At 38.1% G+C, this 72089-nt stretch overlaps 1 protein-coding gene and 5 pseudogenes across 2 annotated transcripts; 5 read left to right on the forward strand and 1 right to left on the reverse strand.

The window, feature by feature from the left end:
- The first annotated feature begins 1045 nt into the window (after nucleotides 1-1045).
- LOC147368311 (olfactory receptor 7A10-like) lies at nucleotides 1046-2055 on the forward strand (annotated as a pseudogene).
- Nucleotides 2056-23605: 21550 nt separating this feature from the next.
- LOC147368312 (olfactory receptor 7A5-like) lies at nucleotides 23606-24547 on the forward strand (annotated as a pseudogene).
- A 7357-nt stretch (nucleotides 24548-31904) lies between these two features.
- LOC147368313 (olfactory receptor-like protein OLF4) lies at nucleotides 31905-32940 on the forward strand. The gene has a single exon (XM_086408785.1). The coding sequence runs from the start codon at nucleotides 31905-31907 to the stop codon at nucleotides 32850-32852; it is 948 nt and encodes a 315-aa protein (XP_086264911.1). The 3' UTR covers nucleotides 32853-32940.
- Nucleotides 32941-45298: 12358 nt separating this feature from the next.
- Nucleotides 45299-53791, reverse strand: LOC147368314 (cyclin-dependent kinase inhibitor 3-like; annotated as a pseudogene). Its single transcript, XR_015166608.1, has 2 exons — nucleotides 53216-53791; nucleotides 45299-45384 (listed from the first exon to the last, which is right to left on the reverse strand). The product of XR_015166608.1 is annotated as a cyclin-dependent kinase inhibitor 3-like (transcript).
- A 3064-nt stretch (nucleotides 53792-56855) lies between these two features.
- On the forward strand, nucleotides 56856-57826 carry LOC147368315 (olfactory receptor-like protein OLF4; annotated as a pseudogene).
- Nucleotides 57827-69847: 12021 nt separating this feature from the next.
- On the forward strand, nucleotides 69848-70833 carry LOC147368316 (olfactory receptor-like protein OLF4; annotated as a pseudogene).
- Nucleotides 70834-72089: the final 1256 nt, after the last annotated feature.

Here is a 72089-nt window from a genome sequence, read left to right on the forward strand (position 1 = left end):
TAATCACTCAGTCTGACTATTTGTGACCCCCATGGACTGTAGCCCACCAAGCTCCTCTGTCTATGGAATTCTCCAGGCAAGAATACTGGAGTGGATTGCCATTCCCTTCTCCAGGGGAATCTTCCCAGTCCAGGATTGAACCCGGGCTTCCTGCATGGCTGGCAGATTCTTTACTGTCTGATCCTCTACGGAAACAGCCTCCTATATTAAGGTGACATAATACAGAGACCAGGATTTAGTCAGAAGATGGAACTAAGAAGAGGATATGAATGTTCACAATTCACAGGATGCCATTGCAACTAAATTCATAAAAGTACAAGGAATCACATGAAAGGAGGGATTCTGTGTGGACTGAGGTGTCAGCTGTCACAGGGAGACCACCTTATTCCTCAGCATCCCTGACACCATCTGTAGTCACTCCCCTTCTTGCTTATTCCTCTGCCCTACTGGCTTCCTTATTTGGATTTGAACAGGTGGAACCAGCATCTTTCTAAGGTCCTTAGAAGTGGCAGCTCCCTCTAGCTCCCACCAGGCACACACTTCTCCTAACATCACACTAGTTCCTTCTCTCTCTTTTTTGAGGAATTGGTTCAATTATCATCTTGTTTGCAGGCCTTACCTGAACACTCAGTACAAAATAACGCCTACACCCCTCTCATTTTTACTTGTTTTTTTTTTATAGTATCTGTCATCTTCTGCTATATTATATTTTATACTTATTTGAATATCATCTTTAACCACCCTTGGATTGTGAAAGCTTTGTTTATGAACACTGTTCCCTATATGGGCTTGGAGCATTGTTAATTCTCTGTAAGTATTTCTGAAATTCATGAAAGGAGTTTTCATTAAAACTGTAAATTAAGAAGCCTTTGGAATTTGTTGAGAATGGGACAAAAATTTCTAGTCAGAGGTGAAATGAGTATACCCTCAGGAGGATTTATCTCCATATAACATATTAACATCAGTTCTGTGACAGCAAAGAGAAATTAAAATAGTTCAGCTATGTGAGTTAGGCCAGTTTGAGTGAAAACTACTCATGTTATTATTTTTTTTTTTCCCCTCCAATAGTCACTTCCACCACATGGAATCAGGAAATGGTACACAAAGCTCAAATTTTCTTCTTCTTCTGGGACTTTCAGGGGAATCAGAACTGCAGCTCCTCATATTTGGGCTTTTCCTCTTCATGTACCTGATCACCATGTTTGGAAACCTGCTCATTATCTTGGCCGTCAGCTCAGACTCCCATCTCCACATCCCCATGTACTTCTTCCTCTCCAACCTGTCTTTTGTAGACATCTGTTTCACCTCAACCACCATCCCGAAGATGCTGTGGAACATCCAGACAGAGAGCAAAGGTATCACCTATGAAGGCTGCATCACCCAGATGTATTTTTACATTCTGTTTGCAGGATTAGATGACTTTCTCCTGACTGTGATGGCTTATGACCGGCATGTGGCCATCTGCCACCCCCTGCACTACATGGTCATCATGAGCCCCCAGCTTTGTGGACTGCTGGTTCTGACATCCTGGATAATGAGTGTTCTGTATTCCTTGTTACACAGCTTAATGGTGCTGAGACTGTCTTTTTGTACAGACTTGGAAATCCCTCACTTTTTTTGTGAAATAAAAGAGCTGGTCCAACTTGCCTATTTTGACACCTTTCTCAATAACATGATGATGCAATTTGGAGCTGGACTTCTGGGTGGTGGTACCCTGACTGATATCCTTTACTCTTACCCCAAGATAGTGTCCTCTATATATATAGAATCTCTTCAGCTCAGGGGAAGTGTAAGGCATTTTCCACCTGTGCATCTCACCTGTCAGCGGTCTCCTTATTTTATTGTACAAGTTTAGGAGTGTACCTTAGCTCTGCTGCTAGCCACAGCTCACTGTCAAGTGCTGCAGCCTCAGTGATGTACACTGTGGTCACACCCATGCTGAACCCCTTCATTTACAGTCTAAGAAATAAAGACATAAAAAGGGCTCTGAAAAGATGTTTTGGGATGGAAACTGTATCAAGGTCATTTGTCCTTGGGCTAAAGCAATGCACATGATAGCAGGGTTAAAGCCTCAGGGCCACATATTATGCTTCTCTGATCAGATTGTGAAAATCGCACTTGCTCCTTCGGCTTATTGTCTGCTATTTCCATTTCTTTGATTTCAACTTCTCTATACAATTTCAGCAATTCACTTCATTAACTTTTCTGTTCAGTCATCTATGCTTTATCCTTTGTCGTTTTTATACTCTCCCAAATTGATCCACATCCTTAAGTGAAATATATGGAAAAGCCCATATATCTCATAAGACTGGGTGCATCTCCTAAGAATAATTTCTTTATGAAATGTTATATACAGATCAAATTTATTTCATTTTACTGAGTGAATAATCCTGAGTCCTGTTACCTTTTGGAAAAGAAAAACTACCTTGATGACTGAATCCATCCAATGACATAATTTCATAAGAGTGTAGAGTATGAAACCTCAATTTATCACTTTCTGTTTGTTATTCCTTTTGCACATCACTACCATAATTTCTCTTCCCCAAATTGTAGACTTTAACATATAGTGTGTTTCACAACAAGGCATTCCATTTTATTCCTACTAGGATCGTGTTCTTTATTTAGCTCAGTGTGCATACTGATTACCAGTGTGTGCTCAGTTGCTCAGTTGTGTCTGACTTTTTGTGACCGCGTGGACTGTAGCCCACCAAACTCTGTCTGTGGGATTTTTCAGGCAACAATACTGAAGTGGGTCACCATTTTATACCTCAAGGGATCTTCTCTACCTAGGGATCTAACCCGCATTTCCTCCATCTCCTGGATTGTAGACAGATTCTTTACGTGCTAAGCCACCATTATCAGAGTCACTGGAAAACCTGATCATCAATGCATGTCTCCAATGGTAGTCTATGTGAAACACCAATTTCAATAAAGAGTTTGATGTAATAAAGTCTAGAGTCTAAGATGACCCTAACTAAAATGAAGCACATATTTACACCAGATTTTAACTATGCAAATTATTTTTTCTGGTGTACAATTTACTTACTGATGTATGTAAGATCAGTGTCCATATATAAAGGCATTTATCATTGGCATGAAGGATTGTTTAGTGTAATTATATTTTATTTTGAATCATCTTTCTTTTTCTACTTGAAAAACTTACATTTTTACCTATGATTATGATTCCTTTCATTGTTCTAAATGAAATCATCTTCCCCATCTAAGTTTTATCATGATCACTGAAAGATGTCGAATGAGCAATATAAATATATATATTTCTTTCCAAAGTACAGCTCACTAGGGAGCTCAAATTCCTCCTGGTCCTGTGATTCAGAGTCACAGAGTTTTGAACAAATGGGCATATCCTTTTAACCTGGCATGGTTACCTATATTAAAACCTCAGTGGATTCAGTTTTTAATACAGTTATATGAAACAGACTTTAATAACTGAGTAATTATAAATGCTATTCAAATATCAGAGCAAATGCCTACAATGAGAAGCTGTATGTTATTATAACTTCACTCAGCTGTTCACTTGGATTATTTTATCAGTTTGTTCCTGCATAACAAGTTGTCCTAAAAGGAAATGGTTTAACATAGTGTCTTTAGTCTCAAATAGGAATACACAATAAGGATTTAATCTGATAGTCTCTTCTTCATGGGTCTACTGTCAGCTGTCAGACTCTATTTTGTATTCTCAAGTTACCTCCATGATGGTGTGTTCAGTTAGTGCTATTGTGTTTTGAGCCACTTTATGTCAATTTCTTCTTTTGATATAGGTAGGTTAGTCTTTAAAAGAAAAAAACTGAGTTTATTAAATGGTAATTTCTTTATATTAATTTCACTATTCACTTTGTTTTAGTCCTAAAGAGATATCTCTCAATTTCAGGTGTGACTCAACTACATGGACTTTACTTATTACTCTGAACAATGCAAAACTCAAAATTTGAAATTCTAGCTAAGTCATTGAAGAGTAATTACATACAATAAACTGCCAATTTTTAAGGTATACAATTTTCTGAATTTCAGAAATTAGCAGTACACACTACATTGTTCATTTCTTGATAGTCTAAAAGGTGCAGAGCAAGTTTTAATTTCTTTGAAATGTTATTGTTAATACTGTAATTGACCTGAATCTCAGTTTTATTTATCTATGAAGAAAATATAAGATAACACCCTATGGATGTTGTGAAAATGAATGAAATGTACAGAAATGTTTTGCAGAGTCCACAAACCATGTTCAAGGTTAGGAGTACATGTATGTATACATGTGCCCGCATCTGTATACACCTTTCTCTGAAATAAATATGCTCACACATATATGTACATGCCTACAGTCTCATTTTTAATTCCATCCCAAGTTGAAAGAAACCTTGAGAGCAAGTTAGAGGGATGGAAGTGAAAAGAATAGATGCTTGAAATAACAGAAAATAGAAAGAATTTAGAAATTTTGACAGAAAGTTTTTAAGCAGAATGTGTGCCTTTAATATTAATAACGATTTACTTTTCTCATCTTAAATCCTCAAAGACCTCAAAGTTAAAACCACATTTATATTTAGGCAATGAAAAGTTCTCTATAGGAGCTAATGAAAATACCTCAAAAAGGACTCAGTTTTCTCTTTCTGTTTAAGTATAATTTCAACACAAAATACCTCTAGCTAAGGGGTAGCTCACTGATTGAACTGAAAGGTTTAAACTCAACTCCAAGAACAACATCTGATTGGACACATAACTCTATTAAATTTTTATTGCTCCTGCAAGAGACTCAGGTTCCATCCCTGGTTTGGGAAGACCCCCATAGGAGGCCATGGCAACCCACTCCAGTATTCTTGCTTGGAGAATCCCATGGACAGAGGAGCCTGGCAATAGTCAATAGGATCACAAGGAGTCAGACATGACTCAAGCAACTTAGCATGCACACATGCTCTTGTAACAAATTACCATACTAGTGACTTAAAACAAATACCTATCTTAAAATTACCATGCTAGTGGCTTAAAACATATATGTATCTTAAAATTCTTCAGAAGTCTGAAGTCTCTTTGAACTATAATTATGATGTCTGTAGGACCGTGATCCTCCTGGACACTCTAGAGGACAGTGTGTTCCCTTTGCTGTTTTACTTCTAGTGGCCACCAGCATTTCTTGGTTCATGGTCTTTCCTCCATCTTCAAACCTAGGTGCAAAGCATTTGAAAATATCTTACACTAATTCTTCTTCCTTTCTCTTCCACATTTAGAGGACCACTGTGAATATATTATTCCAAGCTGAATATCTGTGCTAATCTGATATCAAGATCAATGATTATCCACTTTATCCCATCTGCTAATGTAATCTCAGATTTCCCTGGTAGTTCAGCTGATAAAGAATCTGCCTGCAATGCAGGAGATCCTGGTTCAATTCTTGGGATGTGAAGATCCCCTGGAGAATGGATAGATTACCTACTCCAGTATTTCCCTTGCTAACTAAGACAGGAAATTCAAAAGGTCTTGAGAATAGAGTGTGGTCATCTTTTGAGTATCTTATTCTGCCTACTAAATGGTCTTTTCTCAGATACATATCATTTGATGTCACTTAAAATTTATTTTAAAAAATAATTTTAACTGGAGAATAATTGCTGTACAATATTGTGATGGTTTTTGCCATACATCATCATGAATCAGCCATAGGTATGCATGTGTCTCCCCCATCCTGAACCCTCCTCCCGCTTCCCTTCCCACTCTATCCCTCTGGGTTGTCCCAGAGCCCTGGCTTTGGGTGACTTGCTTTATGAATCACTGGTCATCTATTTTACATATGGTAATGTACATATTTCAGTGCTAGTCTCTCAGGTCATCCCACCCTTGCCTTTGAGAAGGCAACAGACAGGAAGGTCAGGGGTCTCCAAATGGAGGAAATAGGCTGCAAGTGTCAGACATTTTTTCTCTCTCCCTTATGTGGCGGGATGAAACAAATGAAGTGTCAAATTTTTTTCTCTTAAAATTCTGTGTTGCTGTGATGACACCTGAATTTAACTTTTCTCAAACCTTGAGCTAACCAATGTGTTTTTCTTATGGAAATGTTTTTCTTAAGCTATGTTAGTGAACCTATGTATTTGCTTTGGAATTTGCCTTTCTTCAAGATGGTTCCACCTAAAGACTAACTTTTTTTCCTTTTCTCAAACCTTGGGCTGATAATAGCTCAACAAACCAGTATTCATATCTATTGTTTTATTGCTGGGGGGTGACACACCTGGTACCATCCTATCACAAAAATGCATATTGTGGGAGAGGGGCCTGGTGAAACTCCAGCAGCCTTGAGATGTCTCTCTTATCTGATTAATGGCTTTCAAACAGACATCAAACAGCTTGCTAAAACTAGCACGGGGGGCAGTCTCTGTCCCCCTTCTGATGTCTAGGTCAGAAGCTTTCTCTGTTGCTTTTTATAATTTAATAAAACTCTGCTATATTAAAGCTCTCGAGTGATCAAGTCTGGTCCCCGGTCCTGAGGTTAAATCTTCAGAGATCATGAATCCAACACCGTTCACTATAAGCAATTACCTTCTCCCACTAAAAAAATCAAACAGAATTTGCCACTGCTTACAAAATGAGTGAAATGTATCATTCAAAATTACATACATGGAAGATTATTGATGAAGACCTAAAACTGTTTACACCTGAATCTAACAGAATCATTTTCTTGGCATACCGAGACAAGGACCTGCAGCATTAAGAATGTGTCAGATATTGTTAGAAATGCAGAATACCTGGTACCCTGAATCAGACCTGATGAATCATAATTTGCACTGAACTACAGTTCTTTGTAATTTTTAAGAATATTCAAGTTAGAAAAGTACTGCACTAGAATAAATTTTATACCTTTTCACTGATGGTATTTGAGGTAGTATAATTATAAGTAATGGATACTGTTCTATGCATTACATGTGGAGGATCCCCTTAGGCCTTAAAAAATATCACCCGCTGCAAAGTCATCTCTGATTGAGAATCACTGCCACAGAACTTGCTTTAGTTCACACTAAAAGCATTCTGACAATCAAGACTCCATCCCTTTCTTGGTTTATGGCTTTGTGCAAAACATTAAACCCTTCTGTGTGCCATTTCTATAATGGAGAATGAAGTATTAATATATAAGAAGACTACATAACACCACAGAAAGAAAGAAATGAAGAAAAAATAAATGAAGAAAAAAGAGAAGTCACTCAGTCGTGTCTGACTCTGCGACCCCAGGGACGTAGCCCACCAGGCTCCTCCGTCCATGGAATTTTGCAGGCATGTACTTATATTAAAATTAAAGCAGACAAACCCTATAATGTGCTGAGTTAGGCTACAGTGTACAAAAATATCTAAATTTGTCTCATAATTAAAAACATTCATAACAAAGTACTAAAGCTCGTAACTTCTGACATAAGCATAAATATCCTAATTGAGTTGGCGAAAATGTCAGGGAGCCAAGGAGTGTAATGCCCAAGGTTTTATATGAAAGGACAAAGTTATACTTATAAAATATTTTTTTTAGAAATATCAGTAGTTATGTACTCACCACTAGTGAAAACTTGGAAGATCTGAGGGACTTAATAAAGTGAAAATTCTTAACCTTAGACTTTGAGGAAACTTTAGCTTGGACTGGGATAAATTGCAGGGATAGTTTAGAACTCTGGACACAAGAGAATTAAGGGGAAGGAGTAATAAAAACAGACCTTATAAACTGGTCTCTTAGGAACAAAGAATGAACAGGAAAATTTTCCTTTCTGTCCAGACCCCTGTCCCCCAGGGAAATCAGGTACAGAGTATGAGTGTTACAGCACAAATGTGCCTGATGAGAATCTAAGCGAGCTATAAATTCTCTGTGCTGTGGTCCCCTCAGCCTGAGAAATCTTGGATGCCACAGAACATGTTTCCTTTTGAAAGATTGTTGCTGAGCCATGAAAGATGCCAGGATTCTTGGCCTCCAGAGGAGAAGAATTCAATCTGGGGCCAGAGATGAGGCTTGATCCCTCAGAGCTTTTGTATAATAAAGTTTTATAAAAGTATAAAAGAGATAGAGAAAGCTTCTGATATAGACATCAGAAGGGGGCAGAAAGAGTGCCCCCTTGCTAGCGTTAGCAATGGAGTTATATACTTTTTAATTAGTTATTGCAGTGAATCAAAAGAATGTCTGGAGGTTGTAAGGACCTTACTAGACCCACTCCCATAATCTACATTTTAAGATAACAGGATTAGCCAGAAGATTTTTTTTCCAGAAACTGTCCTCAAGCAGGATTGGAGAAGGCAATGGCAACCTATTCCAGTACTCTTGCCTGGAAAATCCCATGGACAGAAGAGCCTGGTAGGCTGCAGTCCATGCGGTCACTAGGAGTAGGACACGACTGAGCGACTTCACTTTCACTTTTCACTTTCATGCATTGGAGAAGGAAATGGCAGCCCACTCCAGTGTTCTTGCCTGGAGAATCCCAGGGATGGGGGAGCCTGGTGGGCTGCTGTCTATGGGGTCGCACAGAGTCGGATACGACTGAAATGACTTAGCAGCAGCAGTCCTCAAGTAGGATACATTATTGTTATATAGTCCTAAGGAATGTAGAAGAAAAAAAGTTTGTCCTTTCCTCCTCCTTGAGAATTCCAGACCCCTCTCTCCTTGGGGATCCCCGGACTTATCAACCTGCCTAGGAATTGACTCCCTTACTTTTGAAGATCTGAATCTGACTGGGAAATCAGTCCTTCACTCCCTGCAGCTGTCTTGTGGGGACAGAGCTTCAGTCTCTATTATCAACCCTCCAGGAGGCATTTGAACTTCCACACAAAAACCTTTCTTTCAGTTCCCATCTAGGTGAGTCTGAGAGCCCAAAGACACTGTGGGAGAGAAATAAAATGCAAAGCTTGAACATGTATCTGAAGTCACCTGTGATTCAGTCCAGCCTAGCTCAGATACCAGAGATTAGTGTGGTAGTTTGCTATCCCGATTATTGTGTGTGCATGTTCAGCCATTCAGTCGTGTGTGACTCTTTGCAATTCCAAGGACTGTAGCCTGCTAGGCTCCTCTGTCCATGGAATTTTTCAGGCAAGAATACTGGAGTGGGTTGTCATTTCCTACTTCAGGGGATCTTCCCAACCCAGGGATTGAAGCCAAGTCTCTTGCATCTCCTTCATTAGCGAGTGGATTCTTTATCACTAGTACCACTTGGGAAACCCTAATTCATAAATAAATGTATCTACCTAGGACTAAAAGAGGAGCAAGGGCTTCACAGGTGGCACTATTGGCACTTATGTCTCCTGCTTCTCAATGCAGGAGACATAAGACACGTGGGTTTGATCCCTGGGTCAGGAAGATCCCCTGGAGGAGGGCATGCAACCCACTTCAGGATTCTCGCCTGGAGAATCCCATGTACAGAGAAGCCTGATGGGCTACTGTTCTTAGGGTCGAAAGAGTCAGACATGACTGAGCGACTGAGCAGGCATGAAAAAGAAAAGCAAACATTTACCTCAGTAAGGTATGGTTCAGTGTTGCCAATTAAATGATAAAAATGGAAATCCAAGTAGAAGAGAGAATGGGAGGCATAAAGTGTTTCCAGTAAAATTTAAACATAAGCCTTATGACATGCTAAGTAACAAGAGTAGAGAAATAGGTTATTAGATGTTGACAAATGTACTGTGAAGTAAGGATTTTTTTTAACATGAATCATATTTGACTGTTTCCATATTAATAAGTACGATCTGGACCAAGGGCTTCATGAAAATATATCCCTGCAAACATATGTATACAATGGCTGACTCATGTTGATGTAGGGTAGAAGCCAATATAATGCTGCTGCTGCTGCTAAGTCACTTCAGTCATGTCCGACTCTTAGCAACCCCATGGACTGCAGCCCACCAGGCTCCTCTGTCCACGGGAGTGGGGTGCCATTGCCTCCTCTGGGCCAATATAATAGTGTAAAGCAATTATTCTCCAATTAAAAATAAATGAATTTTAAAAAATTCTTGAAAGATAGTAACTTCTCTTTGTTGGAATGCTTAGTCACTCAGTCCTGTCTGACTCTTTGTAACCCCATGGACTATATCCTGCCATTTCCTCTTGTCCATGGGATTCTCCAGGCAAGAATACTGGAGTGGGTTCCCATTTCCTCTTCCATGGGAACATTCCCACCCAGGGATCAAAGCTACATTTCCTGTCTCCTGCATTGCATGCAGATTCTTTATCCAATGGGCAGTGAGAAAGCCCTTTGCTGGATAGTTATATATGCTTACATATATATAAAGGTTGGACTGAGTGACTGAGCACACACACACACACACACGCACACACACGCACATATATATAATATATATTTATCTCTGTGTTACACAATTACTCTGTTAATCAAAAATTGTCTGTGAGAACCCTCTGTATGCTGCAGTTGGAGTGCTTTTATTATTGTCTTTGCTCACATTTTCCAAAATGAATATGAGGTTTTATTTTCTTTCTGCAAAATGCTTGCCATTTAGTTATTTTATGTATGTATAGATATATTTGTGAGAATGTTTGGTAGTTTGTAAAATGTGTGTGGTCAGTCAGTCGTATGGTGTTCTCTCCATTGTTTTTACATTTTTTTTTCTATTTTTAAAGTTTTTATTGAATCTGTTACAACAGTGCTTCTGTTTTGCGTTTTGTTTTTTTGGCCACGAGGCACGTGAGGTCTTAGCTCCCTGACCTGTGATTGAAGCCACAGCCCCTGCACTGGAAGGCAAAGTCTTAGCCACTGATAATTGAGCTGTCACTGCAATACTCTTCACTTGACAATATTTGTTTTAAAAAAATGACAGTAAATATTTTCCTGCATAAATTTTTGTGCTAATTAGTCACCTATTATGAGCTTCCTAGGCGAAGATAGTGGTAAAGAAACCCCTGCCAGTACAGGAGAGGTGAGAGACACAGGTTGGATCCCTGGGACTGGAAGATCCCTTGGAGGAGGGCATGGCAACCCACTCCAGTATTCATTCCTGGAGAATCCCATGGACAGAGGAGCCTAGTGATCTGTGGTCCATAGGGTTGCAAAGAGTCAGACATGACTGTAGCAACTTACCACACACACACACACACACACACAACCACCTACTAAACATATTTCTAACTTTTACTCTCTCCTTCCTTATTGTTTGTTTAATCCTTTTTGGTTAAATGTATTTCTAAAAGTTGTATTACCTTTGGACACCATGTAAAAATTATTATTATTATTTTTTACCATTTGATTAAATGTCACCTTTGTCTTTCATGAACATATTTGAATCCATGTATATTTAAGGAAAAAAATTTAACTTGAATATTGCTTCCTCCTTGCATTTTAAAATATCTTCTCTTATATTCTTTTATTTCCAAGTCTTTGGCAATTTAACATTGAATTAGTGGCTAATGTTGGTATCATTAAATTATTACTGTTCACATCCTTATGAAACTTACAGATACTCATTCAATCTTGTTACATTCAGTTACTTTAAAACCACTACCACATAACCTAGTTTTATTCTCAGTAACATTGTCCCATATATGCTTGGTTTCTTTTAAACTTTTATTTCTACATGAGGTACACATACATAATTCATACACTTTTGTACAAATGCATGAATAGAATCCTATGCACATCACAGATATGCTTTATGATTCAGTGCTGTGTTGTTTTTTCTTTTTTTTCCTGCTTGTGTTGCCTTTTCCTTATTGGTCAATAATGTCCCAAGACTTTCTTCCAGTCAACTAGTATTCAATGTAAGATGGGTTCATTATTTCAATAGCTGTTTAGTATTTCATAAGGGGCTGTGCTACTCACACAGCAGATGGTCTTTCCTAATCTTTCTCTTTGAGTTGCTATTATATCATTCCTGCAAAAATATTTGAGATTGTTAAATTTAAATTGTTCTAAGCAGAAGTGATTTTGTTTCCTCAGGAATACTGAAAAATGCTTGTAGAAATATGTCTGTTACTCTGGGAAATGTGGGTGGAGATCAGGGATGCTCTAGACATCCTACAAGGTACAGGACAGACCCCACCACAGAAAACAACCTGCCTGAGAATGTCAATAGTGCTGAGACTGAGAAGCCTTCAGTTAAAGAACTGGATTTTTAATATCTATACCATTGTTCAGATGGTTTTCCTAACAGTGTAACATTTTTAAATTTCTGTCTGCAAACAGATAGTACACCTTTGATCCCTGTTTCAAAGTACCACTATAAACTGTGTGACAACTCTAAGTAATTTCCCAGACCAATGGTTGTGAAACAGTGTTCTTTTCTTAACTGTTACTGACTTTGATAAAAAATTAATACCTTGAATTGTCATTTTGATGTGTCCATTTTTATTATTATATGCCCACATAACATATGCATCTTAATCTACCATTATCAACTTTTGAAATAATTTTTAAGAATAGCTGTTTCTCAGTTAAACTTTTGGGGATTGTTTTGCCATTAAAATGTTTTTTTCATTTTGCTTGGTTAAATACATCTGTCTTCTGCTGGGTTTCTTGCTTTAAGATAGTTTGGCACACTTGTGGATTTTACTGTGTAATTGTCTAGGTATTCACCAAAAAGGATTGGTTTTTATACTGCATAGATTACTCCTCTGATTTATTCTATAATCTAATCTTCCCAAATTGAAGTACAATCTTATATGTATTTAATGAAATCTATAATAGAGACATAATTCCTGATTCATTCCATGTACAATAACTGAGAATCTAATATGTGCCATAATTTTCAGGAACATTATACATTATATTCATGTTTACACATTTCCCAATTTAATTACTAGTTCATTGGATATCATTAAATCATTACTATTTTAATATTGTTTGAGTTAGTGTGTGATGCTCCATTCAATTTTTTAAAAATACAGTTTTTTGCAACTAATTTAATTTTTCCTTTAATTCCCTTTATTTTATAACTTCACATATATTAAAATATGTTTCTGTATGCCTGAGTGCATGCTAAGTCACTTCAATAGTGTCTGACTCTTTGTGACTCTATGGACTGTAGCCCACCAGGCTCCTCTGTCCATGGGATTCTTCAGGCAAGAATCCTGGAGTGGGTTGCATGCCCTCCTCCAGGGGATCTTCCTGACCCAGGAATTGAACCTGTGTCTCATGTCTCCTGCATTGGCAGGCAGGTATTTTACCACTAGCGCCACCTCAGAAGCCTATGTTTCTATATAAGTGAACACATATTCACATATCTTTCTGAAAATGACCAGAGCAGTTGAAGTCTCTGATGCTTAGGATTTTGCATTATCTTGGTGAAGTAATAGTACAATGAAATAATTGTTTATATAATATAATGTCTTTAGGGATGAATTTTATGAAGAAAATTTTTCAGGGCAAAAGGATGGATTGACATGGTGTCTGTAGAATTTACAGAGTATAGTTTGAAAAGCCCTTTGTGTGTTGAACAAAGGCCAGAAATAGAACTGGGGTATGCTCATCAGATTTATTTTAAAAATATGATAATACATAAACTCCAAGAATAACAAACACAAGATGCCCCATAAGAAAACTTGGAAAGAGCTTGCCTCATTCTCTATAGAACAGTAACAAACTGGTCAAATAAATGAAAAAGATTCAGGAAAAATGTCTTCTACTGTTTTATATAAAACATATTCAACTGTTACTGTTTTCATTTGTATATTCATTTTTGTTGGTTTATTTACTTTGCCCATTGTTCTTTTGTGGTAGTCAAATATGTCAGGTTTCTTTCATTATAAAAGTATAACTGCTCTGTCAAGGTAAACACGTATTTTTCTTTTTGAAAATTATTTTTCCTGAGCGTCAAGCAGAGATAACCGGAATTGAAATGCTGCCAAACAAAGGAAGCTCTAATTCATCACATAGTCTCAGGGTCCATTAGAGCTTGTTATTAGCTACGCTAATGTCTGTTTCATTTTCCTCTCCTCACTCTCCTCCAGCCTCTCTTTCACACACACACACACACACACACACACACACTTTTTATATTTCTTTAAATACAGAGCGGAAAGTGATCATAAAATTGAACCCCAGTTTATTGGTCTATGGGCAGTCTATGAACTGGAATTTCTGGGTACCATTTATACATTCTGTAGGAGAAAGATGATCTGATCTGATCAGCTTGAGTTATAATGGTATATGGTGTGGTTCTGGGTGAGAAATGTGTGGTAGGAACATAGTCTAGGAGGACATGGTGTGATGATGATGTGTGTGTGTGGGCGTGTGTATGTGCTTGTGCCTTGTGGAATGAGAGCAGTTCTTAAAGAAGAGGCACTTGGACTCATATATTAAAGTGTCCTGTATCACAGACCCCAGAACTCAGTCAGCAGAAGGTACTAAGGATAGGAGATGCTTTATTTATTTTTTTCCCATTTTATTTTATTTTTAAACTTTACAATATTGTATTGGTACTGCCATATATCAAAATGAATCCACCACAGGCATACATGTGTTCCCCATCCTGAACCCTCCTCCAACCTCCCTCCTCATACCATCCTTCTGGGTCATCCAGGTGTACCAGCCCCAAGCATCCAGTATCGTGCATCGAATCTGGACTGGCGACTCATTTCATATATGATATTATACATATTTCAATGCCATTCTCCCAAATCATCCCACCCTCTTGCTCTCCTACAGAGCCCAAAAGACTATTCTTTTTTTTTTTTTAATTTTATTTTATTTTTAAACTTTACATAATTGTATTAGTTTTGCCAAATATCAAAATGAATCCACCACAGGCATACATGTGTTCCCCATCCTGAACCCTCCTCCCTCCTCCCTCCCCACACCATCCCTCTGGGTTGTCCCAGTGCACCAGCCCCAAGCATCCAGTATCGCGCATCGAACCTGGACTGGCAACTCGTTTCTTACATGATATACAGGGGACACATACAGACTGAAAGTGAAGGGCTGGAAAAAGATTTTCCATGCAAATAGGGACCAAAAGAAAGCAGGAGTAGCAATACTCATATCAGATAAAATAGACTTTAAAACAAAGGCTGTGAAAAGAGATAAAGAAGGTCACTACATAATGATCAAAGGACCAAAAGACTATTCTATACATCAGTGTCTCTTTTGCTGTCTCGTATACAGGGTTATCGTTACCATCTTTCTAAATTCCATATATATGCATTAGTATACTGTATTGGTATACTGTATTGGTGTTTTTCTTTCTGGCTTACTTCACTCTGTATAATAGGCTTCAGTTTCATCTACCTCATTAAAACTGATTCAAATGTATTCTTTTTAATGGCTGAGTAATACTCCATTGTGTATATGTACCACAGCTTTCTTATGCATTCATCTGCGGATGGACATCTAGGTTGCTTCCATGTCCTGGCTATTATAAACAGTGCTGTGATGAACATTGGGGTGCACGTGTCTCTTTCAATTCTGGTATCCTCAATGTGTATGCCCAGTAGTGGCACTGCTGGATAATAAGGCAGTTCTATTTCCAGTTTTTTTAAGGAATCTCCACAATTTCTCCATAGTAGCTGTAGTAGTTTGCCTTCCCACCAACAGTGTAAGAGGGTTCCCTTTTCTCCACACCCTCTCTAGCATTTATTGCTTGTAGACTTTTGGATCGCAGCCATTCTGACTGGTGTGAAATGGTACCTCATAGTGGTTTTGATTTGCATTTTTCTGATAATGAGTGATGTTGAGCATCTTTTCATGTGTTTGTTAGCCATCTGTATGTCTTCTTTGGAGAAATGTCTATTTAGTTCTTTGGTCCATTTACTGATTGGGTCATTTATTTTTCTGGACTTGAGTTGTAGGAGTTGCTTGTATATTTCTGAGATTAGTAGTTTGCCTGTTGTTTCATTTCCTATTATATTCTCCCATTCTGAAGTCTGTCTTTTCACCTTGCTTATAGTCTCCTTTGTTGTGCAGAAGCTTTTAAGTTTAATTAGGTCCCATTTGTTTATTTTTGCTTTTATTTCCAATATTGTGGGAGGTGGGTCATAGAGGATCCTGCTGTGATGTATGTTGGAGAGTGTTTTTCCTATGTTCTCCTCTAGGAGTTTTATAGTTTCTGGTTTTACGTTTAGATCTTTAATCCATTTTGAGTTTATTTTTGTGTATGGTGTTAGAAAGTGTTCTAGTTTCATTCTTTTACAAGTGGTTGACCAGCTTTCCCAGCGCCACTTATTAAAGAGATTGTCTTTAATCCATTGTATATTCTTGCCTCCTTTGTCAAAGATAAGGTGTCCATATGTGTGTGGATTAATCTCTAGGCTTTCTATTTTGCTCCATTGATCTATATTTCTGTCTTTGTGCCAGTACCATACTGTCTTGATGACTGTCGCTTTGTATTAGAGCCTGAAGTCAGGCAGGTTGATTCCTCCAGTTCCATTCTTCTTTCTCAAGATCGCTTTGGCTATTCGAGGTTTTTTGTATTTCCATACAAATTGTGAAATTATTTGTTCTAGCTCTGTGAAGAATACTGTTGGTAGCTTGATAGGGATTGCATTGAATCTATAAATTGCTTTGGGTAGTATACTTATTTTCACTATATTGATTCTTCCAATCCATGAACATGGTATATTTCTCCATCTAATAGTGTCCTCTTTGATTTCTTTCACCAGTGTTTTATAGTTTTCTATATATAGGTCTTTATAGTTTCTTTAGGTAGATATAGTCCTAACTATTTTATTCTTTTTGTTGCAATGGTGAATGGAATTGTTTCCTTAATTTCTCTTTCTGTTTCTCATTATTAGTGTATAGGAATACAAGGGATTTCTGTGTGTTGATTTTATATCCTGCAACTTCACTATAATCATTGATTAGTTCTAGTAGTTTTCTGGTGGAGTCTTTAGGATTTTCTATGTAGAGGATGATGTCATCTGCAAATAGTGAGAGTTTTACTTCTTTTCCAATTTGGATTCCTTTTATTTCTTTTTCTGCTCTGATTGCTGTGGCAAAAACTTCCAAAACTATGTTGAATAGTAATGGTGAAAGTGGGCACCCTTGTCTTGTTCCTGACTTTAGAGGAAATGCTTTCAATTTTTACCATTGAGGATAATGTTTGCTGTGGGTTTGTCATATATAGCTTTTATTAGGTTGAGGTATGTTCCTTCTATTCCTGCTTTCTGGAGAGTTTTTATCATAAATGGATGTTCAATTTTGTCAAAGGCTTTCTCTGCATCTATTGATATAATCATATGGTTTTTATTTTTCAATTTGTTAATGTGGTGTATTACATTGATTGATTTGTGGGTATTGAAGAATCCTTGCATCCCTGGGATAAAGCCCACTTGGTCATGGTGTATGATCGTTTTAATGTGTTGTTGGATTCTGATTGCTAGATTTTTGTAAAGGATTTTTGCATCTATGTTCATCAGTGATATTGGCCTGTAGTTTTCTTTTTTTATGGCATCTTTGTCAGGTTTTGGTATTAGGGTGATGGTGGCCTCATAGAATGAGTTTGGAAGTTTACCTTCCTCTGCAATTTTCTGGAAGAGTTTGAGCAGGATAGGTGTTAGCTCTTCTCTAAATCTTTGGTAGAATTCAGCTGTGAAGCCGTCTGGACCTGGGCTCTGTTTGCTGGAAGATTTTTGATTAGTTTCAATTTCCATGCTTGTGATGGTTCTGTTAAGATTTTCTATTTCTTCCTCGTTCAGTTTTGGAAAGTTGTACTTTTCTAAGAATTTTTCCATTTCTTCCACCTTGTCCATTTTTATTGGCAAATAATTGCTGATAGTACTCTCTTATGATCCTTTGTTTTTCTGTGTTGTCTGTTGTGACCTCTCCATTTTCATTCCTAATTTTATTGATTTGATTTTCTCCCTTTTTTCTTGATGAGTCTGGCTAATGGTTTGTCAATTTTATTTATCCTCTCAAAGAACCAGCTTTTGGTTTTGTTGATTTTTGCTATGGTCTCTTTTGTTTCTTTTGCATTTATTTCTGCCCTAATTTTTAAGATTTCTTTCCTTCTACTAACCCTGGGGTTCTTAATTTCTTCCATTTCTAGTTGCTTTAAGTGCAGAGTTAGGTTATTTATTTGACTTTTTTCTTGTTTCTTGAGGTATGCCTGTATTGCTATGAACTTTCCACTGAGAACTGCTTTTACAGTGTCCCACAGGTTTTGGGTTCTTGTGTTTTCATTTTCATTCCTTTCTATGAAAATTTTGATTTCTTTTTTGATTTCATCTGTGATTTGTTGGTTATTCAGCAGCGTGTTGTCCAGCCTTCATATGTTGGAATTTTTAATAGTTTTTCTTCTGTAATTGAGATCTAAACTTACTGCATTGTGGTCAGAATACATGCGTGGAATGATTTCAATTTTTTTGAATTTACCAAGGCTAGATTTATAGCCCAGGATGTGATGTATCCTAGAGAAGGTTCCATGTGCGCTTGAGAAAAAGGTGAAATTCCTTGTTTTGGGATGAAATGTCCTATAGATATCAATTAGGTCTAACTGGTCTATTGTATCATTTAAAGTTTGTGTTTCCTTGTTAATTTTCTCTTTCGTTGATCTATCCATAGGTGTGAGTGGGGTATTAAAGTCTCCCACTATTATTGTGTTATTGTTAATTTCCCCTTTAATACTTGTTAACATTTGTCTTACATATTGCGGTGCTCCTGTTGGGTGCATATATATTTATAATTGTTATATCTTTTTCTTGGATTGATCCTTTGATCATTATGTAGTGTCTTTCTTTGTCCCTTTTCACAGCCTTTGTTTTAAAGTCTATTTTATCAGATATGAGTATTGCTACTCCTGCTTTCTTTTGGTCCCTATTTGCATGGAAAATCTTTTTCCAGCCCTTCACTTTTAGTCTGTATGTGTCTACTGTTTTGAGGTGGGTCTCTTGTAGACAGCATATGTAGGGGTCTTGTTTTTGTATCCATTCAGCCAGTCATTGTCTTTTGGTTGGGGCATTCAACCCATTTACGTTTAAGGTAATTATTGATAAGTACGATCCCGTTGCTGTTTACTTTATTGTTTTGGGTTTGAATTTATACACTGTTTTTGTGTTTGCTGTCTAGAGAATATCCTTTAGTATTTGTTGGAGTGTTGGTTTGGTGGTGCTGAATTCTCTCAGCTTTTGCTTGTCTGTAAAGCTTTTGATTTCTCCTTCATATTTGAATGAGATCCTTGCTGGGTAGAATAATCTGGGCTGTAGGTTATTTTCTTTCATCACTTTAAGTATGTCTTGCCATTCCCTCCTGGCTTGAAGAGTTTCTATTGAAAGATCAGCTGTTATCCTTATGGGAATCCCCTTGTGTGTTACGTGTTGTTTTCCCTTGCTGCTTTTAATATTTGTTCTTTGTGTTTGATCTTTGTTAATTTGATTAATATGTGTCTTGGGGTGTTTCTCCTCGGGTTTATCCTGTTTGGGACTCTCTGAGTTTCTTGCACTTGAGTGATTATTTCTTTCCCCATTTTAGGGAAGTTCTCAACTATTATCTCCTCAAGTATTTTCTCATGGTCTTTCTTTTTGTCTTCTTCTTCTGGAACCCCTATGATTCGAATGTTGTGGTGTTTATTATTGCCCTGGATGTCTCTGAGATTGTCCTCATTTCTTTTAATTCGTCTTTCTTTTTTCCTCTCTGATTCATTCAGTTCTACCATTCTATCTTCTAGTTCACTAATCCTATCTTCTGCCTCTGTTATTCTACTATTTGTTGCCTCCAGAGAGTTTTTAATTTCATTTATTGCATTATTCATTATATATTGACTCTTTTTTATTTCTTCTAGGTCCTTGTTAAACCTTTCTTGCATCTTCTCAATCCTTGTCTCCAGGCTATTAATCTGTGATTCCATTTTGATTTCAAGATTCCGGATCAATTTCACTATCATTATTCAGAATTCTTTATCAGGTAGATTCCCTATCTCTTCCTCTTTTGTTTGGATTGGTGGGCATTTATCCTGTTCCTTTACCTGCTGTGTATTCCGCTGTCTCTTCATCTTGTTTAAATTGCTGAGTTTGGGGTGTCCTTTCTGTATTCTGGCAGTTTGTGGAGTTCTCTTTATTTTGGAGTTTCCTCGCTGTGGTTGCAGTTGTACAGGTGGCTTGTCAAGGTTTCTTGGTTAGGTAAGCTTGTGTCGGTGTTCTGGTGGATGGAGCTGTATTTCTTCTCTCTGGAGTGCAATGAAGTGTCCAGTAATGAGTTATGAGATGTCTATGGTTTTGGGGTGACTTTGGGCAGCCTGTATCTTGGAGCTCAGGGCTGTGTTCCTGTGTTTCTGGAGAATTTGCTTGGTATGTCTTGCCCTGGAACTTCTTGGCCCTTGTGTGGTACTTGGTTTCAGTGTAGGTATGGAGATGTTTGATGAGCGTCTGTCAATTAAATTTCCCTGGAGTCAGGAGTTCCCTGGAGTTAGGGTTTGGACTTAAGCCTCCTGCTTCCAGTTATCGGTGTTATTTTTACAGTAGTTTTAAAACTTCTCCTTCTATACAGCACCATTGATAAAACATCTACGTTAACGATGAAAAGTTTCTCCACCGTGAGGGTCACCCAGAGAGGTTCACAGTGTTACACTGAGAGGAGAAGAGGGAGGAGGGACTTAGAGGCGACCCAAATGAGATGAGGTGGAATCAATAGAGAGAAGAGTAATCACTTCCTTATGTACACTCCATAACTGGACCACTCAGAGATGTTCACGGAGTTATACAGAGAAGAGAAGAAGGAGGAAGGAGACCGAGGTGGCCAGGAGAATAAAAGGGGGAATGAAAAGAAAATAGACAGATCCAGCCAATAATCAGTTCCCTAAGTGTTCTCCACCATATGGAACACACAGAAATTCACAGAGTTGGGTAGAGTAGAGAGGGGTTAGGGGGGAGACACAGGTGACCTGGTGGAGAAAAAGGAGAGTCCAAAGCGGGAGAGAGCAGTCAAGCCAATAATCTCGCTCCCTAGTGAAAAATGGGTACTGAAGATTGGGTTCTTAAAGGTACAAAATTGGTAACAAATATATAAAAGCAAAAATTAAAAATATAGATTAGAGTTTGGCATTTCAAAAATACAATGTTAAAGAAAAGAAGAAGGAACAGAAAGAGAGAGAAAAACAAACAAACAAAGTGGCAAAAATTATAAAGAAAATATAGGTAGAAAATTGATAACAAATACCAAAAAGCAAAAGTTAAAAATCTAGAGTAGAGTCTGAAATTTCAAAAATACAATGTTAAAAAAAAGAAGAAGAAAAAAAAGGTCACAAAAATTATAAATATATATATATATATATATATATGAAGTTTGCTTTAAAAAAAAGGGTCTTTTTTTTTTTGCAAAGTAATAGTAGGTTATAAAAGTGAAAATTAAAGGAATAATAGAGGACTTAAATTTTTTTTTTAATTAAAAAAAGAAAAAAATGATCGTAAAAATAGTAAAAATATATCTAGGACTTTCTCTGTTTTTGTTGTGGGTATTGTGGGGTCAGTTCATTTTCAGTTAGTTCCTTGGTCCAACTTATATTTCTCAAGATCTATAGGCCCCTTCCTATATATTCAGTACTAACCATAGGGTTTTAATCTATTGCCTATAGCTTCCAAGGTGGTTCCCTCTGTTATAGCTTCTTCTGTTTGCTGGTCTCTTCAGTGTCTGGTTTCCACCCTGACACAAAGGGGACGGTGGTAGACACTTTTTTTTTTTTTAGGCTCACTTGTTCAGTCACGCTGTGGGGAGGGAGAGAGGGACGCTGCAAACAAATAACACTGGCATTTGCTCGCAGTGCCTCAGCCACACTGGGTCTGCCCCCGCTCACGGCACTTGTAGCCTCCCTGCCCACACTGCTCAGGCTCTAGGTTGCTCTGCCGGGAACCATCTGTGGCCGGCCCTGGGCTGCTTGCACCTCCCAGGTCCAAGCCGCTCAGGTTCAGGCACTCTGGTAGTCCTCAGAGGCGCAGACTTGGTTGGGCCTGCGTTTTGTGCCCTTCCCAGGTCCAAGCAGCTCAGGTGATGAGGTGTTTGGCGAGCAAGATTGCTGTGTCTTATTGCCTCCCCGCCGCTTAGTTATCTAGGTGTACAACCGGCGCACCTTCTCAGGCGGATGTTCACCGTCCAGACCCCCAAGAAGTTTTAGTTAGCAAAAAAGCCTGCTTACAGTTTTATAGATAATGTCTCTCTGGGACTGCGATTGCCCCCTTCTGGCTCTGGCTTCCTGTCACCGGAGGGGGATGGTCTGCAGCCGCCTATCTCTGTTCAGTCCTTTGTTCTGTGTGCGGGCCTGGCGGTGTCTTAGGTTAGGGCTGGCTTTTTGCGTGGTAGATATCCCATAGTCTGGTTTGCTATCCCAAATTATTTCGCTCAGATAGCGCTTGGGGTATTCAGGCCAGATCCTTACTCTAAGCGATGCAGCCCGCGCCACACCTCACTGCCCAGCCCCAGCTTGCTAGTGGCGTGTGCAGGCATCTGCACTGCTTCTCTGCTGGGGGAGTTACCGTAGGGCTCATAATCTGCAGGATTTAATTGTTTATTTATTTTTCCTCCCTGTTATGTTGCCCTCTGTGCTTCCAAGGCTCAGCACAGATTCGGCAGTGAGAAGGTTTCCTGGTGTTTGGAAACTTCTCTCTTTTTAAGACTCCCTTCCTGGGACTGAGCTCCGTCCCTCCCTCTTTTGTCTCTTTTTTTGTCTTATATATTTTTTCTACCTCCTTTTGAAGACATGGGTTGCTTTTCTGGGTGCCTGATGTCCTCTGCCGGCATTCAGAAGTTGTTTTGTGGAATTTACTCAGCGTTTAAATGTTCTTTTGATGAATTTGTGGGGAAGAAAGTGTTCTCCCTGTCCTACTCCTCCACCATCTTAGCTCCTCCTCTGGGAGATGCTTTAATTCACAGGATGCTTTTGCAACTAAATTCATAAATTGCAAGGAACAAGCATTTTCCTTAGGCCCTTTGAAGTGGCCATTCTCTCGCCAGACACATATTTCTCTTGATATCATACTAGATCCTTCTCTCCCTTTCTTGAGCTCTCTGTTCAATTATCACCTTGTTTGCTGGCTTTACCTGAACACTCAGTACATGAAAATACCTCCTATACTCTATTTTATATCTAGCTTTGTTTTCTTCATACCAACTGTAATCACTTGACATATTATATAATATTTTATTTGCACATCATCTTTCACCATCACTGGATTGTGAAAACTTCCTTTTTTTAACACCATATATTTGTTACCTATATTTGTTTAGAGGGGCTTCCCAGGTGGCTCAGTGCTAAAGAATCTGCCTGGCAATGCAGAAGAGGCAGGTTAGATCCCTGGGTTGAGAAGATCACCTGGAGAAGGAAATGGCAACCCACTCCAGTATTCTTGCCTGGGAAATCCCTTGGACAGAGGAGCCTGGCCAGCTACAGTCCGGGGGTTGGGGGGGGCAGTCTCAAAAGTGTCAGACATGGCTTAGTGATTAAACAGAAATATGTGTTTTGAACATGGTTGACACTCAATATATATTCTTCAAATGTATGAAAGTATTTCTCATTATAACTGTAGAATGCATATTTCTTTGGGAATATGCTGAGAGTGGGGCAAAAATGCCTAAGTAGAGATGAAACAGAACTTTTCTAAACAAAAATATTTTATTGACAGCAAAATAGAAAATTTACTATTTCATCTATGAGAGTTATGCCAGTTTGTGTGAAAATTAATCATGTTATTTTCATTTTTCTTGGTAGTCACCTCCACCACATGGAACCAAGTAATAATACACAATTTTCTGAATTTTTTCTTCTGGGATTCTCAGACGATCCATAATTTCAGCCCCTCATGTTTGGGCTTTTCCTCTCCATGTACTTGATTGCTGTGTTTGGAAACCTGCTCATTATTCTGGTCACTAACTCTGACTCCCATATCCACAAATCCATGTACTTCTTCCTCTCAAACCTGTCCTTTGTAGACATCTGCTTCACTTCCACCACCATCCCAAAGATGCTGAAGAATATTCAGACCCAGAGCAAAGTCATAACCCATGAAGGCTATATCATGCAGATGTATTTTTACATTCTTTTTGTGGAATTAGATGACATTATCCTGACAGTGATGGCCTATGGTTGTTACGTGGTCATCTGCCACCCTTGCATTTCACGGTCATCATGAGCCCCCGGCCTTGTGGACTGCTGGTTCTGATATCCTGGGTGCTGATTGCCTTGTTTTCCTTGCTACACAGGTTAATGGTGTTCAATTGTCCTTCTGCACAGTCGTGCAAATCCCTTACTTTTTCTGTGAACTCAGTCAGGTGGTACCACTTGCCAGTTTTGACAACATTCTTAATAACATAGTGATGAGTTTTGTAGCTGTCCTGATGGGTGGTGGTCCTTTTGCTGGTATCCTTTACTCTTATTCTAAAATAGTTTGCTGCACATGTAAAATCTCATCAGCTCAGGGGACAAATAAAGTATTTTCTGTGTGTCCCACCTCTTGGTTGTCTCCCTATTTTATTTTACAGCCTTAGGAGTGTTCCTTAGCTCTGCTGCTACCCACACCTCACATTCAAGTACAATCGCCTCGGTGATGTACACTGTGGTCACACCCATGTTGAACCCTTTCATCTACAGTCTGAGAAACCAAGATATAAAAGATGCTCTAAAGAGATTATATTTGATGCCTAGGTTAAAAGGCCAATTATATTAGTGCTCTGGATTGTATAACTCAAAGAATTAGAATCAGAAGTTGTTCTTTGATCATAGTGAAATAAAATTTGCTCCTTGCACTTATTTCCTCGGATTTCCATTTTTCTTTTCTTCTTTGAAGTCAGCATCTTTATACAATTTTAGGAACTCTCTTATTAAGCTTTATCCTTAGTCTTATATAATAGATATTTAAAATTTTTTTCCTACTCTACCGTTTTCCTACCTTTGGATCAAAAATGTTTGGAAATTCCATTTTTTTGAAGGAGTATCATAGATTTATGAAGAATTTATTAGGAGTAAAGTTTTTTATTAAAGCATTTCGTCTGTTGTTGTTCAGTTGCCCAGTCATGTCGAACCCTTTGTGACCCCATGGATTGCAGCACGCCAGGCCTGCCTGTCCCTCACCATCTCCCAGAGCTTGCCAAAGTTCATGTTCATTGCCCTGGTGATGCCATTCAGCCATCTCATCCTCTGATGCCCTCTTCTCCTTCTGCCCTCAATCTTTTCCAGCAGCAGAGACTTTTCCAATGAGTCATCTGTTTGCGTCAGGTGACCAAAATACTGGAACTTCAGCTTCAGCATCAGTCTTTCCAGTGAATATTCAGGGTTGATGTCCCTTAAGACTGACTGGTTTGATCTCCTTGCTGGGAGATCAGAGTTAGTGACCAGAGTTAGATAGACCAAGGGACTATCAGGAGTCTTCTCCAGCAGCACAGTTTGAAGGCATCAATTATTCCACACTCTGCCTTCTCTATAGTCCGGCTCTCACAGCCATATGTGACCACTGTGAACACCATAGCCTTGACTATAAGCACCTTTGTTGGCAGAGTAATGTCTCTGCTTTTCAACACACTGTCTAGGTTTGTCATCGATTTCCTGCCAAGAAGCAATCATCTTCTGAATCCATGGCTGCAGTCACTGTCCACAGTGATTTTGGAGATTAAGAAGAGGAATCTGTCACTGCTTCCACCTTATCCCCTTCTACTTGTCATGGGGCTGGGTGTCATGATGTTAGTTTTTTCTAATATGTAGTTTTAAGCTGGCTCTTTAGGAGAGCATTTAATCTACTGGCTGCTTTAAAGAGGATTTTGGTAGGTATGACTTATTGCCCATTTGTTAACTTGTTTTCTGATTGTATAGTTCTTTGTTTTTCTTTTTTCTTTGTGTTTCTTCTCTTATGATTTAATGATTTTATTTAGTGATATGCTTGTGTTAATTTCTCTTTAGTTTCTGCTTATCTAGTGTAGATTTTTGATGTATGGTAAACAAAGTGTCTTCATATGATGATCTACAGTGATGTCTATGTTTAAAAACAAGTTGCCTTTTTAAGTTTGTTTACATACCAATAGCACTACATTTTAACTTCCTGCCCTAATTTTGTGTCTTTGAAGCCATACTTGACCCCTCCCTATTTATCCTTTCATTCTTAAAATAGCTGTATTTGATTTTAGAATTTTTTTGTCTATTAACTTTTCATAATAGCTTAAGTGATTTGATCCTCAGCCTTTCTACATGTTTGCCTTCACTAGCAGGATTTTCTCTTTCTTATAGTTTCTTACCACTTGTTATGCCTTTTCCTTTCCTTTCCTTCTTAGAGAAGGTACTATATCATTCTCATGTAGAGTAGGTTTAGAATTGATAAATTCTATTAGTCTTTGCTTGTCTGAAAAGTTCTTTATCTCTCCTTCAATTCTAAATGATAATCTTGCTGGGTAAAATGCCCTAGTTTGCAGGTTTTTCCCTCACAACACTTTAAACATAGCATGTCTCTCTGTTCTATCATGCAAAGTTTCTGGGGAAAAAAAAAAGAAATCAACTGATAAACTTCTATGTTTTCATCTTGTATGACACGGTTTTACTTCTGCTGACTTTAGAAACCCATATCTTTAACTTTGTGGTTTAAATTGCTGCATCTTGGTGTAGGTCTTGTTGCTGTCATTTTGGGGAGATGCTTTTTGCTTCTGGTTACTGAATTTGCTTTTTTATTCAGGTTTGGAAAGTTTTCAGCCACAAGTTTATCAAATACATTTTGACTACCTTCTCTTTTTATCATTTCCTTCCTGGACACTCCAATTATGCCAGTGTTGATGTTCTTAATATAATCAAACATCCCTCAAGCTATTCTCACTTTTCATTTGTTTGTTTGTTTGTTTGTTTTTTCTGACTGAGTCATCTCTATGATTCTGTATTTCAGTTAACATGCATTCTTCTGTATCACCTGCTATACTATTAATTACTTCTAATTGTTGTTCATTTAATTTATTGTAGTATTCAGTTCTAACTAGTTTTTATTTTATAATTCCTTTTTAAAATTAGCACCGTGCTCATGTCTTTTAACAGATTTAAATATTTTTAATATAAATTTATTTATTTTAATTTGAGGTTTACTTACAATATTGTATTGGTTTTGCCATACATCAACATGAATTAAATATTTAATGGTCTTCCACTTATTAATAAAATGCACAGGGTGAATGCTGAAAGTAAAACTTCTTTTGGAAGAGTCCATGAATAATTTTAGCTTGAGAAAATGGAGTTTTATATCATCTTTACTCATGCATTGAATTCCAAATGTGGTAAACTGTTTGCTTCTCTTTCATTTGCTGTTTTTTAGGCATGATCTCTTGTTATTTCAGTTGGGACAAATTTCTCTGTCTTTTCACTTTACTTACCTTTGTCTGTCTATCTGAAATTGTGTGCCACAGTTAACTCTTGCAGTCTTGAAGTGGTGTCTTTCTGTGGGAACAGTCATATATGTGTCCCCATTGGCTTTGTTGGAAGACCTGGATCTGATGTTATCACAATTCAAACATTTCTTTAGGGTGTACTGGTTGCAATCATCTGCTTTTAAGGTATGGAGGGTTTAGGGCTTGAGCCATGTATGAGATATGGCTTCCTCTAGCTTAGTGGCCATTACTGGCCTAATGGGAGGGAGGCAGGTCTCAAGTTGCTAGAGCAGAAGCCCTGAGGGTCACATATGAGCTGATGTTGTTCCCCCTAAGTGTGTGCTTCCCCACTCCTGTACCAGCACTGTTAACCAGAGGGGAGCAGTGCTGGATCAAGAAGTGCTAGTGTGGGGCACTCTAGATAAGGTGGGACAAGGACCCTGTTGGCCTGGGCAGGGCTTGAGATGCACACTGCCTCTGATGTGCTGCCTGTGTAAGCACCATCAATGGTTGACCATCCCCTGCTCAGAAGCATCTTTGGGTCTGGAACTCTTTTGTCCCTACAGGAGGGCTGCTGTACTTGCCATGGTATGGGGCTGCAAAACAAGGAACTTGAGACATGCATGGACTTCTGGCATGGATAAGGGTGGGGGCTGTGGCATCAAGCTGTCATCAGCGATTGGTGTTGCTTCTGATGTGAACCCCATGTAAGCACCAGTGATATGTGCTGTGGCCCTGCTTAAACACTGCTTCATATCTGAGCCTCTGCTGTGACTCACAGCCAGGTGACCAAGTATCCACTAATCTTAGGCTGGGGCACACACACACATACAGAAGCACACTATATAACTATATCTATATATCTGCATATATATATATATCTGCACACACACACACACACACACACACACACATATATATATATATATATATATATATATATATATATATATATATCTTGCATTGCAGGCAGATTTTTTACTGCCTGATCCACCTGTTGCATCTGCCTGCAATGCAGGGCATTTGGGTTTGATCCCTGGGTTGGGAAGATCCTGGGGGAATGGAATGGCAACTCACTCCAGTATTCTTGATTAGGAAATCCCATGGACAGAGGAGCCTGGTGGGCTACAGCCATGGGGTCACAAAGACTCAGATGTGACTGAGCACAGCACAGACACACATATAATACACTAAGATAGTTTATGGTGCATATCAACATATAAATACCTCTCTTGCAAGTACACAGATTTGGTAATGAGGGATTAAAGGATAGCTCTTGACTTCTGATATAACTTGGAAATTTCTAATTGGCATGGAGAAACTATTGTGACTCCATGAAGTATATTAACCATGGTTTTATTATAAACTAGCAAAGGCAATGGCACCCCACTCCAGTACTCTTGCCTGGAAAATCCCATGGATGGAGGAGCCTGGTAGGCTGCAGTCCATTGTGTCACTGAGGGTTGGGCACGACTGAGAGAATTCACTTTCACTTTTCACTTTCATGCATTGGAGAAGGCAATGTCAACCCATTCCAATGTTCTTGCCTGGAGAATCCCAGGGATGGGGGAGCCTGGTGGGCTGCTGTCTCTGGGGTCGCACAGAGTCGGACATGACTGAAGTGACTTAGCAGTAGCAGTAGCAAAGTTATCCCCATTTTTGAAGATGAAAATAGTAAATTTCAGAAATTTCAGTGGTTCTGTCCCTGCCACAAATCATAGCGTTAAAGATGAGAGGGACCTCATCAAGACAAATCCTCAGTGTTACAGTTTAAGAAAATTTTTCACTCAGAGACGTGATGACATGCTGGGAATCTTAGGGCTTTGGAAGCAAGAGAATTAAAGGGGAAAGAGTGATAAAAATTGAATTCACCTAACTTATAGTGTCTTAGGAACAGTGAATCAGACAGAAAAAAAAAAAATCCATTCTGTCCAGAAGTGTCCCCAAGGGAAATCATGTAGTTAAAGGTTGGAGTAACCAAAGGAAACATGCCTAATGAGCTAACACAGGAAGCTGTAAATATCTCCTCTGCTGCAGTCCCTTAGCCTGTGCTACTTTGGTTGGGGAGGACCTGGTTCTTGCTTTTGAAGTTCTACATCTGTCTGGCAACCAATGCTTGATTTTATCACTTCCTGTTTTCATATTTGGGGACAAAATTCTGTCTGCATCAGTAATCATTTATGGAGGAATTTTGACTTCTACAGGGAAGAAGTGATAAAATCTGCAGGCAGGTGAGTCTGAGAGCTCCACAGAGACTGCAGGGCAGCATTAGAGAGGATGGAAACCAGGAGTGTGTACTTGAGGTCACCTGAGGTCCAATCTTTCATAGCCCAGAGGCCAGAGGTCATTGTAGTTGTTTTCTGGTTTTCCTAATATTAATGTACTTATGTATGGTCCAAAATGAAAGTGAACCTTACACTTGAAAATATAAGCATCAAGGTTGACAATTAAATGGTAATAGTGGAAGCTCAGAAGGAATGATGATGGTGGTTTAGTTGCTAAGTTACTCCAACTTTTGTGACCCCATAGACTGTAGCCCACCTGGATCCTCTGTCAGTGGGATTTCCAAGGCAAGAATGCTGGAGTGGGTTGTCGTTGTTTTCTCCAGGGGATCTTTCTGAGCCAGGGATATAACCTATGTCTCCTGTATTGACCAGCAGATTCTTTACTTTCTGAGCCACCAGGGAAATCCAGTTAGAAGGAATAGGAGGTATAAAATACTTTCAGTAAAAGTAGAAAGTAAGTATAAGGATCTTATTTATGAACAGGAGGAAACAAATAGGGAAAGTCCATTAGAAAGGAAGTCTTCTACTGTTTCATATGCCTCATATAAAACATATCTAACTTCTGTTGTATTTTTTGTATTTCTGATATTGAATTGGTAGTTTATATTCCAATTGTTTCTTTTCATCTTGGGATATTCAGACTGTAAGATGTTCCATGTCATAACTGTTTCATTGTTTACATCCTTGAACAAAAGGTATTTTTGTTCATTTCTTTTTTTTTTTTTTTCTGTGCATCAAAGAGATGTCACTGGAGGTGGAATGTTGATGAAGCAAGGAAACTTTTCTTTATTGCATTGTTTCAGGTGTCATTTGAGTATATTGGATATTATTTTCCCTTAATGTCCATATGCCCATTTCATTTCTCTTTCTTTCACTTTCATACTTTTCATTCTTTTCTAAATACCAAGCAGAAATTGGCTATACCAAAAGTGAACCCCAATTTCTAGTTCCATGAGAAGTTAACAAACTGGAATTTCAGGGAAAAATTATATATTATTTTGGAGAATATATAATTCTGACTAGCTGAGCTGTAAGCATTCACAACATAAAGAGAGTGAATCTGGATGACCAATGCATAGTAGTGACACAACCGAGAAGAACATGGTGTATTTGTGTGTGTGTGTGTGTGTGTGTGTGCATGCACACTTGTGCCTTGAAATGGAGAACAGGTCTTAAAGCAGAGGCACCTGGATTCATATGCTAAATGACTTACATACACATGTCAAAATTAAGTCAACAGATGGAACTTAGAAGGGAATCTTTTTTAATTCACAGGATGGTTTTATAGCTAAACTGATAATGTGCAAGGAAACACATGGAAGGAGGGATTTTCTGTGGACTGAAGGTTCAGCTGTAGAAGGAGGCCATCTTGTTCCTCAGCATCCCTGACACCATCTCTAATCATTCCCCCTCCTGCTCATCCCTCTGCCCTACTGGCTTCCTTGTTTGCACTTGAACATGTGGAACAAGCAGCTTCCTCAGGTCCTTAGCAGTGCCAGCTCCCTCTTCCAGGCACACACTTCTGACATCACACCAGCTCCCTGTCTCTCTTTCTTTAGGAATCTGTTCAAACATCACCTAGTTTGCTGGACTTTCCTGAACATTCAGAACAAAATAACACCTCCTACCACTCTCTTTTATACCTGGTTTTGTTTTCTTCATAGCATCTGTCACATCTAACATATTCTATAGTATTTTATTTGAATATACTCATTCAGTGTTCTTGGATTGCAAGAGGTTTATTTTTTCAGCACTTTCTACTGGGTCAGCACTAATTATGTATTTTGCAAATGAGTGAAGGAATATCCCATTTAAATTCTAGAATATATGACCTCTTAGCAAATGTGATGAGAATGGGGCAAAAATTCCTAGTCAGAAATGAAATGAAGCATACCCTCAAAGGGGCTTCTGTAGGACTCAGAGGTTTGTTTGTTTGTTTTAACTTTACAATATTGTATTGGTTTTGCCATATATCAACATGAATCCACCACAGGTATACAAGTGTTCCCCATCTTGAACCCTTCTTCTTCCCCATACCATCCCTCTGGGTCGTCCCAGTGAATTCACCTGCAATGGAATAGCCCTTCAAGAGACTCGAATTCAGTCCCTGGTTTGGGAGGAACCCCTGGAGGAGGGGATGACAACCCACTCCAGAACTTTTTCCTGGGAAATCCCATGGACAGTGGAGGCTGGCATGCTATGGTCCTTGGGATTGGAGAGAGTTGGACATGACTGAAGACGTTAAACATATACACATACGCTCAAAGAGAACTTACCTATAAATAAAATATTAATATCAAATTCTTGAGACAGAAATTGAAATTGTGGTCTTTCATCTATGTGAATTATAGCAGTATGAGTTAAAATTGTCATTATTTTCCTTTTTCCTGGTAGTCACCTTCACCCCATGGAAGCAAGTAACAATACACAAATTTCAGGATTTCTTCTTCTGGGACTTTCAAAGGAGCCCAAACTACAGCCCTTCATCTTTGAGCTTTTCCTCTCCATGTACCTGGTAACTATGTTTGGAAACCTGCTCATCATCCTGGCTGTTAGCTCAGACCACCACCTCCACACGCCCATGTACTTCTTCCTCTCCAACCTGTCCTTTGTGGACATCTGCTTCACTTCCACCACCATTCCAAAGATGCTGTGGAATATCCAGACCCAGAGTAAAGTAATCACATATGAAGGCTGTATCACCCAGATGTATTTTTATATTCTTTTTGCAGGATTAGATGACATTCTCCTGACTGTGATGGCCTATGATCGGTACATGGCCATCTGCCACCCACTACACTACACGGTCATCATGAGTTCCCAGCTCTGTGGATCGCTGGTTCTAATATCTTGGTTAATGAGTGTCCTGTATTCCTTGCTACACAGTTTAATGGTGTTGCGATTGTCCTTCCGCCCCACTGTGAAAATCCCCCAATTTTTCTGTGAACTCAATCAGGTGGTACAACTTGCCAGTTCTGATAATTTTCTTAATAACATAGTGATGTATTTTGCAGCTGTACTGATGGGTGTTGGTCCTTTTGCTGGTATCCTTTACTCTTACTCTAAAATAGTTTCCTGCATATGTAAGATTTCATCAGCTCAAGGGAAATATAAAGCATTTTCTACCTGTGTGTCCCACGTCTCGGTTGTCTTCCTATTTTATTTTACAGCCTTAGGAGTTTACCTTAGCTCTGCTGCTACCCACACCTCACATTCAAGTACAATTGCCTCGGTGATGTACACTGTGGTCACACCCATGCTGAATCCCTTCATCTACAGTCTGAGGAACAAAGATATAAAGGGGGCTCTGAAGAATTTATATTTGATGCCAAGTATAAAAGACCTATTATACTAGTGCCCTGGATTGCATAACTCAAAGCCTCTGAACCTGAAATTGTGATCTTTGATTATTGTGAAATAAAATTCACTCCTTGTAGGTATTACTTGGGATTTCCAATTGTCTTTCTGTCTTTGGATTCAGCATCTTTATACGATTTAGGCACTTTCTTTACTAAGCTTTATTCTCAGTCTTATATACAGAGTTTTTATTTTTTCCTACTCCACAATTTACATACCTTTGGATAACAAAGTGTTTGGAAATTTCATTTCTTTGATGGGGTATCATAGATTTATGAAGATTTTATTAAGAATAATGTATTTTTATTAGAGAATTTAGTCTACTAACACACAAAGAGATTATCCATAGGTGCTACTTATTGCCAGTGTGTTACTCGTTTTTTGGTTTTTTAGTTCTTGTTTTTTTCTTCTGTTTCTTAAGATTTGATGATTTGTTTTATTTTTTAATATAAATTTATTTAATTGGAGCTTAATTACTTTACAATATTGTACTGATTTTGCCATACATCAACATGAATCCGTCATAGGTGTACACGTGCTCCCCATCCTGAAACCCCGTAACTCCTCCCTCCCTGTACCATCCCTCTGGGTCATCCCAGTGCACCAGCCCCAAGCATCCAGTATCATGCATCAAACCTGGACTGGTGATTCATTTCATATATAATATTATACATGTTTCAATGCCATTTTCCCAAATCATCCCACCCTATCCCTCTCCCATTTAGTGGTATGCTTTGAGAAAGATCTGGGAGGTGTTGAAGGACAGGGAAGCCTGGTGTGCTGCAGTCCATTCGCAACAAGTCAGATACAACTAAGTGACTGAAAAACAAAGTAAAGTACTTGTGTTTATTTCTCTCTAGTTTTTGTTTATCTAGTGTAGTTTCTATGATGTATGGTAAACAGTGGGTTTTTATATGATGACCTACAACTTTATTTTTTAAAACAGGCTGTCTTTTAAATTCCTGCACTTCCAAATAGCACTGCATTTTCACTCCCTGACCTACATTTGTGTGTTTGTTGTTATATTTAAGACCTCCATATTTATCCATTTAATTTTTATTTGTGGATATAATTGACTTTAGAAAATCTTTTTGCATATTAAGTTTTCATTTTAGCTTAAGTAATTTGATCCTCAGCCTTTCTGTACATGTGCCTTTACTAGTGGGATTTTGTTTTTCATATAGTTTCTTGCCACTTGTTATGCCTTTTTTTCCTTCCTAGAGAAGATTCTACATCATTCCTTGTAGAGTAGGATTAGAATTGATAAATTATTTTAGTCTTTGCTTCTCTGAAAAGTTCCTTATCTCTCCTTCAATTCTAAATGATAATCTTGCTGGGTAGAATGCCCTAGTTTGCAGGTTTTTCCCTCTCAGCAGTTTAAGTATATCCAACTTCTCCCATCTGACAAGTAAAAAATAAAAAAAAAATGTAAAAAAAAAAAAGAAAAGACATTAGCTGACAGACTTTACAGGGTTCCTTTTTATATGACACTGCTTTACTTATGCTGCCTTTAGAAAGCCATATCTTCAATATTGCAGTTTTAATGATGCATATTGGTGTGAGTCTTGTTGCTATAATTTTTTTTGGGGGGGTGCTTTTTGCTTCTTGAACCTGAATTTGCTTTTTTATTCAGGTTTGGGAAGTTTTGAGCCATAAGTTTTTCAAACACATTTGACTACCTTCTCTTTTTCTCTTTTCCTTCCTAGACACTTCGATTATGCCAGTGTTGGTGTTCTTAATGTAGTCCAAACACCCTTCACACTATCTCATTTTTCTTTTGTTTTTATCTTTTCTGATTCATTTCCATGATTCTATATTTCAGTTAACTTATGCATTCTTCTATATCACCTGGTATACTATTAATTATTTCTAGTTCCTGTTCATTTTGTTTCTTGCAGTGTTCAGTACTAACTAGTTTTTATGTTATGGTTCCCTATCCTTTTTTCCACAGAATTAAATATTTTATGGTCTTTCACTTATTAACAAAATACACAGGGCAAATACTGAAAGTAAAACTTCTTTGGAAGATTCCTTGAATCACTTTAGCTTGAGAAAATGGAGTTTTATATCATCTTTACTCATGCATTGAATTCCAAATCTGTTACATTGTTTCTCTTTCATTAGCTATTTTTTTAAGGCATGATCTGTTGCTCTTTCAGTTGGGATAAATTTCTCTGTCTTTTCCTTTTCTCTACCTTTGTCTGCCTATCTGAAATTATTTGCCACAGTTAACCCTTGCAGTCTTGAAGTGGTGTCTTTCTGTGGGAATAGTCATACACCATTGATGTGTGCCCATTGGCTTTGTTGGAAGAGCTGGATCTGATGTTATCACAATTCATGCCTTTCTTTAGGGTGTACTGGTTGCAATCATCTGGATGTGAGGTATGGAGGGTTTAGGGCTTGAGCCAGGTATGAGATATGGCTTCCTCTAGCTTAGTGGCCATTACTGGCCTAATGGGAGAGAGGCGGGTCCCAAGTTGCTAGAGCAGAAGCCCTGAAGGTCATATATGAGCTGACCTTGTTTCCCCTAAGTGTGTGCTTCCCCACTCCTGTACCAGCACTGTTAACCAGAGGGGAGCAGTGCTGGATCAAGAAGTGCTAGTGTGTGGCACTCTAGATAGGGTGGGGCAAGGACCCTGTTGGCCTGGGCAGAGATTGAGATGCAGACTGCCTCTGTCTGTATAAGCACCATCAATGTTTGACCATCATTTGCTCAGAAGCATCTTTGTATCTGGAGCTCTTTTGTCCCTTCAGTAGGTCTGCTGTGCTTGCCATGGGATGGGGCTACCAAACAAGGAACTTGAGACATGCATGGACTTCTGGCATGGATAAGAGTGTGGGCTGTGGCATCTAGCCATTGTCAGTGATTGGTGTTGCTTCTGATGTTAAGCCCATGTAAGCATCAGTAATAGATACCATGGCCCTGCTTAGACATTGCTTCATGTCTGAGCCTCTGCTGTGACTCATAGCTATATTCCCAAGCATCCATGCACACTGTGGCACACACACACACACACACGCACACATGCACACACACACAAACAGTATATATATATATATATATATATATATATATATATATAGTCAATCTAGTGGTAAAGAACCTGCCTGGCAATGCAGGAGATGTAAGCTGTGGGTTCCATTGCTGGGTCAAGAAGATCCCTTGGAGAAGGAAATGGCAGCCCACTCCAGTATTCTTGTCTGGGAAATTCCATGCACAGTGAAGCCTGGAGGGCTACGTCCATGGGGTTACAAAGATTTGGACAAGACTGAGCACATCACACACACATATAATATGCTATGATAGTTTATGGTGCATATAGACATATAAATATCTCTTATAATTACAAACATTTAGTAATGAGAGACTAAAAGATAGCTCTTGACTTCTGGTATAACTGGGGAAAAAAAAAAAAACATTTTGCTGTCTCGCATACAGGGTTGATGTTACCATCTTTCTAAATTCCATATATATTCGTTAGTATACTGTATTGGTGTTTTTCTTTCTGGCTTACTTCACTCTGTATAATAGGCCATAATATCATATAAGAAACAAATCGCCAGTCCAGGTTCAATGCAGGATACAGGAAGCTTGGGGCTGGTGCACTGGGATGACCCAGAGGGATGGTATGGGGAGGGAGGTGGGAGGAGGGTTCAGGATGGGGAACACATGTACACCCATGGCAGAGGCATGCTGATGTATGACAGAACCAATACAATATCGTAAAGTAAAAAAACTAAAAAATAAAAAAAACACACACAAAAAAACACACATATCTTTCACAGTTACATAAACATCCTTGGTGGAGGAGACTGAAACTGTGTATACTTGACTAACGCAGGACTACTGTCTTGATACTCAAACTGTGATCCACAGACCAAGCCCTACAAGTTCATCAATACCTAAGAACTTGTTTGAAAGGCAGTTCCTGTGTCTGCTAGAGACCCAGTGAACCATAATTTGCATTTGAACTACAAACCTTGATGATTTGTATGTATAATGAGCTTATTGGAGCTCTGGTCTAGAATAGGTTTTCTTACTGTTGGCATTTGGGGCAGGAACATTACTTCTTTGGGATTCTGTCCTGTGGGATATAGGAGATAAGTAGTATCTTTTTCAGTTCAGTTCAGTCGCTCAGTCGTGTCTGATTTGCGACCCCATGTATCACAGCACACCAGGCCTCCTTGTCCATCACCAATTCCCAGAGTTCACCCAAACTCATGTGCATCGAGTCGGTGATGCCATCCAACCATCTCATCCTCTGTTGTCCCCTTTTCCTCCTGCCCCCAATCCCTCCCAGCATCAGAGTCTTTTCCAATGAGTCAGTTCTTCACATGAGGTGGCCAAAGTATTGGAGTTTCAGCTTTAGCATCATTCCTTCCAATGAACACTGAGGACTGATCTCCTTTAGGATGGACTGGTTGGATCTCCTTGCAGTCCAAGGGACTCTCAAGAGTCTTCTCCAACACCACAGTTCAAAAGCATCAATTCTTCAGCACTCAGCTTTCTTCACAGTCCAACTCTCACATCCATACATGACCACAGGAAAAACCATAGCCTTGACTAGACGGATTTGTTGGCAAAGTAATGTCTCTGCTTTTGAATATGCTATCTAGGTTGGTCATAACTTTCCTTCCAAGGAGTAAGCATCTTTTAATTTCATGGCTGCAGTCATGATCTGCAGTGATTTTGGAGCCCCCCAAAATAAAGTCTGACAGTTTCCACTGTTTCACCATCTAGTTCCCATGAAGTGATGGAGCCAGATGCCATGATCTCAGTTTTCTGAATGTTGAGCTTTAAGCCAATTTTTTCACTCTCTACTTTCACTTTCATCAAGAGGCTTTTGAGTTCCTCTTCACTTTCTGCCATAAGGGTGTCCTCTGCATATCTGAGTTTACTGATATTTCTCCTGGAAATCTTGATTCCAGCTTGTGCTTCTTTTAGCCTAGTGTTTCTCATGATGTACTCTGCATATAAGTTAAATAAACAGGGTGACAATATACAGCCTTGATGTACTCCTTTTCCTATTTGGAACCAGTCTGTTGTTCCATGTCCAGTTCTAACTGTAGCTTCCTGACATGCATGTAGGTTTCTCAAGAGGCAGGTCAGGTAGTCTGGTATCTCTTTCAAAATTTTCCACAGTTTATTGTGATCCACACAAAGTATCTTTTTGCTGCTGCTGCTAAGTCTTTTCAGTCGTGTCCAACTCTGTGCAACCCCATAGATGGCAGCCCACTAGGCTCCCCCGTCCCTGGGATTCTCCAGGCAAGAATACTGGAGTGGGTTGCCATTTCCTTCTCCAATCAAAATATCTTTTTAGACATTACCAAATATCCCCAGCAGCAAAATCACCTTGGCTGAGAATCACTGCTCAGAGTGAGAACTGGAGGCATGGTGACACACTCCAGTCAAGATTCCATCCCTTACTTTGTTTACACTTGTAATCAGAACACTGAGTCCCTCTGAATCCTATTTCTACACTGGAGAATGGAGTTCATAAAAGTATTGCTTCATAGAATACATTGTTGTAGAAATTAAATTTGACAGTCAGCTAAGCTAGTGATGCATAACAATATATATGTATATGTCTTTCATAGTTACAAATATTTTATACTGAGGACTCTTAAAGGACAGCCATTAACTCCTGATATGAGTAGGGAATCCTTATTGGCTTTGCAAAAACTTGCATGAAACCAAGGATTATAATATCCAAGTTTTATATTAAAGGAGAAAAGTTATCCCCTTTTGAAGAAGGGAATAGTCATATTCAGAGGTTTCAGGGGTTGTGTTCCCAACAAAAACCAAAGCTTTGAAGGCCCTGGGGACCTAGTTGAGGCAAATTACCCATAGTATATTAATGAGATAATTTGAACTCAGGGATGTGATGAGGTGCTGGGAGGCTTAGCACTTTGGAAGGAGGAGAGGTAAAGTCAAAGGAGCTATAAAAACTGAATTCACCTAACTTATAATGCAGTCTCCTAGGAACAGAATCAGCAGGAAAAAAAAAAAAAAATTCTATCCAGATCAGTGTCTTTAAGGGAAATAATGTACTTAGAAGCTGAATTAACAAGAGGAAAACATGCCTAATGGACTGACACAGGAAGCTGTAAACATTTCCCCTGCCACAGTCCCTCAGCCTGTGCCTCTTTGATTGCATAGGATGTGGTTATTTACTTTTGCAGTCCTACATCTGGCTGGGAGACTAATGCTTGATTTTTATCCTTTCCTGTTTTCTTGTTTGAGGATAAAAACTTTGATCTGCCTTGTCAATTAATTAGGGAGAAATTTTGACCTTCACAGAGAAGTCATCCACCCAGCGTTCCCAAGCAGGTGAGTCTGAGAGCCCCACAGACATTGGAGGGGAGAATTAGAGAGGATGGAAGCCAGGAACGTGTACCTAACTAAGGTCACCTGACGACCAATCGAGCATAGCCCAGATGTAGAGGTCTCTGTGGTTGTTTGCTGCTTTTCATAATAATGCATTTATTTATGATGTAAAAAAGATGACCATTGCACTTGGAAACAAGGATGTCAGTTTTGACAATTAAATCTGCTGGAAGCCCAATAGAAGAGGAAATGGGAGACACAGGATATTACCTGTGGTGGGACACATAGTGAAGTGACAGCATTTCTTTTTATTGTAAGATGGGGCATATTAGACTCGGTTTCTACATGCAGGAGAAAGATCTGTACCCAGGACTGTTTGCAAAGACGTGCTTGCAATACTTGTGCAATAAACACACACATTACAGTACTTTCTCTAACGCTAGGTATTCATGTAAGGGGAAAAAATAAAAAAAACAAACTTAGTTACATAGGTGAAAAGATGTATGATAATGAGGTTAACTTTTTAATTATTATATTACCTATGAGGTTGAATACAGTTGATGATTTGTTAGCCATTCAGTGTTTTTCTATTTAAACATGTCTCTACAATTCTTCTGTTTTATAAAGTGCTGTCACTTATTTTTTATTTTTAATTGGATCCTTTGAAAGAAGAAATTGTTTTCCCTTTTCTTTCTCTCTTTTTTTTTTTTTTTGAATTAACCAACTCATTTATTTTTCCATTTAGATTTCTGCCACTTTCTGTTTCCTGTACATTTTTTTAAATTTTATTTTATTTTTAAACTTTACAATATTGTATTAGCTTTGCCAAATATCGAAATGAATCTGCCACAGGTATAACCGTGTTCCCCATCCTGAACCCTCCTCCCTCCTCCCTCCCCTACACTCCCTCTGGGTCATCCCAGTGCACTAGACCCAAGCATCCAGTACTTATTTTAATTGGAGGCTAATTACTTTACAATATTGTATTGGTTTTGCCATACGTCAACAAGAATCTGCCACAGTTGTACACATGTTCCCCATCCTGAAATACCCTCCCATCTCCCTCCCCATACCATCCCTCTGGGTCATCACAGTGCACCAGCCCCAAGCATCATGTATCCTGCATCGAACCTGGACTGGTGATTCATTTCTTATATGATATTATACATGTTTCAATGCCATCCTCCCAAATCATCCCACCCTCTCCCTCTCCCAGAGTCCAAAAGACTGTTCTATATATCAGTGTCTTTTTTTGCTGTCTTGCTTACAGGGTTATCGTTACCATCTTTCTAAATTCCATCTATATCCTTCAGTATACTGTATTAATGTTTTTCTTTCTGGCTTATTTCACTCTGTATAATCAGCTCCAGTTTCATCCACCTCATTAGAACTGATTCAAATGTATTCTTTTTAATGGCTGCGTAATACTCCATTGTGTAAATGTACCACAGCTTTCTTATCCATTCATCTGCTGATGGACATCTAGGTTGCTTCCATGTCCTGGCTATTATAAACAGTGCTGCGATGAACATTGGGGTACATGTGTCTCTTTCAGTTCTGGTTTCCTCAGTGTGCATGCCCAGCAGTGAGATTGCTGGGTCATAAGGCAGTTCTATTTCCAATTTCTTAAGGAATCTCCACACTGTTCTGCATAGTGGCTGTACTAGTTTGCATTCCCACCAACAGTGTAAGAGGGTTCCCTTTTCTCCACACCCTTTTCAGCATTTATTGCTTGTAGACTTTTAGATCACAGCCATTCTGACTGGCGTGAAATGGTAACTCATTGTGGTTTTGATTTGCCTTTCTCTGATAATGAGTGATGTTGAGCATCTCTTCATGTGTTTGTTAGCCATCTGTATGTCTTCTTTGGAGAAATGTCTATTTAGATCTTTGGCCCATTTTTTTGATTGGGTCATTTATTTTTCTGGAGTTGAGCTGTAGGAGTTGCTTGTATATTTTTGAGATTAGTTGTTTGTCTGTTGCTTCATTTGCTATTATTTTCTCCTATTCTTTTTCTTTCTTTTTTTTTTTTTGGTTTTTTTAATTTTTTATTCCTTTATTTCTCATGTGTTCCCCATCCTGAACCCTCCTCCCTCCTCCCTCCCCATACCATCCCTCTGGGTCGTCCCAGTGCACCAGCCCCAAGCATCCAGCATCGTGCATTGAACCTGGACTGGCATCTCATTTCATACATGACATTTCACATGTTTCAATGCCATTCTCCAAAATCTTCCCACCCTCTCCCTCTCCCACAGAGTCCATAAGCCTGTTCTATACATCAGTGTCTCTTTTGCTGTCTCGTATACAGGGTTATCGTTACCATCTTTCTAAATTCCATATATATGCGTTAGTATACTGTACTGGTGTTTTTCCTTCTGGCTTACTTCACTCTGTATAATAGGCTCCAGTTTCATCCACCTCATTAGAACCGATTCAAATGTATTCTTTTTAATGGCTGAGTAATACTCCATTGTGTATATGTACCACTGCTTTCTTATCCATTCATCTGCTGATGGACATCTAGGTTGCTTCCATGTCCTGGCTATTATAAACAGTGCTGCGATGAACATTGGGGTACACGTGTCTCTTTCCATTCTGGTTTCCTCATTGTGTATGCCCAGCAGTGGGGTTGCTGGATCATAAGGCAGTTCTATTTCCAGTTTTTTAAGGAATCTCCACACTGTTTTCCATAGTGGCTGTACTAGTTTGCATTCCCACCAACAGTGTAAGAAGGTTCCCTTTTCTCCACACCCTCTCCAGCATTTATTATTTGTAGACTTTTGGATCGCAGCCATTCTGACTGGTGTGAAATGGTATCTCATAGTGGTTTTGATTTGCATTTCTCTGATAATGAGTGATGTTGAGCATCTTTTCATGTGTTTGTTAGCCATCTGCATGTCTTCTTTGGAGAAATGTCTATTTAGATCTTTGGCCCATTTTTTTGATTGGGTCATTTATTTTTCTGGAGTTGAGCTGTAGGAGTTGCTTGTATATTTTTGAGATTAGTTGTTTGTTGGTTGCTTCATTTGCTATTATTTTCTCCCATTCTGAAGGCTGTCTTTTCACCTTGCTTATAGTTTCCTTTGTTGTGCAGAAGCTTTTAAGTTTAATTAGGTCCCATTTGTTTATTTTTGCTTTTATTTCCAATATTGTGGGAGGTGGGTCATAGAGGATCCTGCTGTGATGTATGTCAGAGAGTGTTTTGCCTATGTTCTCCTCTAGGAGTTTTATAGTTTCTGGTCTTACGTTGAGATCTTTAATCCATTTTGAGTTTATTTTTCTATATGGTGTTAGAAAGTGTTCTAGTTTCATTCTTTTACAAGTGGCTGACCAGTTTTCCCAGTACCACTTGTTAAAGAGATTGTCTTTTCTTCATTGTATATTCTTTCTTTCTTTTTTAACAAAAGTTGTATGGCAAGTCATTCTTTATATATATATATATATATATATATATATATATATATATATATATATATACACACACACACACACACACACACACATTTGTGGGGATTGTATGTTGTTGTTGTTGTTTGGTCACCAAGTTAAGTCCAACTGTTTGCAACCCCATGAAATATAGCCTACCAAGCTCCTCTGTCCATGGGATTTCCCAGGTAAGAATACTGGAATGGGTTGCCATGCCCTCTTCCAGGGATCTTCCTGACCCAGGTATCTAACTCAGGTCTTCTGCATTGGCATGTTCATATTTTACCACTGAGCCACCAGGGAAACCTGGGAATTGTATAATAATTCATTTTTGGGGTCAAATTTGGGACCAATTTTTGTGTTAAATCTGTCAGTTTATGCTATAAAGTATTATGAACTATATATAGTCACCACGCTGTACAGTACACCCCATTTGTTGCTTTTTCACTGTCACTTTTCTTACTGAATGAATTCAGTTATCATTTTAATATTCTTGATGTTTCAATCCTTGTTGTAAACCAAAAAGGAAAGTGAGAGTTCTGCAGCATCCTTAGTGATATTAATAATAAGGCAAAGGCAATAGCACCCCACTCCAGTACTCTTGCCTAGAAAATCCCATGGACGGAGGAGCCTGGTAGGCTGCAGTCCATGGGGTTGCTAGAGTCGGACACAATGGAGCGACTTCACTTTCACTTTTGACTTTAATGCATTGGAGAAGAAAATGGCAACCCACTCCAGTGTTCTTGCCTGGAGAATCCCAAGGATGGGAAGCCTGGTGAGCTGCAGTCTATGGGGTCACACAGAGTCGGACACGACTAAAGTGACATAGCAGCAGCAGCAGCAGCACTTTATACATATTTACTTGTAGTTTCACGACTGTTATTTCTTATTGTTCCTTTTAGACTTCTAATTAAATCTATTTGCAAAAGTTGCATCAGCTCTGGACATAATTTGAAAGACATTCTTCTCTACCATATTAAACATTGCCTTCACGTTTTGGCAACCCACTCCAGTACTCTTGCCTGGAGAATCCCATGGATGGAGGAGCCTGATGGGCTGCAGTCCATGGGGTCGCTAAGAGTTGGACATGACTGAGCGACTTCGCTTTCACTTTTCACTTTCATGCACTGGAGAAGGCAATGGCAACCCACTCCAGTGTTCTTGCCTAGAGAATCCCAGGGATGGTGGAGCCTGGTGGGCTGCCATCTATGGGGTCACACAGAGCTGGACACTACTGAAGCGACTTAGCAGCAGCAGCAGCATTTCAATATGAGATGAAATTACAAATTTGGTACTGCTCTGTATCCTCATTGTAGATGTCCTGTTATATTCTTTCATTTCCCCATTTTGGCAATTTCAACATAAATTAGAGACCAATGCTGGTATCGTTAAATTCTTACTCTATGTTTTTATTAGTTAGTGGCAGATTTTCATTCAATTTTTTACCTACAGTTGTTCAGGAAGCAATGTATTTTACCTTATTTTGCTTCATAAGGTTAAGTATATTTATTATTCCATAAGTTTTTATTTATGGAATAAGTATTTTTTATTCCTTAAGTTTTTAGTTTCCTTTAAAAATACCCTTCTAAAATATGCACTTATACATATTCACATACTTTTATACAAAGGTATAAATATAATCCTAAATATATCATTAAATTTTCTTTATGTTTTACTGATGAGTGGCCAGTATGTTTAATGTTTTTCTACAGTTTATCCACTTTTGTCTATTTCTTAGCAACAACTCAGGGACTTGCTTCTAAACAACTAGTAATAATGCTGTATTAATAGTAGTATCATTAATAGCATTAATGCTAGTAATAATAGCATTATTTCAATGTCCGTATAATATTCCATGGCTGTGTGACTCATACATTTGATGGTCTGTATCATTGTTTAGCAATAAGGACTATCATATCACTGCTACAAAATTATTTTGAGATTGTTAATTTAACATTGCACTTCTTTTTTTTTTTTTTTGATATTTCAGTTTGGTTTTCTTTTTTTTCTTTTTTTAATTTTATTTTATTTAACTTTGCAATATTGTATTGGTTTTGCCATATATCAAAATGAATCTGCCACATTGCACTTCTAAACCAAGGATAACTGTCCCTCAGGGGACATTGAGCAATATCAGTAGATATTTTTTGCTGTCACACTGATGAAGGGCAGGTGGTGGGCAAGGATGCTTCTAAACACCCTACAATGTACAGGACAGACCCCACCACAGAGAAGGACCTGGCAGAGAATATCCAGTAGTACAGAGACGGAGGACGCTGAGTTAAAGAATATTTGTGTTTCTATTATCAATAGCTGTTTTAGGTGGTTTCCACAATGTTCTCCATTTCATATCTCTGCCAGAGAAATTAGAGAGTTCCCCTTATGTCTGTAATACTTGTTTAAAAGTTTCAACCAATACAATATTATAAAGTAATTAGCCTCTAATTAAAATAAATACATTTAATTAACAAAAAGTTTCAACCTCAATCAACATTAAGTTTTTTCTGAGGCTGAAGGTTGTGAATTATTTTTTTTTTTTGAAAATTTTCAGTAAAATCTTTAGGAATATCTGCACATGTACATTTACATTCATTACATTCAGTTTGATAACACTAGTAGTTTCAATACAAATGCTATTAGAGAACTCAAATTTCAGACATGGTCATATATATATGCAATTTGAAATTCTTTTATCTAGATACAGATCTTGATAGTGAATTTCTTGATGAAAGTGTGCAGCTAGCTTTTCCTGGAACTCATGAAGTTAATTATATTGCTGAAAAAAGTAAAGATACACTGAAATACATTGTAGAAAGCTAATTGCCAGAGTAGTCATGATACTAGTTGGAATCAGGAATCAAAATAATACTTGGTAAAAATGATTCTACATCCTTTTGGGTAAGGAGGTATTTACATCTTGGGGAAGTTTTATCTTCCAGTGAAGCTACGTACAGGGCTTCTTTCATGGCTCAGTGGTAAAGAATCCACCTACAATGCAGAAGACCCGAGGTCAATCCCTAGGTCAGGAAGATCCCCTGGAGGAGGGCATGGTAACCCACTCCAGTTTTCCTGCCCAGGAAATCCCATGGCCAAAGCAGCCTGGAGGGCGACAGTCCACGGGGTTGTAAAGAGTTGGGCACGACCTAGTGACTAAACAACAACAAAAGCTATATATAGTGTGAAAAACTTGCTTTAAAAATCTCGAAAAAATAGCAGCTATCATGAAATACAGATGAGCATTTTACGTCTGTAAAATCGTTTTTCCCTTTACTGGCAGGAGCAAATAAGATTAAACACATGAAGTGAAAGTGAAAGTCGATCAGTTGTGTCCGACTCTTTGCAACCCCATGGAATTCTTTAGGCCAGAATACAGGAGTGGGAAGCCGTTCCCTTCAGGGGATCTTCCCAACCCAGGGATCGAAACCAGGTCTGGTATTCTATTTCTAATGCATTTTCTCCTGGGGAGTAAGTCTACAGGGAAGGGCACTGTCTGCAGCAATTAACAGTATATTCAAGAAAAATCTATTTATTGGTTTACAGAAGCCTTAGTTGTCTGCTTTTTGTGATGATAAAATCATTTTGGAACAATTTTCATAATAGAAAATACTGAAATAAAATTACTAATCTTAACAGATAAGCAAAATAGATTCTTTAATTAATTCATTTGGAGTTTAACAGCTGCCCAGAGGATATTCTTTCCCTGCCCAAAATCTCATTTTGTATTACTATTGAGAAGTTGGGCTTGCATACTGCTATCTTAACTTATATCAGCATAGAGCTGGAAAACCATGTTTGCCCCAGAATGCTGAGGTGATAAATAGCCCATATTAATGTCGGGTTAAGATTAAAGATGCAAAACACTCATATACGCACACATATACATACGTTTGTCCATGTAATTTGTTCTTGTCAAAAAGACACTTGGGAATATCTTAAATTTGAACATCATTTGATTTTAACAGGTAACAAGAGGGAGCTTCTGTTTTCAGAACCTGCTCCTCTGACTTAGTCCTAAAGCTGAGACCAGGTAACTGGGAAAGGAAGGCAAGCTAGCATTGTTGTTCTGTCACTAAGTCGTGTCCAAGTCTTTGCAACCCAATGAACTGCTGCATGCCATGCTTCTCTGTCCATAACTATCTCCCTGAGTTTCCTCAAACTCATGTCCATTGAATCAGTGATGCCATCCAACCATCTCATCCTCTGTGACCCCCTTCCCTTGCCCTCAATTTTCCCCAGCATTAGTCTTTTCCAGTGAGCCAGCTCTTCTCATCAGGTGGCTGAAGTATTGGAGCTTCGGCTTCAGCATCACCCCTTCCAATGAATATTCAGGGTTGATTTCCTTTAGGATTGACTGGTCCAAGGGACTCTCAAGAGTCTTCTCCAGCACCACAGTTGGAAAGTGTTAATTCTTTGGCACTCAGCCTTCTTTATGGTCCAACTCTCACATCCATTCCTGACTATTGGAAAAACCATCGCTTTGACTATACAGACCTTTGTTGGCAAAGTGATGTCTCTGCTTTTTAAAACTCTGTCACTGCTGAGTTTTCCAAAGTTTTAAAAAGCCGTGTCTAGGTTTGACATAGCTATTCTTCCAAAGAGCAAGCATCTTTTAATTTTGTGACTGCAGTCACCATCTGCATTGATTCTGGAGCCCAAGAAAATGAAATCTGACACTGTTTCCACATTTCCCCCATCTATTTGCCAAGAAGTGATAGGCTGTCTTACACCTTCATCAAGAGACTCTTTATGGTTTCTCTTCACTTTCTGCCATTAAAGTGGTATAACCTGCGTATATGAGGTTGCTAATATTTCTCCTGGCAATCTTGATTCCAGTTTGTTATTCACCAGCATTTTGCATGATGTATTCTGCATGTAAGTTAAATAAGCAGGGTGATAATATACAGCCTTGATGTACTCCTTTCCCATTTTGGAACCAGTCTGTTTTTCCATGTCCAGTTCTAACTTGCTTCTTTTCAGCATACAGGTTTCTCGGGAGGAAGGTAAGGTGGCCTGGTATTCCCATCTCTTTAAGAATTTTCCACAGCTGCTTGTGATCCACAGTCAAAGGCTTTAGCATAGTCAGTGAAGCAGAAGTAGATTTTTTTTTTACTTCCCTTGCTTTTTCTATGATGCAATGTATGTTGGAGATTCGATCTCTGGTTCCTCTGCCTTTTCTAAATCCAGCTTGTACATCTGGAGGTTCTGGGTTCACATACTGCTGAAGCCTAGCTTGAAGGGTTTTGAGCAAAATCTTGCTGACATGTGAGATGAGTGCAATTGTATGGTAATTTGAACATTCTTTGGCCTTGCTTTTCTTTGGGATTGAAATGAAAACTGACCTTTTCCAGTCCTGTGGCCACTGCTGAGTTTTCCAAATTTGCTGGCATAACGAGTATAGCAGTTTAACAGCAGCATCATTTTTTTTCTAATTTTATTTTATTTTTAAACTTTACATAATTGTATCAGTTTTGCCAAATATCAAAATGAATCCGCCACAGGTATACATGTGTTCCCCATCCCGAACCCTCCTCCCTCCTCCCTCCCCATACCATCCCTCTGGGCCGTCCCAGTGCACCAGCCCCAAGCATCCAGCACCATGCATCGAACCTGGACTGACAACTCGTTTCCTACATGATATTTTACATATTTCATTGCCATTCTCCCAAATCTTCCCACCCTCTCCCTCTCCCACAGAGTCCATAAGACTGTTCTATACATCAGTGTCTCTTTTGCTGTCTCGTACACCGGGTTATTGTTACCATCTTTCTAAATTCCATATATATGCGTTAGTATACTGTATTGGTGTTTTTCCTTCTGACGTACTTCACTCTGTATAGTAGGCTCCAGTTTCATCCACCTCATTAGAACTGATTCAAATGTATTCTTTTTAGTGGCTGAGTAATACTCCATTGTGTATATTTACCACTGCTTTCTTATCCATTCATCTGCTGATGGACATCTAGGTTGCTTCCATGTCTTGGCTATTATAAACAGTGCTGCGATGAACATTGGGGTACACGTGTCTCTTTCCCTTCTGGTTTCCTCAGTGTGTATGCCCAGCAGTGGGGTTGCTGGATCATAAGGCAGTTCTATTTCCAGTTTTTTAAGGGATCTCCACACTGTTCTCCATAGTGGCTGTACTAGTTTGCATTCCCACCAACAGTGTAAGAGGGTTCCCTTTTCTCCACACCCTCTCCAGCATTTATTATTTGTAGACTTTTGGATCGCAGCCATTCTGACTGGTGTGAAATGGTACCTCATAGTGGTTTTGATTTGCATTTCTCTGATAATGAATGATGTTGAGCATCTTTTCATGTGTTTGTTAGCCATCTGTATGTCTTTTTTGGAGAAATGTCTATTTAGTTCTTTGGCCCATTTTTTGATTGGGTCGTTTATTTTTCTGGAGTTGAGCTGTAGGAGTTGCTTGTATATTTTTGAGATTAGTTGTTTGTCGGTTGCTTCATTTGCTATTATTTTCTCCCATTCTGAAGGCTGTTTTTTCACCTTGCTAATAGTTTCCTTTGATGTGCAGAAGCTTTTAAGGTCAATTAGGTCCCATTTGTTTATTTTTGCTTTTATTTCCAATATTCTGGGAGGTGGGTCATAGAGGATCCTGCTGTGATGTATGTCAGAGTGTGTTTTGCCTATGTTCTCCTCTAGGAGTTTTATAGTTTCTGGTCTTACATTTAGATCTTTAATCCATTTTGAGTTTATTTTTGTGTATGGTGTTAGAAAGTAGTCCAGTTTCATTCTTTTACAAGTGGTTGACCAGTTTTCCCAGCACCACTTGTTAAAGAGATTGTCTTTAATCCATTGTATATTCTTGCCTCCTTTGTCAAAGATAAGGTGTCCATATGTGCGTGGATTTTTCTCTGGGCTTTCTATTTTATTCCATTGATCAATATTTCTGTCTTTGTGCCAGTACCATACTGTCTTGATGACTGTCGCTTTATAGTAGAGCCTGAAGTCAGGTAGGTTGATTCCTCCAGTTCCATTCTTCTTTCTCAAGATCGCTTTGGCTATTCGAGGCTTTTTGTATTTCCATACAAATTGTGAAATTATTTGTTCTAGCTCTGTGAAGAATACTGTTGGTAGCTTGATAGGGATTGCGTTGAATCTATAAATTGCTTTGGGTAGTATACTCATTTTCACTATATTGATTCTTCCAATCCATGAACATGGTATATTTCTCCATCTATTAGTGTCCTCTTTGATTTCTTTCACCAGTGTTTTATAGTTTTCTATATATAGGTCTTTAGTTTCTTTAGGTAGATATATTCCTAAGTATTTTATTCTTTCCGTTGCAATGGTGAATGGAATTGTTTCCTTAATTTCTCTTTCTGTTTTCTCATTATTAGTGTATAAGAATGCAAGGGATTTCTGTGTGTTGATTTTATATCCTGAAACTTTACTATAGTCATTGATTATTTCTAGTAATTTTCTGGTGGAATCTTTAGGATTTTCTATGTAGAGAATCATGTCATCTGCAAATACTGAGAGTTTTACTTCTTATTTTCCAATTTGGATTCCTTTTATTTCTTTTTGTGCTCTGATTGCTGTGACCAAAACTTCCAAAACTATGTTGAATAGTAATGGTGAAAGTGGGCACCCTTGTCTTGTTCCTGACTTTAGAGGAAATGCTTTCAATTTTTCACCATTGAGGAGAATGTTTGCTGTGGGTTTGTCATATATAGCTTTTATTATGTTGAGGTATGTTCCTTCTATTCCTGCTTTCTGGAGAGTTTTTTATCATAAATTGATGTTGAATTTTGTCAAAGCCTTTCTCTGCATCTATTGAGATAATCATATGGTTTTTATTTTTCAATTTGTTAATGTGGTGTATTACATTGATTGATTTGCGGATATTGAAGAATCCTTGCATCCCTGGGATAAAGCCCACTTGATCATGGTGTATGATCTTTTTTATGTGTTGTTGGATTCTGATTGCTAGAATTTTGTTAAGGATTTTTGCATCTATGTTCATCAGTGATATTGGCCTGTAGTTTTCTTTTTTTGTGGCATCTTTGTTAGGTTTTGGTATTAGTGTGATGGTGGCCTCATAGAATGAGTTTGGAAGTTTACCTTCCTCTGCAATTTTCTGGAAGAGTTTGAGCAGGATAGGTGTTAGCTCTTCTCTAAATTTTTGGTAGAATTCAGCTGTGAAGCCGTCTGGACCTGGGCTTTTGTTTGCTGGAAGATTTTTGATTACAGTTTCAATTTCCATGCATGTGATGGGTCTGTTAAGATTTTCTATTTCTTCCTGGTCCAGTTTTGGAAAGTTGTACTTTTCTAAGAATTTGTCCATTTCTTCCACGTTGTCCATTTTATTGGCATATAATTGTTGATAGTAGTCTCTTATGATCCTTTGTATTTCTGTGTTGTCTGTTGTGATCTCTCCATTTTCGTTTCTAATTTTGTTGATTTGATTTTTCTCCCTTTGTTTCTTGATGAGTCTGGCTAATGGTTTGTCCATTTTATTTATCCTTTCAAAGAACCAGCTTTTGGCTTTGTTGATTTTTGCTATGGTCTCTTTTGTTTCTTTTGCATTTATTTCTGCTCTAATTTTTAAGATTTCTTTCCTTCTACTAACCCTGGGGTTCTTCATTTCTTCCTTTTCTAGTTGCTTTAGGTGTAGAGTTAGGTTATTTATTTGACTTTTTTCTTGTTTCTTGAGGTGTGCCTGTATTGCCATGAACTTTCCCCTTAGGACTGCTTTTACCGTGTCCCACAGGTTTTGGGTTGTTGTGTTTTCATTTTCATTCGTTTCTATGCAAATTTTGATTTCTTTTTTGATTTCTTCTGTGATTTGTTGGTTATTCAGCAGTGTGTTGTTCAGCCTCCATATGTTGGAATTTTTAATAGTAAAGGATATTCTCTAGACAGGAAACACAAAAACAGTGTATAAACTCAAACCCAAAACAATAAAGTAAATGGCAATGGGATCATACTTATCAGTAATTACCTTAAACGTAAATGGGTTGAATGCCCCAACCAAAAGACAATGACTGGCTGAATGGATACAAAAACAAGACCCCTACATATGTTGTCTACAAGAGACCCACCTCAAAACAGGGGACACATACAGACTGAAAGTGAAGGGCTGGAAAAAGATTTTCCATGCAAATAGGGACCAAAAGAAAGCAGGAGTAGCAATACTCATATCCGATAAAATAGACTTTAAAACAAAGGCTGTGAAAAGAGACAAAGATGGTCACTACATAATGATCAAAGGATCAATCCAAGAAAAAGATATAACAATTATAAATATATATGCACCCAACACGGGAGCACCACAGTACGTAAGACAAATGCTAACAAGTATGAAAGGAGAAATTAACAATAACACAATAATAGTGGGAGACTTTAATACCCCACTTACACCTATGGATAGATCAACTAAACAGAAAATTAACAAGGAAACACAAACTTTAAATGATACAATAGACCAGTTAGACCTAATTGATATCTATAGGACATTTCATCCCAAAACAATGAATTTCACCTTTTTCTCAAGCGCACATGGAACCTTCTCCAGGATAGATCACATCCTGGGCCATAAAGCTAGCCTTGGCAAATTCAAAAAAATAGAAATCATTCCAAGCATTTTTTCTGACCACAATGCAGTAAGATTAGATCTCAATTACAGGAGAATAACAGCAGCATCTTTTAAAGCTCAGCTGGGATTCCATTACCTCCACTAGTTTTGTTTGTAGTAATGCTTCCTAAGATTCACTTGACTTCACACTCCAGGATGTCTGGCTCTAGGTGAGCACACCATTGTGGTTATCTGGGTCATTAATATCTTTTTTGCATAGTTCTTCTGTGTATTCTTGCCACCTCTTCTTAATATCTTCTGCTTCTGTTAGGTCCATACCGTTTCTGTCCTTTATTGTGCCCATCTTTGAATGAAATATTCCCTTGCTAACTCCAATTTTTCTTAAAAGAGATCTCTAGTCTTCCCATTCTATTGTTTTCTGCTGTTTCCTTTCATAGTTACTTAAGAAGGCTTTCTTATCTCTCCTTGCTATTTTCTGGAACTCTGCATTCAGTTGGGTGTATTTTTCTGTTGGCATGACAGATCTACAAATCAGTAATATCCTTGGGGCACTACTACTCAGTGTTTTTTGTTTTAAAGAGAAAGTAAATGGAAAGATGTCACTTTGGTTAGTCACAGCAAAGGATAACTAGAATGACCTTACATTTTTTTTTTTTTTCTATTAGTCATTCATCTGTTTGTTAAATGTTTAATGATACCGTAAGAGGATCTTCATTAGCTACTTTTAGGTCAAAAGTCTACCCAGGAAACTACCAATTTTATAGTAAAAATTGCCTCATTTTTCCAGGTGACAGAATTCATTCCCAGAACTGAATGGGCAAAAACTGAAAAGGAATGGATACTGGATGAATAAACTGGAAAGTTCACAATTTTTCATTATTTTGTTTGGAAAAGCTGAACTTACTTAAATGTAAATTTAAAAAGTCAAAATATAAACAGGTGATACATGGATAACAGGATGCTTTGGATTTTCATGGCCCCTTTGAGGACGTGTTGCACTGTGACAGTTCATCCCTAACCACAGCCTCATGAGAACAGTCACCCTTCTTACTTTTATGGTCTGTATTGCTCCAGATACTCTCAGGTCCCTCAGGCTGTCGATGGCTTGCTGCAGTGATACTGTGTCAGACAGGTATAGGAGGAGACAAGCAGCTATGTATTAAGGTTTTCCGGTTATTTTTAAGGCAAATTTCAAGCTCCTCCATAATTTCACAGCAGCTGGTGATGTCAGGAGTCCCTCCATCTGGAATTGGATGGTGATGAGTGATAATTCCATACTGATGGTAGAGATCCAAAAGGTTTGGAACTCTATGGTGCAGAAAACAAATATGTCTTGTATACCATAGCTCCTTAGTTCTTCTGTATCTTTTTGGATATTTCTTCTAACATCTTTAAATTTGCAACCTGGAAGAGCACATAAACCAAGAAACTGAGAACAATTCACTCGTGACAGGGGTAGCCATGATATCTGAATTGGAGTCTGTTCATCTTCAATAGGCTCTTCATCTGATGAGTCAAACTCACTTGTTTGCATTGAACTAGGCGGCTTCATTGCGGGCCACCCCACGTCCAGATCGACCACCACCTCCCTTAGGCAGCACCAGTATCTCAGCCTCCGCCCCGAGATGAGCCACAAGGTTGTGAATTAGATATCTTCCTGTTTATTAAACTAGTACTCACTTTGAGCAAAGATTTGTATATTCAGTCAGGAAGTTATTTCTTATTATTACCATACATCTACATAACTTTATGCCTTCTTCTCAACAGTTAACCGCATGTCCAAAGATTTTTTATGAAATATTGTTCTGCAGTTGATTTTGGGGTGTGTATTTTTGACCATAAAATGTTTTAAATTTTATATAGTTAAATTTGTTTTTCTTTTTACTTCTGATTTTCTCCCTTGATAAGAATAGTTTTCTCACCTGTAGATTTTTATGTATGGTTTTATATGATCATCTGAAATGGACTGTTTGATTTTACACTGGGGACTTTTGTCTTTTTTAAAAAGATGCATTAAATAGGAAACCACTTCATTTCCTTCCACATAGATGACCATTTATTCCAAATTTTATTCAACAATCCAGCCTTTTCCAATCAAATTGAAGTACAAAAAAATTAAAAAAAAGTTGGAGTACAATCTTCCCATACACTAGTGTTCATATCTAAGGGGATCTAATTCCTAATCATTCAACAAATATTAACAATACACAGGCTATTTGCTAGAAATTCCCAGGTAGATTATATATTAGATTCTCCTGAGTCAAGGTCTTTTCTAAATTAGTTATTAATTCATTATTAATTATTGTTTTGATTGTTCTGTTACTGCTAAAAACTGAATGGAACATCAAAAATTGATTAAAACATAATGGTTTTGATGTTCCGTTTAGTTTTGTTTAATGCATTTATCTGAAATTACTCTTTTAACTGGTTTAACATTTTTGCCGTTCTATTTCATAATTTATAATTTTCTTAATTGTGTTTTTAAAATAAATGCACATGTATTCATGTACATATGGGAAAATAAGAAGTAAACAAGGAAGCTGAAATCACTGATGCTTGGAATCTCGCATTATAGTGACAACATCACAGTATACTGAAATAAAGGTGTCCTTAGGCTTAAATCTGGAGAAGGTAATGGCACCCCACTCCAGTACTCTCGCCTAGAAAATCCCATGGACAGAGGAGCCTGGTAGGCTGCAGTCCATGGGGTCGTGAAGAGTCGGACAGGACTGAGCGACTTGACTTTCACTTTTCACTTTCATGCATTGGAGAAGGAAATGGCAACCCACTCCAGTGTTCTTGCCTGGAGAAACCCAGGGACAGGGGAGCCTGGTGGGCTGCCGTCTATGGGGTCGCACAGAGTTGGACACGATTGAAGCAACTTAGCAGCAGCAGCAGCATGCTTAAATCATGTGAAGAAATTTATCCAGAATAAGAGAATGAATTTTCATGACCTCATGTACTCACAGCGTATGGTCTGGAAAAGTCCTTGCATGCTGTCCAAAGATCAGAACTAGAATTAGGATGTTCCCAGTGGATTTGTGAAAAAAATTAAAAACATTTAGCCCAAGAATAACAAATAAAATATATCTCATTAAAAACAAAAACAAAAACAAAACAAAACAGAGATAAGGGCACTTTCCTGGCTCTCCAGTGGTTAGGACTTTGCCTTCCAGTGCATGGGCTGTGGGTTCGATCCCTGGTTGGGAAGGTAAGATCCCACATGTCTCACAGCTAAAGACCTAGAACATAAAACAGACGTAATATTGGAACACTTTCAAAAAGGCTAAAAATGGTCCACATCAAAAAAAAAAAAAAAAAAAAAGAGAGAGAGAGAGAGAGACAGGGCAAATTGGTATGGTTTTTCACACCCTACAGATATCATTGCTTCTGTGTATTTTTCTTTCTGATCTTTCCTGGGTATCAAGGGATATAGCTGAAGTTGAAATGTTGCCAAATCAAGAACACCACATTGTCTGAGGGGCTGTTTGAGCTTGTTAGATTGTTCCCCTTTATTTTATCTCTCTCTCTCCCATGCTTTTTATATTTATTTAAATATAGGGCAGAAAGTCATTGTAGCTAAAAGGAATCTCAACTGTATTATTCACTCAGTAGCTTGTGAACTGGAATTTCTGGGTACTATTTAAACATCCTTTAGGAGAAAGATAATCTGATCTCACAAGCTTGAGGTGCCATCACCCATGGCTTAAGGAAGATGGTTCTGGGCGAGAAATTCATACAGTAACACAGCCCAGGAGGCTATGGTGTGTGTGTATACTTGTGCCTTGTGGAGTGAGAGCAGTTGTTAAAGCAAAGGCAACTGCACTCACATATTAAGGTGACGTAATAAGGTGACAGAGGCCAAAACTCCATCAAAGATGGTACTAAGAAGATGATCTGATATAATTTACAGGATTTCTTTGCAGCTAAATGCATAAAGTTCTGGAAACAACATGGAAGGACGGATTCTCTATGGACTGAAGGTTCAGCTATAGCAGGGAAGCCACCTTGCTCCTCAGCATCCTTGACACCATCTCTAACCACTCCCCTTCCTGCTTATTCCTTCACTCCACCGGCTTCCTTGCATTTGAACATGTGACCAGCTTCTTCCTTAGTTACTTTGCAGTGGCCGTTCCCTCTGCCAGACACACACTTCTCCTGGTATCACGATATTACCTTCTCTCTTTGCCTTGATGTATCTTCGTAGAACCCTTTGTTTGTAAGCCTTGCCTGAATACTTGGTACAAAATAATGTTCATACTACACTCTCCTTTTTACGTGTTTTTGTTTTCTTCACAACACCTGTCACCTTCTAACATATTCTATATTTATTTGAATATCATCTTTTACCACCCTTGGAGTGTGAGAGATTTGTTTCTAAGTGTCTCTATTTATCCCCGATATGTACTTGAAACATGTTGACTAGCATAATGTTTCTCAAATGCATAAAAGACTTTCTCATTAAAACTGTAAATGCATGAACTCCTTGGAAATGTTCTGAGAATGAGACAAAAGTATCTAATTAGAGGTGAAACGGAATATACCTTCAAGGAGAATTTATCTATATACAACTCATTAACATCAATTTCTTGTCAGCAAAATAGAAATTACAGAAGTTCAGCTATGTGTCTTACACCTGTTTGAAAAGTATTCATGCTATTTTCTTTTTTCCCAGTAGTCATTTCCATCACATGGAATCAAGGAACAAGACACAAACTTCAGGATTTCTCCTTCTGGGACTTTCAGAAGAGCCAGCATTGCAGCCCCTTATATTTGGGCTTTTCCTCTTCATGTACCTGATAACTGTGATTGGAAACCTGCTCATCATCCTGGCCATCAGCTCAGACCCCCACCTTCACACCCCCATGTACTTCTTCCTCTCTAACCTGTCTTTTGTAGACATCTGTTTTACATCCACCACCATCCCAAAGATGCTGTGGAACATCCAGACACAGAGCAAAGGCATCACCTATGAAGGCTGCATTGTCCAGGTGTATTTTTACTTACTCTTTGCAGCATTAGATGACTTTCCCCTGACCATGATGGCCTATGACCGGTATGTGGCTATCTGTCACCCCTGCACTACACAGTCATCATGAACCCCCGGCTCTGTGGACTGCTGGTGCTGGTGTCCTGGATCTTGAGTGCCCTCTTTCCCCTGTTACACAGCTTAACGGTGTTGCAACTGTCCTTCTGCTCAGACTTGGAAATCCACCACTTTTTCTGTGAAATCACATGGCTGATCAGACTGGCCTGTTCTGACCCCTTTCTCAATAACATGGTGGTGTATTTTTGATCTGTAATTCTCCGAGGTGTTCCCCTGGCTAGTATCCTTTACTCTTACACTAAAATAGTGTTCTCTATCTGTGGAATCTCATCAGCTCAGAGGCAGTATAAAGCATTCTCCACCTGTGCATCTCACCTCTCAGTTGTCTCCTTATTTTATTGTTCAGCCTTAGGAGTGTATCTTAGCTTCACTGCTACCCACAGCTCACACATGAGTGCTATAGTATTGGTGATGTACACTGTGGTCACACCCATGCTGAATCCCTTCATCTATAGTCTGAGAAATAAAGACATAAAAAGGGCTCTGAAAAGATTCTTTGGGATGGAAATGTTTGTAAAAGGGCCATTTGCCCTTGGGCTGAAAAACTGCCCATGATAGCAGGGTCAAAGCCTCATAGGGGGATATGTGATTCCTTGATTAGAATATGATAATAGCAATTGCTTCTTCAGTTTATAGCCTGGTATTTCCATTTTTTTTATTTCAACTTCTCTATATGATTTTAAAAGCATCCTTTCTTAACTTTTCTGTTCCCTATCATCTAAGATTTTTCTCTTGTTATTTTTCTACTCTTTCAAATTGATTCAAAACCATGTGTGAAACATATGTAAATTCCCATTTATCTCATGATGCTTCATACATTTCTTAAGAATAAATTCTTCTGAAATGATATACTTTATACTGAATAATTTTTCTTTCTTTTTGCTGAAAGAATAATCATGAACTGTGCTACTTCTGTAGGAAAAAAACTAACTTGGAAACCAAACCAATTACATAGTTTCAAGGAGAGTAAATGGGGAACTACAGTTTATCATGCCTTAGTTTTTCATACCTTGGAGCATCACTACCATAATTGCTTTTTTTGAAAATGTAGATGTTAACAGGTAGTGTATTTCATAAATGGTCATCTGGTTTTACTCATTCACAGGGTACAATTCTTTATTTAACCTAGCATCTACATTCTCTATAGGAGTTACTGGTAAAGCTGATCATCAAATGCATGTCTCTAATTGACCTCTATGTGAAACAGAAATTTCAATAAAGACTTTGACATAATAAGACCTAGAGTCAGAGAGACCTTAAGTATGATGCAGCAAAAATTTATGTCAGATTGTATCTTTGCAAATTATTTTTTCATGATGTCCATTTACTTATTGAGGTATGTAATTTAGTATCTGTGTGTAAAGGGGTTTATTGTTGGGGCAAAAGAGTTTTTGGCATGATTATATCTTTCTGCTTGCAAATTTCCATTGTTGCCTACAAATAAATGGCTCCTTCCATTGCTCTAGTTGAAATATTTTCCCCATTCCATTTCTGTATAATCAATGCAAGAAGGAATGAATAATATAAATATCATATTTATATGACATGCACAATATATATAATATTATATATATATATCCAAATTATGGTTCATTAGACCTTAAATTCCCTTCTAGTCCTGTGATAAATGGGCTTCTCTGATAGCTCATTTGGTAAAGAATCCTCCTACAAAACAGGAGACCCTAGTATGATTCCTGGGTCAGGAAGATTCACTGTAGAAGTGGATAGGCTACCCACTCCAGTGTTCTTGGGCTTCCTTTATGGCTCAGCTAGTAAAGAATCCACCTGCAATGCAGGAGACCTGGGTTGGGAAGATCCCCTGGAGAAGGGAAAGGCTACCACTCCAGCATTCTGGTCTGGAGAATTCCATGGACTGTACAGTCCATGGCGTCACAAAGAGTCCGACTGAGTGACTTTCATGTTTTCACTTTCCTGTGATAAAGGTATATGTTTCTCACAAATAGGCATATCCTTTTAACCTTTTTTGCTTACCTACAAGGAAAACTAAATGGAATCCCTTTAAAAAAATTGTATGACATAAACTTGAATAATAGAGAAGTCATGAATGCTATTCAGATATCGTAACAATTGCCTAGAAATAAAGCAACATATTATTATAATTGTCTCAGTTCTGTTCACTTGGATTAGTGTATATCAATTAGCTGTTGCTACATAACAAGTCATCCTAAAAGCAAATTATTTAGTATAATGATTTTTTTTTATGTAATGAGTTTCTATGTTGGGGAGTTGATCTGAGTTATGATTGTTTCCTCATGGATCTACTGACAGTCAGCTGTCAGACTCTATTTTGTGTTTTAAAGGCTGCTCCATGATGGTATGTTCAGCTACAGTGGTCTTCTGTCTTAAACTACCTTATGTCAATTTCTTCCTTTTATGTAAGTAGGTTAGTCTTTAGTTTATTGAGGATGGTGACTGCATGAGAGTTGGACCATAAAGAAGGCTGAGCATCAAAGAGTTGATGCTTTCCAACTGTGGTGTTGGAGAAAACTCTTGAGAGTCCCTTGGTGTGCAAGGAAATCAAACCCATCAATCCTACAGGAAATCAACCCTGAATATTCATTGGAAGAACTGATGCTGAAGCTAAAGTGCCAATATGTTGGCCACTCGATATGAAGAACTGACTCATTGGAAAAGATCCTGAAGCTGGGAAAGGTTGAAGGTAAAAGGAGAAGGAGGTAGCAGAGGATGAGGTGGTTGGATTGCATCATTGACTCAATGGACATGAATTTGAGTTAGCTCTGGGAAATGGTGAAGGCCAGGAAAGCCTGGCATGCTGCAGTCCATTGGGTTGCAAAGAGTCAGATATGACTTAGAGATTGAACAACAGTCTTTTACTTTATAAGAAAAAAAAAAAACTTTATTTCTCAAACGTTAATCACTATATTTAAATTTCACTGTTCCTAAATCCATATATGCCACTTTGCTTTCTTCCCAGTTATAGGAGCTACCTCTTACCAGTATTAATGTGATTAATATACTACCCTTGGAAAAGACCCTGATGCTGGGAAAGATTGAAAGCAGGAGGAGAAGGGTATGACAAAGGATGAGATGGTTGGATGGCATCATTGACTCAATGGACATGAGTTTGAGTAAGTTCCAGGAGTTGGTGATGGACAGGGAGGCCTGGAGTGCTGCAGTCCATGGGGTTGCAAAGAGTTGGACATGACTGAGCAACTGAACTGAACTGAACTGAACAGAACATACTACCCTTAAAAATGCACAACCAGAAAATTTTAATTCTTAACTAATTCATTAGAGTGTAAATATAATAAACAACACATTTTACAAATATACAATTTTATAAATGTCAAAATCAGCAGTATACTACATGGTTCCATTTGTGTATAATTTTAAAAGGTCCACAATGCATTTTAATTTCTTTATAATGTTATTGTTAATAATGCAAATGCCCTGAGCCTCAGTTTTATCTTTCAGAAGAAAATGTGAGATGATAAATCCTAACTTTACTTGGAGGTTGTGATGAATGTATAAAATGTATGTAAATACTTCTCTGAGTCTCCAAATATTGTTAAAGTTTAGGAATATGTATATGTGTCTGTATCTGTATACACTTTCTCTGAAATAAACACACGTGCACACATATATTTAAATGTACTGCTTCATTTGTAATTCCATCCATTGTGCTGAAAGAAAACGTGAGAGAAAGTTGGAAGGATAGAAGTAAAAAAAAGAATTCTTGGCTATTTGAGGTTTTTTGTATTTCCATACAAATTGTGAAATTATTTGTTCTAGCTTTGTGAAGAATACCGTTGGTAGCTTCATAGGGATTGCATTGAATCTATAAATTGCTTTGGGTAGTATACTCATTTTCACTATATTGATTCTTCCAATCCATGAATATGGTATATTTCTCCATCTATTAGTGTCCTCTTTGATTTCTTTCACCAGTGTTTTACAGTTTTCTATATATAGGTCTTTAGTTTCTTTAGGTAGATATATTCCTAAGTATTTTATTCTTTTTATTGCAATGGTGAATGGAATTGCTTCCTTAATTTCTCTTTCTGTTTCTCATTATTAGTGTATAGGAATGCAAGGGATTTCTGTGTGTTGATTTTATATCCTGCAACTTTATTATAATCATTGATTAGTTCTAGTAATTTTCTAGTAGAGTCTTTAGGGTTTTCTATGCAGAGGATCATGTCATCTGCAAATAGTGACAGTTTTACTTCTTTTCCAATTTGGATTCCTTTGATTTCTTTTTCTGCTCTGATTGCTGTGGCCAAAACTTCCAAAACTATGTTGAATAGTAATGGTGAGAGTGGGCACCCTTGTCTTGTTCCTGACTTTAGAGGAAATGCTTTCAATTTTTCACCATCTGGAGGAGTCAACCTGCCTGACTTCAGGCTCTACTACAAAGCCACAGTCGTCAAGACAGCATGGTACTGGCACAAAGACAGAAATATAGATCAATGGAACAAAATAGAAAGCCCAGAGATAAATCCATGCACATATGGACACCTTATCTTTGACAAAGGAGGCAAGAATATACAATGGATTAAAGACAATCTCTTTAACAAGTGGTGCTGGGAAAACTGGTCAGCCACTTGTAAAAGAATGAAACTAGACCACTTTCTAATACCATACACAAAAATAAACTCAAAATGGATTAAAGATCTCAACGTAAGACCAGAAACTATAAAACTCCTAGAGGAGAACATAGGCAAAACACTCTCTGACATACATCACAGCAGGATCCTCTCTGACCCACCTCCAAGAATATTGGAAATAAAAGCAAAAATAAACAAATGGGACCTAATTAACCTTAAAAGCTTCTGCACAACAAAGGAAACTATAAGCAAGGTGAAAAGACAGCCTTCAGAATGGGAGAAAATAATAGCAAATGAAGCAACTGACAGACAATTAATCTCAAAAATATACAAGCAACTCCTACAGCTCAACTCCAGAAAAATAAATGACCCAATCAAAAAATGGCCAAAGAACTAAATAGATATTTCTCCAAAGAAGACATACAGATGACTAACAAACACATGAAAAGATGCTCAACATCACTCATTATCAGAGAAAGGCAAATCAAAACCACTTTGAGGTACCATTTCATGCCAGTCAGAATGGCTGTGATCCAAAAGTCTACAAGTAATAAATGCTATAAAGGGTGTGGAGAAAAGGGAACCCTCTTACACTGTTGGTGGGAATACAAACTAGTACAGCCACTATGAAGAACAGTGTGGAGATTCCTTAAGAAACTGGAAATAGAACTGCCTTAAGATCCAGCAATGCCACTGCTGGGCATACACACTGAGGAAACCAGAAGGGAAAGAGACACGTGTACCCCAATGTTCATCGCAGCACTGTTTATAATAGCCAGGACATGGAAGCAACCTAGATGTCCATCAGCAGATGAATGGATAAGAAAGCAGTGGTACATATACACAATGGAGTATTACTCAGCCATTAAAAAGAATACATTTGAATCGGTTCTAATGAGGTGGATGAAACTGGAGCCTATTATACAGAGTGAAGTAAGCCAGAAAGAAAAACACCAATACAGTATACTAATGCATATATATGGAATTTGAAAGATGGTAACAATAACCCAGTATAATAGACAGCAAAACAGACACTAATGTATAGAACAGTCTTTTGGACTCTGTGGGAGAGGGAGAGGGTGGGATGATTTGGGAGAATGGCATTTAAATATGTATTATATCATATATGAAATGAGTCTCCAGTCCAGGTTCAATGCACGATACTGGATGCTTGGGGCTGGTGCACTGGGACGACCCAGAGGGATGGTATAGGGAGGGAGGAGGAAAGAGGGTTTAGGATTAGGAACACATGTATGGCTGTGGCGGATTCATTTTGATGTATGGCAGAACCAATACAATATTGTAAATTTTAAAAATAAAATTAAATTAAAAAAAAGAATGCTTGAATGAACATAAATTAGAAAAAATGTAGAAACGTTAATACATTTTGTTAATAAATGTGATCTGAATTTTAATAATGACTTTCTTTTCCTATCTTTAATTCCAAAGGCCTCAGAGTCAGATGCACATTTACATTTAGACAAAGTGAAATTCTCTGTACCAGCTAAGGGGCCGAAATTTCTCCAGGATGACTAAAATTTTCTCCTATTAAAAATCATAGTGAAACATAAAATGATATTATATAAGGGAAGCTCACTGATTGACTCCAAAGGGTTAAACTCAACTAGGAGCAGTATGTGTGTTGTTCTGTGCTAAGTCACTTCAGTCTTGTCCAACTCTGCGACCCCATGGACTGTAGCCTGCCAGGCTTCTCTGTCCATGGGATTCTCCAGGAAAGAATACTGGAGTGGGTTACCATGGCCTTCTCCAGGGGATCCTCCTGATCCAGGGATCCTACCTGTTTCTTTTAATTTCCTGCATTGGCAAGTGGGTTGTTTAATTTCTGCTGTAAGTAGGAAATCAGTTTAGGCTTTGGAAAACTTGCATGCAACCAAGGATTATAGTAGCCAAGTTTTATATTAAAGGAGCAAAGTTATCCCCTGTTTTGAAAAGGGCAATGGTCATATTCAGAGATTCCTTGGGTTGTGTTCCCACAACAGATCAGAGCATTGAAGACCCAAAGGACCTAGTCAAGACCAATTGTCAATATTATGCTTTTGAGAAAACTTGAACTCAGGGATGTGATGTAGTGCCGGGAGCCTTAGAAATTTGGAAGCAGGAGAGGTAAAGGCAAAGGAGTGAGGAAACTGAATTTACCTAACTTATAATGGAGTCTCTTAGGAACAGAGAATCAGAAGAAAAAAATGCATTCTGTCCAGACCAGTGTCACCAGGGGAAATAATGAACTTCCCCTGGGGTAACAAAGGGAAAACATATTTAATGAGCTGACACAGAAGATGCAAATATCTCCTCTGCTGCAGTCCCTCAGCCTGTTCCTTTTCGGTTGGACAGGAGGTGTTCATTGCTTTTGTGGTCCTACATCTGGATGGGAGACCAATGCTTGATCTCTTAGCTGTCCTGTGCAGAGACAGGACATGAGTCTGCATCACCAGCTACTTATGGGGGAACTTTGACTTTCACAGGGAAATTTCCCAGGCAAAGTGAGACAAACCTCCCAAACAGGTGAGTCTGAGAGCTCCACAGACTCTGCAGAAGAGGATCAGAAGGATGGAAACCAGGAATGTACCTGAGATCACCTGAGGACCAATGTAGCATAGCCCTGAGGCAGAGGGCACCATGATTGCTTGCTGGGTTTCCTGAAGATGCATTTATTTATGATGCTGAAAAGGAACAGTGAACTTGAAAATGAGATCGTCAATGTTGACAATTAAATCATGCTAGTGGAAGCCCAACAGAAGAACGAATAGGAGGGATAAACTGCATCCAGTAAAATTGGAACATGAGTCTAAGGTTCTTGTTAATTAACAGGAGTAGACAAATAGGGTATTAATTGTGGAGAGGCAGTCAGTGAGCTGAGGGCATTTCATTTTATTGTAAGCTGGAGCATATTAGACTGTGCCTCCACATAGAGGAGAAAGATCTAAACGGAGGACTGTTTGCAACTACACACTTTCAATAGCTGTGTAGGAAACACACACATTACAGTATTTTCTCTTGTTTTTGTGTTCACTTAAGAGAAAAAAAAAACTTAGTTATATAAGTGTAAGGATGTATGCTAGTGAGGTTTACTTTGCAACCATTTTATTATCTGTGAGGTTAAATAGATCTATGGATTTGTTAGCCATGCAGTGTTTCTCTATTAAAAATATATCTCTATAACTATTTTGTTTTATACAGTGGTATCAAGTGTTGTTATTCCTTTTCTAAATTGCATTCTTTGATAGGAAATTGCATTCTTTGATTATTTTTTAACCAAAAAACTTAAATTTGTGATTTAGCTCTTTTATATATGCATAGATGTATTTGTGGTTTTGTATAAGAATTGATACATTTTGTTGGTCAAATCTATGAACCCTCTCCTCATTGCTTTTCCAAAAGAATTTAGGTATAACTGACCTTTGACAATGTGTGAGTTACAGGTGCACAGCATAATGGTTCAATATTTATATTGCTAAATGATCACCACAGTAAATCTCCTTAACATGTCACCACATATAGTTACAATTTATTACTTGTGAGGAGAGCTTTTAGGATATACTGTCTCTTAGCAACTTACAATTATTCTAAAAAATGTGTTATGAACTACAGTCACCATGCTGCATAGTACAGGCTGCTCATTGCTCTTTACTGTTACTTTTCTTGTCATAATACTTTAGTTGTATATTTTAATATTCTTCATGTGTCAACTCTTGATGTAAGCCAGAAAGGAAAGTGGGAGTTCTTTAGCATCCTTAGTGCTGATAAATAACTTCTTATACATATTTACTTCTATTAAGACTTTCTCATCTGTTTTTATTTTTATTCCTTTTGGTCTTCTGATTAAATCTTTTCCTAAAAGTTGCATCACCTCTTACCGTAATTATTTACTATTTGACTTACATTCTATAGCCATATTTGAATTCCTTTCTCTACATATAAGACAAAATTATAACTTAGATACTGCTCCTTCCTCACATTGTAAATGTTCTTTTGTTATATTGCTTCACTTCCAAATCTTTGGCAATTTGATCTTGAATTAGTGATCCATGTTAATATTGCTAAATTTTTACTCTTTTGTGTCTTTTTTCAGTTAGTTGTAGGTTTTCATTCAATTTTATTTTTCAATTTATTATTGTGGTGCTAGTGGTAAAGAACATGTCTGCCAAAGCAGGAGAATTAAGAGATGCAGTTTTGATCTTGGTGTTGGGAAGATACACTGGAGGAGGGCATGACAACACACTCCAGTCTTCTTGCCTGGAGAATCCCATGGAGAGATGGAGGCTACTGGCAGGCTACAGTCTATAGGGTTGTATGGAGTCAGACACAACTGAAGTGGTTTAGCACATAGCATATTTCCCAGGAAACAGTACCCTTAACATAATTGCACTCTCACCGATATATTTTGTTCCATAAATTCTTTTTTTTTTAATTTTATTTTATTTTTAAACTTTACATAATTGTATTAGTTTTGTCAAATATCAAAATGAATCCACCACAAGTATACATGTGTTCCCCATCCTGAACCCTCCTCCCTCCTCCCTCCCCATACCATCCCTCTGGGTCATCCCAGTGCACCAGCCCCAAGCATCCAGTATCGTGCATCGAACCTGGACTGGCATCTCGTTTCATACATGATATTTTACATGTTTCAATGCCATTCTCCCAAATCTTCCTACCCTCTCCCTCTCCCACAGAGTCCATAAGACTGTTCTATACATCAGTGTCTCTTTTGCTGTCTCGTACACAGGGTTATTGTTACCATCTTTCGAAATTCCATATATATGCGTTAGTATACTGTATTGGTGTTTTTCTTTCTGGCTTACTTCACTCTGTATATACTTAGTTTTTGAAAAATCTCTTTCTAAAATGTGGTCTTATACATACTTATATACTTTTACACAAATGCATCAATATAATCCTGAATACATCATAAATGGTTTTTATATTTTAGTGGCAGATCATCATTATGTTTAATGTTTTCTATAGTTTGTCCCTCTTTTGTTTCTTTCTCAATAATATCTCAGGGACTTGCTTCCAATAAACCAGTATAATGGTGGCTCATTATTTTAATATCTGTATAATGTCACATGGTGTGGCTCACACATTTGGTGGGTCTATAACATTATTTATCAATAAGTGACTATTATATCACTGCTGCAAAAATATTTTGAGATTCTTAGTTTAATACAGCGTTTCGCCACTAAGGGTGTCCCCCACGGTCCTTTAAGAAATATTCATAGACATTATTTGCTGTCACTGATGAGTGGTAAGTGGTGGGAAACGATGTTTCTAAATATCCTGCAATTTACAGGACAGACTCTACCCCAGAGAAGGATCCAGCAAAGAATGTCCAATAGTGCAGAGACTGAAGAATCCAGATTTTAAAACTATCTGTTTCTGATATCAGTAGAAATGAAGTTCCAATGTAGTTTTTTATATATTTGTCTAAAGTGGACTGCTTAATTTTACACTGGGGTCTTTAGTCCCTTTTAAAAAGATGCGTCAGATAAGGAACTACTTAATTTCCTCCTAGATAGATGGTCATTTATTCCAGATTTTATTCAACGAACCTGCCTTTTCCAACCAAATTGAATACAACTGTCCCATAAGATAGTGTTAATATCTAAAGGGACCTAATTCCTAATCATTCAAAACATTATAACAAAGCATATGCTATTTGCCAGAAATTTCTGGGTCATTGTATGTTATGTTCTCTTGAGTTGAGGTCTTTTTCTAAATTAATTATTAATTCATGTCATAAATGTTTTATTACTCCTATTAATTCCCTGATGGCTCAGACGGTAAAGCGTCTGCCTACAATATGGGAGACTCAGGTTCAATCCCCTCCTGGGTTGGGAAGATGCCCTGGAGAAGGAAATGGCAACCCACTCCAGTATTCTTGCCTGGAAAATCCCATGGATGGAGGAGCCTGGCAGCCTACAGATCATGGGGTCGCAAAGAGTCAGACATGACTGAGTAACTTCACTTTCACCCCTAGTGTATGTCAAGTTTCAGTCAGCTTTTGCTGTTCCATTCAGTTTTCTTTAATACAATTATAGGAAATCATACTTTCAACTGGTTTCATATTTTATCCATATTTTGTCATTTTATAATTTCTCATTTTCTTAAGTGTGTTTTTAAAATAAATGCAAATATATCCACAGACTTGGGAAAACAAGAATTGAACAAGGCAATTTAAGTCTTTGATGATTAGTATCTTGCAATATAGTGACAATGTCATAGAACACTGAAATAAAATATAGTGTCCTCAGGTTTAATTCATGTAAAGAAATTTATCCAGAATAAGAGAAAGAATTTTCATGACCTGCTCAAGCTTTATAGTGTTTGGTCTGGAAAGGCCTTTGCCTGTTGGACAAAGACCAGAACTAGAATTGAAGTGTGCCCATTGGATTAATTAAAAAACGGAAATCATTAAGCCCAAGAGTAATAAACAAATTATCACCTATAAGAAAAGAGAGACAGAGCTTGCCTCATTCAGTATCAGAATGCACAAAAAAATCAAATTATATAGAGAAGCACAGGAAAGACATCTTCTACTGTCTCATATATCACATACATAACTTTTGTCATATTTTATAGGTTTTTATTTTTGAATTGTTGAGTTTATGACCTTTACTTATTTTACTCTTGGGGTATTAAATCTGTATGGTTTTTCACATCGTACACGTATGACTGCTTCTGTCCTTGGAAATAAGATATGTTTCTTTCTGATTTTTCCTGGGCATCAAAGAGATATAGCTGAAGTTGGAAGGTTGCTAATCCAAGGAAGCTTTCCTTCATCAAATTGTTTCAGGGATGATTTGAGTTTCTTAGATCTTTTTCCTTCATTTTATTTCTCCCTCACATTTCATGTTTCTTAAAATACAGGGCAGAAAGTGGCTGTAGCTAAAAGGAACCCCAACTTTACTATTCCCCCAGAAGTTTATGATCTGGAATTTATGGGTGCCATTTAAACGTTGTTTAGGAGAAAATTAATCTGATCTGACTAGTTCGAGTGTTTACCACCCCTGGCCTAAGGAGGGTGGGTCTCGTTGAGAAATTCATGACAGAAACACAGCTCAGAAGCCATGGTGTATCTGTGTATTGTGGAGTGGGAGCAGGTCTTAAAGCACAGGCACTGGGACTCATACATTAAGGTGATACAGTAAGGTGACAGAGGCAAGAACTCAATCAAAGATGGTACTGAGACTAGGATCTGCTTTAATTCACAGGAAGCCTTTGCAACTAAAACCATAAAGTGCAGGAACAATGTGAAAGGAGGGATTCTCTGTGGACTAAAGTGTCAGCTCTAGCTGGGAGGCTTCCTTTTTCCTCAGAATCCCTGACACCATCTCTAATCACTGCCCCTCTTGATTATCCCTCTGCCCTGATGGCTTTCTTGTTTGCCTTTGAACATGTGGAACCAGCATCTTCCTCAGGTCCTTTGCAGTGGCAGTTCCCTTTGCCAGACACACACTTCTCCTGGTATCTCACTAGGTACTTCTCTCTCTTCCTTGACATCACTTCAAATAACCCCTTGTTTGCAGCCCTTGCAACTTGGTATAAAATAATGCCACCTACTATTCTCTCCTTTATACGTGTTTTTGTTTTCTTCATAACACCTGTCACCTTCTAATATATTATATATTTATTTGAATATCATCTTTCACCATCCTTGGGTTGTGGGGGATTTGTTTTTAAGCACCTCTACTTATTCTCTGTATGGCTTGGGACAAGTTTGCTCTCAATATTTTTCTCAAATTCATGAAAGAATTTCTCATTAAAACTGTAAATACATGAACCATTTGGAAATATACTGAGAATGGGAAAAAAATTTCTATTCAGAGGTGAAATGGGGTATAACCTCATGGAGAATTTATCTACATACAACATATTAACATCAATTTCATGCCAACAAAATTGAAATTATAGTGTCTCAGTGATGTGAGTTGTGTCTGTTTGGGTGAAAATTCTTCATGCTATTTTCTTTTTTCCTGATAGTCATCTTCATCACATGGAGCCAGGGAACAATACACAAATCCCAGAATTTCTTCTTCTGGGACTTTCAGAGGGACCAGAATTGCAGCCCCTCATCTTTGGGCTTTTCCTCTCCATGTACCTGATCACTGTGTTTGGAAACCTACTCATCATCCTAGCTGTCAGCTCAGATCCCCTCGTCCACACCCCCATGTACTTCTTCCTCTCCAACCTGTCCTTTGTAGACATCTGCTTAACTTCCACCATCATCCCAAAGATGCTGCAAAGCACTCAGACACAGAGCAAAGTCATCACCTATGAAGGCTGCATCGTCCATCGCTGTATTTTTACTTATTCTTTGCAGGATTAGATGACCTCCTCCTGACTGTGATGGCCTATGACTGGTATGTGGCCATCTGCCACCCATTGCACTACACGGTCATCATGAGCCCCTGGCTCTGTGGACTGCTGGTGCTGCTGTCTTGGGTGTTGAGTTCTATGCATTCCTTGTTACAGAGTTTAATGATTTTGCGATTGTCTTTGTGTTCAGACTTGGAAATCCACCACTTTTTCTGTGAAACCACATGACTCATCCAATTGGCCTGTTCTGACCCCTTTCTCAATAACATGGTGATGTCATTTGAATCTGTAATTCTCGGGGGTGGTCCCCTGGCTGGCATCCTTTACTCTTACTCTAAGATAGTGTCCTCTATCTGTGGAATCTCATCAGCTCAGGGGCAGTATAAAGCATTCTCCACCTGTGCATCTCACCTCTCTGTTGTCTCCTTATTTTATTGTTCAGCCTTAGGAGTGTATCTTAGCTTCACAGCTGCCCACAGCTCACACACAAGTGCTATAGTATCGGTGATGTACACTGTGGTCACACCCATGCTGAACTCCTTCATCTACAGTCTGAGAAACAAAGACATAAAGAGAGCTCTAAAAAGATTCTTTGGGATGGAAACTTTTAGAAAAGGTCCATTTACCTCGAGCTGAAGAATGATAGCAGGGCTTAAAGTCTCAGAGTCAGATAGTGAGATTATTTGTTTAGATTATGGTAATAGCAACTGCTTCCTCATTTTATTACCTGGTATTTCCATTTCTTCAATTTCACTTCTCTCTACAATTTTAAAAACATCCTTTATTAACTTTTCTCTTCTCTGTCATCTAAGTTTTTTCTTTTGCTATTTTTCTGCTCTCTCAAATTGATTCAAACCTTGTGTGAAACATATGTAAATTCCCATTTATCTCATGAGCTTTCACACATTTCTTAAGAATAAATTCTTCTGAAATGAAATGCTTTGTACTGAGTAAACTTTTTTTTCATTTTATTAAAAGAATAAACATAGTTTGTGCTACTTCTATGAAAAATCTAACTTGGTAACCAAACCAATTATATAATTTCATAGGAGAATAAAATATGAAACTATAATTTGTTACTGTTTTAATTCATCATACCTTGGAATATTACTACCATAATTTCTCTTTCTGGAAATGTAGACATGAACAGATGTATGTTTCATAACTGGTCATCTGATTTTACACCCCTCAAGGTACTATTCTCTATTTAGCTCAGTGTTGCATTCTCTACAGGAGTTACTGAGAAAGCAGAGCATCAGATGCATGTCTCTAATTGGTATCTATATGAAACAGCAATTTCAATACAGAGTTTGATATAATAAGACCTAGAATCAGACAGGACCTTAAGTATGATGCAACAGAAATTTATGTCAGATTATTCCTATGCAAAGTATTTTTTCATAGTGTCCATTTAGTTATTGAGATCTTGGTTTAGTGTCTGTATGTAAAAGGGTTTACTGTTGGGGTGAAGGATTATTTGGTGTAAATATATCTTTCTGTTGAAAACTTCCATTGTGCCTAAAAATATATGGTTCCTTCCAATGCTCTAAATGAAATATTTCCCCCATTCCATTTCTGTCATAACCAATACTGTTCTTTTATTATATATAATGTATATCATATATATATATCACATATCTCGTATCTATATTGTATATAGATATAATATATATAACATCATATATATGCATATATATATATATATATATATATATATATATATATATATATATATACATCTCCAAATCATGGCTCACTAGAGAGCTTAAATTCCTATCCAGTCCTTTGATAAAGGTGTAAGTTTTTACAAATAGGCATATCCTTTTTTCTCTTTTTTTAATTAATGTGTTTTTCATTGAAGGATAATTGCTTTACAGAATTTTGTTGTTTTC

This window comes from Bos grunniens, chromosome 7, assembly GCF_055505025.1.
Source record: "Bos grunniens cultivar Pamir isolate PY7600 chromosome 7, Bosgru_T2T1.0, whole genome shotgun sequence".
NCBI classification, from domain to species: Eukaryota; Metazoa; Chordata; class Mammalia; order Artiodactyla; family Bovidae; genus Bos; species Bos grunniens.

What these genes read in the sequence shown, in the direction of transcription:
- LOC147368313 (XM_086408785.1), top strand. Translation starts at nt 31,905, where the DNA reads ATGGAAGCAAGTAACAATACACAAATTTCAGGATTTCTTCTTCTGGGA.